Source organism: Danio rerio, chromosome 9 (assembly GCF_052040795.2).
Source record: "Danio rerio strain M-AB ecotype USA chromosome 9, GRCz13ab, whole genome shotgun sequence".
Taxonomy (NCBI): domain Eukaryota; kingdom Metazoa; phylum Chordata; class Actinopteri; order Cypriniformes; family Danionidae; genus Danio; species Danio rerio.
Genome location: NC_141029.1, coordinates 46303659 through 46370000, shown reverse-complemented (window position 1 = coordinate 46370000; position 66342 = coordinate 46303659). Strand labels below are relative to the sequence as shown.

Here is a 66342-nt window from a genome sequence, read left to right as displayed (position 1 = left end):
TTTTTGTAAATTATAATTATTATTTTTCTCTCTAGGCTGTGTCATTATTTATTAAAGAGCGCGCAGCTACACAGTTTGAGTATTTGATTCTGGATACGATCATGCTTACCAGCTTACTGCGGCACATTCACTCAGAATGACTGGAGGATTTGACTTCATTCTGGCATGATGTGTCTCTCTGGACTTATGAATGTTATTCCCTGAAATTTCCAGAACAATCCATAAAGAGCATTTTTTTTTCATCGTAGCATGACACGTATAGTATGTGCAGCTGTAAAGTTTTAGTAGAACATGGCGCCTATAAAATCATGAGGTGTTTTTAAAGCTAATGGTAGAGGTGCTTGTCCTCAAGAGGGCGATGTTTCAATTAAAAAAGCGGTTTTCAAAATCCCTTTAAATCCATGTGCTTAAATTGTACGTAGAAGTTTCTAAATAAATGTTACATACATTGGCTGTGTTTGGAGTGGGATACTAGCTTACAGTACGCTGAATCATGTGGAGTATGAAACAATAGTAGTGAAACAGAACGCTTTATGTAACAGCAAATTTTTAAGGAGTCTTATGCTTTTTGTACCTTCAGCGTAATGTTTTTAAAGCTATTCTCACAGCACATCATTAAGCACTGTTCGTGAAACGGCTCAATTGTAAACTGTTTTCCTTAGTTTAAAGGGTCACGAAACACCAAAACACATTTTTTGAGCTGTTGACAGTCGTATATGTGTCCCACACTGCTAAAAACACTACTAGGACACCTATATTTCACTAAAAAGTGTAAATTGGTTGTTTTTGCGTTATTTCAAGCAAATTCGTATTTCCGGTTTGAAACTAATTTTTGAAGCTGCGTCACGGTCATGACATAATAGCGTTGTATTCCAGCGTGCAGACTGGGCGTCTGTGCCAGAGTGGGCAATAACTTACGTGTCTAAGGAGGATTATTGTTTACCTGAGAGCTGTTCTTATCTGCAAATGCTGAGATCCGGATTCGCTTGTAGTCTCCTCTAAATAAAGACGCGGCTCTAGTTGCTGGTGATTGTCCTGTCTCTACAGATTTGGTAAGTGAGCGACCAGTGCTCTTTGTTTATTCAGTTTGTTCGTATCAAACTAAGTTAACTATTGCACCGAGTGTAAACATGTTAGCACCACAACCAAACTTTAACCTCGTGTAGGGTTTTTACCGCATTTTGTGACTGGAATAACACACGCGGCTTTCTGACGCTACCTGCCGTGTGCATCTAAGTTTCCTGGAAATGCGGAGGTTTTTTTCTCTCATTCGCCGTGCGGTATCAAACATTGCTTGAAAAAAACAGGCTTAGAGCAGTTCCTCGAATCAAATATCTCGTTTGTCGCGAGGGGCATGAATGAATTCCCTGAATCAAAGAGCCAAACTGCAGTTAAAGTCCAACATTTAATAATTTGGCAAATAATTCGACTACAGATGTCCATGTAGGTTAAACACCATCACTTTCTCCTGTGTGTGTACTTTGACTCTGAAACTCAGCGCGCCCAAATAGACACTCCCATACCATCCCACTTTAGTTCCTCCGACACTCCCCCCTAAACAGAGCTGGACACGCCCACTTTTCTGACTTTTTCCAAAGTAGAGGTGTGAAAACACCCTGCTGAAATGAGGGGGTTTCATGGCCCTTTAAATAATTCCCTGGCCGAGTTGTGTTTGCTGTGTGTTTCACAGATCCAATGTAGTGATACACATGCAATTGGTTTCATTAACATTTACAGGCATAACCACCATGCGAATGTGTGTGTGTGCATTTGAATTGTATGTACAGTATTTAAACACAACTGCTGTGAAGGAGAAATTAGTTTAATGCTCACATGGTACACCATTCGACAGTGTGTATATCCAATGCAATCTTACAGCAATTCGTAACTTTTTGATTTAGTGGCTAATTCGTATTAATTTGTACGATATAATTTGTACAATTTAGTTTGATTTGCTTTTCCCCCAATGATGGTTGGGTTAAGGGCTGGGGTTGGGTGCCACGCCTCCTTTTTAAAATCGTACATTTTCATATGAATGAACTCGTACAAATTCGAACGAATTAGCCACTAAACTGCAAAATGTAAAATACTAATGTTTTCTCATTAGATCTGGCTGGTATTATTATTTATAAATAGTTTTTATATATATATACGCACACAAAACTGACAAGTTATAAGTTTAAACTGACAAGGTTTTGAAACGTGCTAATGTTCTAATGTTTTGTTTGTTAGTACAAGAGTAACTGAGGCACAAGCTGTAAAGGCTCCGCCTTCCTCTGGAAAGGGGGCGGGGAGCTGCAGCTAATTTGCATTTAAAGAAACACACATAAAAGAGCATATTTTCAGCACGACTTTTACAGCATGGTACAATAAATAAATGATCTATAAGATATTTTGAAATAAAACTTGAAAACAGTGGTCCCAACATTAATATCACCATGGACTGCTCAATGGTTGATCATTTTACAGCAGTTCGAGTGAGAAAAAAAAAATCAAACACACTAACATTTGGTAGTCAAAAAGCACTAAACTTGCATCTTTATTCATGACACTAAAAAATAATGGTCAAATTAAGCACAATGCATGGATATATTTTGAATACTGCATATCTTGATACATAATTCGGGTTTTTCACAAATACTGTACTAGTGAAATAGTAATGATAGTATTCATCTCTGAACACAGCCATTGCATTACACTGTTCATCAAAACATTCATGAGGTACTACCAAATCACTGTATCATGTTTTATAAAGTTTATGTGAAAATACTGATACATTTTTTTTGCATTATATGTATGATATAAACGGCCAAAAACAATCATTTTTGTCATTTGTATCTTTGTATCACTTGAGGTCTGATGTAATGGTTGCTTTTTTCACCTTCATACACACGGACTGAAAGCACATTTGAGCTCAAACTGTATATATATATAAAATCAAGCACACAAATCTTCACTTTTTTTTGCATTGACAACGTTTATTACTCCATTATTGTAATATAACAAAATTCTCACCCTTTTAAATTGAGTGGGAAAAATACATTCTTAATATTTTTTTTATTTAAATTCCTTATAAATTCAGTACAACAAATATATCAATTGATTTATATTTCACACATTTATTACACAGTTTTATTATCATATTATTATTTTTGCATTAATGAGATTTGTAGAGTCAAAATAATCAGTGGCCTAATTATTACAATATTAAATGTTTAACATTTTGTGTGTAAAATATGCCTCTTTCTTGTAGTTTTTATGAGAATTGCTTATAATTATTTATTCATTAATACATTTTATTTTTGGCTTAGTCCCTTTATTAATCTGGGGTCGCCACAGCGGAATAAACCGCCAGCTTACCCAGCATATGTTTTACACAGCGGATGCCCTTCCAGCTGCAACCCATCTCTGGGCAACATTCATACATTCGCATTCACACTCATACACTACGAACAATTTAGCTTACCCAATTTCTACCGCATGTCTTTGGACTTGTGGGGGAAACCGGAGCACCTGGAGGAAACCAACGCGAACGCAGGGAGAACATGCAAACTCTACACAGAAACACCAACTGACCCAGCCGGGGCTCGAACCAGCGACCTTCTTGCTGTGAGACAACAGCACTACCTACTGCGCCACCTCTTTACCCCATACAATTATTTAAGCGTTATAAATGTAAAGATGCAATAGGTGATTGCGTTCAGAAACATTTTTTGTTGTCCAGGTTGAAAGTCTCTTCACATTCCAATAGTAATGATTAAAGTAAATGATCTAAATGTATTTGTATGTATTTTTATATTCTGCGTAAGGCATAAGATGTTTATCCAATTAAAAATTTTCAGGCCAATAAGTCCCATACCCAAATCCCATAACATTGTGTTAAGTAGCCCAAACTGTCAACAAATGTAGATTTGTACATCTGCACAGCGGTAAAAATTAACGCTGAATCAAAAATTGCTAAAATACTGAATCAATATTAAAAAAATGAAACAGACTGAGATGTTTTACATAAAATCATAGAGTATATTTGACGAAAATACTTGACAACAAATTACCTAAAGAAAAACAAAACAAAACATAGAGTCCTGTTAATCTTTTAAAGCTTATTTACAGTCCACAAACACACACAAATCATCTGATAATAAAAAAAAAAGCATATAAGACAGGGATGAATAAATCTGATGAATAATTCTATTTGTGTGTGTGAAATGTGCCCACCGTTCTTGTAGTTTTATGAGATTTGCATTTTACTATTTAAGCTTCATGAACTTAAGGAACGTGATATTAAAGTTTAAAAAAAGAGACAGACTGAGATGTTTTACATAAAATCATACAGTATATTTGTCTGAAATACTTAACAAATTAACTACAGATTTAAAAACAATCATATATAGCAGGGGTGTCAAACTCAATTCCTGGAGGGCCGAAGCCCTGCACAGTTTAGTTCAAACCCTGCTCCAACACACTTACCTGTAGGTTTCAAACAAGCCTGAAGGACTCAATTAGTTTGATCAGGTGTGTTTAATTATGGTTGGATCTAAACTGTGCAGAGCTGCAGCCCTTTTGGAACTGAGTTTGACACTTGTGATATATAGCATCCTGTTAAATTTTTAAAGCTCATTTACAGTTCACAGACACACACAAATCACATAATAATTTAAAAAAAGTATATAAGACAGCGATGAATAAATCTGATGAATAAATATTTGTGTGTGTGAAATGTGCCCGCCATTCTTGTGGTTTTATAAAATTTGCATATAATTATTTAAGCTTCCTAAACCTAATGAACGTGATAATAGAGTTTAAAAAATGAGACAAACTGAGATGTTTTACATAAAATCATACAGTATATTTGTCAGAAATACTTGCTTAACAAATTGAAAGAAATATCCATGTAGTCACTCTCCAAATATTCAGTTTTTGTAACTGTCTTATCTTAAGTTGTCCCTGTACTAGGCAGGCACCTTGACGTTGCGCCTTGACATTCTTGAGCACTGGATAAAATTGTTCTGCTTAACTGAGCTGAATATTTGCACGTATTCATAGCCCATGTACCCTTGAATATGATGTATAAAAGCTGGGAATACCCCAGACTTCTTTAGAAGAGAGCAATAAACTGTTGAATTCACATCTCAGTTGTTGTTGCCTTCCTGGAGCTCCAGCTTACTGAGGGAACACACAGACGATCTGCAATTTATCCCAACAACTTGGTGACCCCGACGTGATGAAGCTGATCAGGTAAGACATGAATTTGGCTTTGACTACCTGATTAGTTTCATCACTGAACTGAGTGTTCAGGAAGCTGGCAAGACATGAATTTGGTTTTGACTGCCTGATAAGCTTCATTACTAACTACAGGTTTAAAAACAATATAGCGTCCTGTTAATCTTTTAAAGCTCATTTACAGTACACAAACACACACAAATCACCTAATAATAATAAAAAACAAGACAAAAGTTTTTAAATCTTGTGGTTTTTATGAAATTTGTTTTTTTATTTAAGCTTCTCTCACCTCCTTTTCTCGTCGGCTTTGTCCCTTTATTAATCCGGGGTCGCCACAGCGGAATGAACCTCCAACTTATCCAGCACATTTTTTACGCAGCGGATGCCCTTCCAACCCATCTCTGGGAAACATCCACACACACACTCATACACTACGGACAATGTAGCCTACCCAATTCACCTGTACTGCATGTCTTTGGACTATGGGGGAAACCGGAGAACCCGGAGGAAACCCATGCGAATGCAGTGAGAACATGCAAACTCCACACAGAAACGCCAACTGAGCCGAGGATCGAACCAGCGACCCAGCGACCTTCTTGCTGTGAGGCGACAGCACTACCTACTGCGCCACTGCCTCGCCCTTATTTAAGCTTCATAAACTTAAAAATAAAAATGTGATATTAAAGTTTTAAAAAAAGAGACAGACTGAGATGTTTTACATAAATTCATACAGTATATTTGTCAGAAATACTTGCTCAACAAATTTACTAGAGATAACAAAAAACAGAGTCCTGTTAATCGTTTAAAGCTCATTTACAGTACACAAACAAACAAAAATCGCCTACTAATTAAAAAAATTACATAAGCGCTAATGAATAAATCTGAGAAAATTAGATATCATTATCATTTTTAAATGAGATTATTTCACGAGGAAAAATGGGTGTTGTTAAAAATGTAATGGCATGTCTGAAGCTTTAAGTCCATGTTTGATGCTCACATATGAGAGCAGGTGGGCTGCACAACAGCTGTGTGAGACTTCAGAGTCACGTCTGCATACAAAACAGCCACAAACCTACAAAAATATTACTTCTGTCTGAGAAAGTGTCATCTTAACCTCAAGCTCTTTCCATACGAGGCAGTCACAGAATATTGTAGTAACAATATTAATAATACTAGTAATAGTAATAATAATAATGTGGCAGGACGTGATAGGTTTCACAATCCCTCAATATATTAATAAATCCTAATCAATTTTTGTTTCAAATTACAACAAAATGAAATTAACATTAGGAAATAAAATAATACCAAAGAATGTGCAGTGGGGTCTAAAATAACTAGCAAAAATGCCTAGTAAACAATGTATATTTTATTATTCTTTTTTTGTTTAATATCTGTATTGTATAAAGTTCGTTTTGGACCCCACGGTGGAGTAAAAAAAAAAAAATTACATCTGTATTTATTTTGCACATACGTACATTTTTAATACTGAAAAACAAAGTTACTTAAAAAAAACAGAACAAAGTTAAACTACAAATCATGATTCTCTTGATATCAGTTGTGTTACTCTGTCTGGCTGTTTTTCAGTTCACCGCTGCTCTCCTCTTCCTCCTGGAGAAGTGACGAAGGGTCTGTCTGGTTTTTCAGCATCTTTACGCCTGTGGAAAGAAAAGATTTGACTGGTTGTGACTCTTATACCATCAATCGGGATGGCGATATTGCAATGGGAGTTTGACGTAAATATATTTTAAGTGCCATGAGGCAGATTAACAAACAGGCTAATGCACGGGGACCCACAAGACTGCTCACTGCTTTTTATTAATATTGTATAATTAATAATTTTTTTTATATAGTGCTTGTAATCAGTGTGAGAATTATGCAAGGATGATCAGGGGGAGTCAACATTGTTCATTTAGTTTGTGTAATACATGCTTCATTTGTTCAGTTCACGATGGAAAAAAAATTTATTTTCTTATCTAAGTTTGTCCTCTTACAGATCTTAAAACTAGACAAAATGCTTAAACTTATGAGGCTATGTTACGCTAATTTTGAATTTTGAATTTTGAAGTTTTTTTTACTCAGAAGGCTAAAAGTGCCTGTAGTTAAAGAATGGCCCTTATATACACACACAAATACAATATCTATTCTATCCAGACAACACCAACACACAACAAATCAGCATAATCTGCAAACCGATGTGAAGGATCACGTCATGTTTTCCTATGGCAGTGTTTTATTGTATGAACTCTTCCTACCGGGAATGAATGGTGGCTGGTGCAGGTACGGTGTGTCTTTGCGTCGAGGTGAAAGATCACCAGGTTCTTCTGACAGTGTGTCCAGGTGTTTCTGAGAGAGTCTAGTAGGTTGATGACTCTCTCTGTCCTCCTGTTGGCTGTCGCTGTAGTGCTCTTTACCTGCAGATGAACACACAGTGAGTCCCAGCATGCACAGCTCCCGGACTGACCCCACTTACCATTCAGATCCAGTCCAGTAAAGAAGAAAGTAGGACAGCAGAAAAAAGAACACAAATGGAGTCACAGAATATTGTATGAATAAAATTGAATAAGATGTTTAATTTGGACTGTCATTCATTCATTCATTCATTCATTCATTCATTCATTCATTCATTCATTTATTCATTCATTTTCCTTTGGCTTAGTCCCTTTATTCATCATGGGTCGCCACAGCGGAATGAACCGCCAACTTATCCACCATATGTACCCTGTACATGCTCTTCCAGTCGCAACCCAACACTGGGAAACACCCATACACTCTTGCATTCATTCACATAAACTACGGCCAATTTAGTCTATTCAATTCACCTATAGCGCATGTCTTTGGACATGGGGAAACCGAAGCACTCAGAGAAAACCCACACCAACATGGGGAGAACATGCAAGATCCACACAGAAATGGCAACTGACCCAGCCGGGGCTCAAACTAGCGACCTTCTTGCTGTGAGGCGATCGTGCTACCTATTGGGCCACCGCACCACCAGAATTTGGAATTTTAGATACAAATAAAATAGAATGTTGTGCTAAATTGTCAGCATCAAATCAAATAGTAATCTAAAGTATTGTCTGTAATGAATATTTAAAAGAGAGAGTTTAGACACAAAAACTGAATTTCAGTGCCATTTGAAATTTTCATTAAAAATTAGCATGAAATAACTGAACATAAACATAAGAGGCTGAAAAAAAGCTCATTGTAAAAGAATATCCTAGATGGCACTTGGAGGTTTTTGCATCTGAACCCTTCAAGTATTATTAGTAATGTACTGTGTGAATGAATAGTGAAGTTTGTGATCTAAAATGCTACAGTTTTATCTTTTGTAAAATAGCATCTTTACAAAAAACTGTCAAAATAAAAGTTTAGTTGACTTGAAGTAATTGTGACATAAATGTATTACTATTGTAGTAGAATGCAAATATAACAATAATAAATAAATAAATAAATAAATAAATAAATAAATAAATAAATAAATAAATAAATAAAAACAATAATGGCTAAAATAATAATAATGATGATGATGATGATAACAACAACAACAACAACAACAACAATAAAAGCAATAGCAATAATAATAATAATAATAATAATAATAATAATAACAATAATAATAATAATACTAACGATAATAACAATAATAACAACAGCAATAATAACAATAACAATAATAATAATAATAGCAGCAATAATAATGATGATAATAATATTAATAATAATAATAACAAAACAGCAATAATAATAATAATAATAATAATAATAATAATAAAAGCACTAATAATAATAATAATAATAATAATAATAATAATAATAATAATAATGATAATAATAATAAAGAATAGTAATAACATTAAAACAAGGAAATGTAATTTGTTTCTTTACCAAGAATTTTCTTTGTTTTACATTTTACCAGGAATAAAGCACAATTTAAGAACAAAATAAAATGTACTACTAATATTAAAATTGCAGCTGCATAAGCTGTACAAATAATGTGTAATTTTCGATTAATACAGTTAAATGTAACTATTGAAGTGGAGTCCAGAAAAAAAATAAAAATAATTGGACAAAAATTTGAAGCATAAAAACCTAATATTAAAATAAAACCAACACACAAATAAATTAAAAAAATAAAATAAAATTATATAAAAATAAATTCACGGGACCCTACTAAAGATCAAAGGTTGACAGGGTTGATAGCGACTTTACCAATGCTATATCTCATGGCAATTTGTGCATTTCTGATTTAGTGGCTAATTCATACAATCATACAATTTAGTATGATTTGCTCTTCACCATTAACGGTTGGGTTAGGGGTGGGATTTGGTGCCACGCCTCCTTTTAAAAATTGAACGTTTTCATACAACTGAACTTAAACAAATTAGACACTAAACTGATAAAATATAAAATAGTCACATTTCCTTGTGAGATCAGGCTAACATTACATGCACACACGCACACACACTCAGCTCGAAGATTATATAAGCTTGTTTCTTAAAGGTGAAATGTTGAGTTTTTGATAATACAAACAATAGGACAGGTATCATATTTAAAACATGCCTCTTCTAAAATCTTAATATCGGTGACATCTTTACCAAAAAGATTGATTTAAAACTAAATAATGTGATATTACTCAATAATTCCCCCCTTTTTTCAACATTGTTGATCACTAGTCAGCACATAAATAATGTGCTTCACCTTTGACTCTCATGATGCTACAATAAATCTTCATTTACACACCTGAATGTACAGTAGTGTTGGATAAAAAGCACTAATTCAAAAATATGTTCATCATTCCTGGTTTTGTTTTCTTTTTTTATTTCAAGCTCCAAAAATCATTTATTTTATTGTCTCTATCAGAAAAGAACCAACATATTTATAAATAATCTAACATCACAATTGATCTGAAAGAGCCCCAAAAATACGCCACCGCATTTCTGATCCCACAGATACCCATACTGTAAATATTTCAAATGCTGTTTTTATCAAATAGAAAAACCAACAGGGAAGATCAATTGAGTACAGATTTCAAAGTGAAGAACAGGCATTACATTTCACACAAATAAAACCCTCTAAAGGAAAGGTCATCATCACTGGAAATGAACTGAAAGAGGCCAGAAATGCAGAAGAATGCAGGAGTTTAGAGAAAGCGTGTCTTCATTATTCAGAGTCCAGAGAGTGAGGGAACAGTAAATGTTTGGGAAGGTTTACGGTGGGCACGATCATTATTACGGCTATCGAGAGACAGATGAAGGACTGCTCAAGTTTTTCTGCTCGCTTCCTGAGCTTTCTGCTGTGTTTCCTGTATATGAATGGATAATAATAATAATAATAATAATGAAAATAATAATGGAAATAAGGAATGACAATTTTAAAAGAAAGTGGAGGAGAGACAGAGACAAAAAAAGTCTTGTCAGTAAAAGGTCCAGCAGATCCTCTGTCCAAGCAATCAGCTTCAATACATTTCTTTATTGTACATGCTCGATGCTCGTGAATGAATGAACAACTATAATAAAATATAATATATACACAGTGCTCTGCGTAATAGAGTACATCTCATTTTGAAACATTTTATTTATTTCTCAGTGAATATAGAGAATGCATTTTGATGTATTTAAACAAAACAGATTTATTAAACAGATACATTTATTGAAATCATATTTCAGTTACCAAACATATTTAGAAACTGAAAGATAATACAATTAAATGCAAGCAAAATTATAACTTACAATGTATTTATTATTTTTCTATGACATAAATTTGGCTGTACTAGTTTTTGGACCGCTATCGTACGTTATTTTGTTAGATAAGCTCCAGATTTGGCTTCAACACTGACTAATCTAATGTATGTGCACAAATATAATATTGTATAGCTTCCTATTAAACATATGAATTTAAAAGAGAGATTTGTGAGGGGTGTATGCATATATGCTGAGCACTGTTTGTATGTATATATAGTTGAAGTCAGAATTATTACCCCCCCTTTTTATTCCCCCCCCCCCCAATCCCCCCCCCACCCACCCAATTTCTGTTTAATGGAGAGAAGATTTTCTCAGCACATTTCTAAACAAAATAGTTTTAATAACTCATCTGATTTATTACTGATTTACTGATTTATAACTGATTTATTTTATCTTTGCCATGATGACAGTATATAATATTTGACTAGATATTTTTTAAGACACTTCTATACAGCTTAAAGTGACATTTAAAGGCTTAACTAGGTCAATTAGGTTAACTAGACAGGTTAGGGTAATTAGGCAAGTTATTGGATAACAATGGTTTGTTCGGTAGATTATCGAAAAAATGAGCCTCAATGGGCTAATAATTTTGACCTTAAAATGGTTTAAAAAATAATAAAAATGCTTTTTGATTCTACCTGAAATAAAACAAATAAGACTTTCTCCAGAAGAAAGAATATAATCAGACATACTGTGAACATTTCTTTGCTCTGTTAAACATCATTTGGGAAATCTTTAAAAAAGAAAAATAAAAAAAATGGGGGGCTAAAATTCCTGACTTCAACTGTATATGTACAACCCCCACAGATCTCTTATTTAATTTAAAATCTCCTATAGGATGTTTTACAATATATTTGTGCATATACAGTAGTATAGTCAATACTGAAGCCAAATCTGGAGATAATCTAACAAAATAACCTACAATAATGCAACAAGAGAAACAAAAATATATTCAGTTTTGTTGAAATTTCATAGGTTGTAATTTTTGCAATGTTTTGGTTGAATTTATTTGTATTATAATTCCATTTTTAAAAATGTTCTGTAACAAAAAATATTATTTGAATAAATATATATGTTTGATAAATCTGTTTTTGATCAAATGCACCAATATACATTACCCATATTCACTGAGAAATGAATAAAAATATTAATTTCCAAAATGGGGTGTACTCAATTATGCTGAGCACTCACTGAAAAAAAAGATTCAAAGATGATTCCTCGGATTTACTAAATTTTTCAAGATAAGCGGTTGTAAATAATTTATAAAGGCTGAATTTAAACAAACAAATTAAGTTGAACATTACTAAATTTAACTTGTTTGTTTAAATTCAGCCCATATAAATTGTTCACAATGAGTAAATCCAACAAATATTCTTTATCAGCGTATAGAATGCTTTGTTCGGTCTTCTCACAGCTTTTTTTATAAATAGATTTCTTCCTAGTTGAAGCTGTTCGGCCGCAGTTTTAGTATTGAACTTACCCCCGGCCCCACTGCTGCCTGGCTGCCCCTCAGTACTGACATAAGACTGATTGCCATTGGGCTCTGAGCTGTTGTGATTGGCCCACTGAGCTTCGGTGGCAAAATGCTGTGTTGTGATTGGACTGGGCGTGTCAGGGCTGTCAGAAAGCCCCGTCTCCTGCTGCTCCTGCCTCTGAAAGTGCTGCTCCACCACCAGCTGCAGCTCTGCACTCAACACAGGACAAACAGCACAGCGCCACACAGTGGACACAGGCCATCAGCACAGGCGCACAGTGGGACACGTCAGAACCCCATTCAAATACATGACAGTGTACTCAACGATCGGGTGTGATATGGTGAATGAATGATTTATAGGATGCACATTACAGTATGCATGCTATGTGTGTTCTAACAAACAAACATATTTGAAGAAATCGACTAGAGGTAATGCATTGAAAGTGATTGTGTAAACTCTTTGAAATGTGTTCAGTAAGTTTTGTCAGAGCTGCTATGGAAGCTTGTTACAGCCATGGATAAATAAATAAATAAATAAATAAATAAATAAATACAGCCATGAAGAAAAAAATTAAATAAAAGTAACATTAAAAAAGTTATTAAACAATACAATAAATAAATAACAGCCATGAAAAATAAAAATAAAAAAGTAAATGAAATAAGTAAATAAAAATAATAATAATAATAATAATAATTTAAATAAATAAACAAATAAATAAATACATAAATAAATAAAAACAGCCATGAATAAAAATATAATTTTAAATTAAATTAAATAAAAAATAAATACATGAATAAACAATAAATAAATAAATAAATAAATAAAATCCATGAAAATAAATAAAATAAAATAAAATAAAATAAATAAGAAATAAACTTGGAATTTGAAAGAAATATGTCAGCATTGAAATATAGAATTAAGTAAAGAAAAGCTAGCTCAAGAGTTCCAAGAAAAAGAGATATGAAATGGGAATAACAAGAAATGAAAAGCATAAATTGACAGATATAAAGTCAGATTCTGATAAAAATGGTCAGAATTCGAAGATAAAACCTGAAATAAGACCATTTAGAATTGAGACTTAGAATTGTAAGAGATAAAAGTCAGAACTGTGGAGCAAATTCAGAACTGTGAGGGAAAATGTTTTAATTCCAGGATATATCAATGCAAAATTTCAAGAAAAAAAAAACTGAATTGAGACAAACTTGGTATTGTGAAAAAATCTTAGAACTGTGGAATATAAACTTAAACTAATAAACTAATAATAATAATAAAAAATATTAGGCTAAAAAGTTCCTTTCAAAAGTCATTTCTGGGCAGCATTTACACATAATATTTACTTTGTTTTAAGTTTGAATAAATTATTAACTGAACTAATTAAACAGAATTGTTTTGTGCATACTGAGTAGCCACAAAAATGGACAACTGTGCAAAATAAATTGATGTCTTACTGTTGCTTCAATTTGCCAGCAAAAAATAATGCAAATATAAAACAAATATATAATCCATACATTTCAATGCATCACCCAGCCCTTGCTGTTTTTCATCTGCAGCACCATATTTCATCATGACGTGTCAGAATATAGAGAGCTAATGTACTGTAAGCTGATATCTCTCTTTTGAAGCAGGTCTGAGAACATCTTAAGAGCTTTTAAAAGGCTTCATCTGCAGACTTACAGAAGTCTGATGATGATGAAAATGATAATGATGATGGTGATGATGATGGCTCACACTTATAGTAGTCATTTACACAACATACTCATTTAGAAGAACATAATGACTTAATTACCATTGTGTAAAAATGGGTTTAGTTTCTATATTAACAAAACAATGTACCCTAATCAAAAATGTTAAATAATAATACAAAAATAAATAAAAGGATAATAAATGAAGCAACAAAACATTCAACATTAGAGAGCAGAAGTCATGTTACAGAAGTAAAACAATTATTTTCACCTTATACTTTTTATTAAAAACAAAAATATACTGTAAGTTGGCAAGAACCATTAGCTTTGTTGTTCATTAATTATTATGAGTTTGTAGAAAACAAAAATCTGTATGATTATTTTTTTTAAATTGTTTACTATTAATAATAAAACTACTATTAATTTAATTTAATTTATTTAATTTTATTTAATTTTATTTAATTTTATTTAATTTTATTTAATTTTATTAATTAATTTTTTTTATTTTATTTTGGTGTGAGTCCTAATGCCCCAGTATAGTGAAGGGTACACCATACTGTAAGTGAGCGTTGTCTTTCAGATGAGACTTTAAACCAAAGTTCTGACTCTCTGTGGTCATCATAAATCTCATGGCACTTCTTGTAAAGAGTAGGGGTGTAAACCCGGTGTCCTGGCCAAATTCCATCCATCATCCCTGTCTACCGAACTGGCTCTATCACTGTCTCTCCACCTATAGCTGGTGTGTGGTAAATGCACTGGCATCATTGGCCTGTGGCTGCCTTCGCATCATCCAAGTGGATGGTACGAACTGGTGATGCTGTGGAGACCCCCCCCCCCCAATAAACACATTTTATTTTATTTTATAAACAACTATTTTTAACCTTATGCATTTTTAAATGCATGCATTACTCTGATTCAAAGCTGGATTTCCAGCATCATTATGCAACTTGTGCGTGTATATGACCCTTCATAAATCATACTAATTTGTGGATTTGCAGCTCCTTAATAATCAGTTAACACTGGTGCTAAATTATTGTTTTTAATAGTACTTTAGAACAGTAATATTACGCAGTTTCCACAAAATATATATATTTGGTAAAACTTTTTTTTGATGGTCCATTTGAGTATTAGTAGACTGTCTGCTTAATATCTGTTGATACTGCATTTAACTGACTATAAGAAACTTTGCAAGTACATGTCAACTTACATTAACCCAAACCCCAACCTAACAGTCTACTTATAATCTAATGAGAATTAGTTGGCATGTAGATGCAATGTAACTTAAATTCAACAAACGGACCATCAAAATAAAGTGTGACCATATATTATGCAGCACTTTTTATCTCCCACAGTGAAGTGTGCAAAAGCTATCCAAAAATGTTTGCTTTCAATGTATAAATTCGCAATTGTGAAAGAAAAAAAAACTGAATTGAAAGATATTAACTGAAAAAAGTCAAAATTGCAAGTTATACATTTGGAATAGAAAAAATATATAAAAATAGAAAAACTTGGTATGGTGAAGGAAAAAAAGTCAGAATTGTGAGATGTAAACTTAAAAAAAAATTAACAATATGTCAGCAAGGCATAAACTATGTCAGAAATGAGCGATATAAATGCAGAATTATAAGAAAAACAGATATAAGACAGATATAAATTTGGAATAGCAAGAAATCTGAATTGACAGATATAAACTCAAAATTCCAATGAAAAGACATAAAACCAACAATGAGTTTTGCTGTTTGTTCAAACTACTTATTTAAATTGAGCAGAGTTTTTTTTTTTTTTGTGACAACTGAATCATTTTAGTTATGTAAACACAATAAAGTTAAACATATGTAAACACAATATAGTTAAGCACATGTAAACACAATAAAGTTAAACATATATGAACACAATAAAGTTAAATCGATTTGTGTTGGGACAACATGAAGGAATGTGTGGAACCCTCTATTTTATTTTAGAGTGGAGCACTGTTAAAAAATGCTGAGTGCCACACAATCGAGTTCTGTTTTGACAACATGAAGGAATTAGGTTAATTTGTTAGTTTAAGCAAATTTAAGTTTATCGAACATGAAACAATTAAGCCATGCCCAAAAAGCTCATAAATAAGCAGTTTGAACTAACAACAAATGTCACATTTTAGAGTGAGCACAACTGCTTTAAAATAGCTAAAAAATCCCTTTCTTTTCCACTTTTCCACTGTGAAGTCTGCTAAAAGGCGAGCACTCACTGAAACGTAACACACTCAGCACTTTTACTCTGAAAGGAGTTTGGCTCACCACTTTAATGAAGTTCGCTGCTATTAGAAGCAGTCTTTTCTAAACGTCCCACAACCCCTGGCTACGGGACAGGCAGAAGACCTCTACTTACACAAATGAGCTTCTGACACCGCTGAACCTGGACTCCAGCCCGCACCAGCAGTTAGATTGGCATCCCTGCAAATCAGATTGCTTTGGCTGTTTCTGCCCTGCACCGAGGAAAAGGATGCTGAGTGTTCGTTCAAAACTGCTCTGCCAGGCTGTCCATTTGAGGCCATCTCTCTAGAATGATGTATCTCTCTCTCTCTCCTCCCCCACTTCAATCAATAGCTCAAGCTAATGTGAATTTAGCACGTCTATGCCAGGAAATGGCCTGGTCCATGAGTCAGCGAGGCAAACTCATCCACTCTCTATCCCATCTCATTGTTTTAAAACCTCCACGGTGTCGCAGACGTGACCTGAGAGCAGCTCACATGCTTCGTGTTGGACGGTGACACTTGTGTGAGTTTGTTTGAATTCGGCTTGGATCATTTCCAGCTCCCTATTGTCCAATTGGGCCTTTTTACAATTGGTCACTTTAGGCAATTTTTCTTACACTTGACCACATACATAAAGTCATGAAGTCAAAATTATTAGTTCTTCTGTTATTTTTTAAAGTAATTTTTCCACAGTATTTGCTATAATTTTTTTTATTTTGGAGAAAGTCTAGATTAAACGGCTAAATTAAAATCATTCCCTAATTTTTTAAAAACCATTTTAAGCTCAACATTATTAGCCACCTAATAGGCAATATTTTTTTCCGACTGTCTACAGAACAGACCATCACATACAATGACTTGCCTAACTACCCTAACTTGCATAATTAATCTAGTTAAACCTTTAAATTGCACTTTAAGCTGAATACTAGTGTCTTGAAAAATATCTAGTAAAATATTATTTACTATCATCATGGCAGAGATAAAATAAATCAGTTATGAGAAATTAGTTATTAACACTATGATGTTTATAAATGTGTTGAAATAATCTTCTTTGCGTAAACAGAAACTGGGGAAAAATATACAGGAGGGCTAACGTGGCCACGGCCACCCCTCAGTAAACTCTGGCCACCCCTGTGGCCACCCCTTTGGCCACCCCAATATAATTTTGCTGTTGACATTATTGATTTAAATGAACTTATAAATTCTCAATATTTAAATAAAAAATAAATAAAATGCAGTCACTAAATTATTGTTGGTGTTACTGACGTAGCTCTCCCCCTCTGGTTCAATGCTGGTGAAAGCAAACTGACGCATTTGCGCAGAAAACCATTCCCGCGCGCCTCACGCACTCCTGTGTGAATCCCGGTTGGTTGTTTGCATGCACGCCGACAAAATAGGCACCGCTCTTGCGCCGTGAAACCGGAGTAACAGCCTTTTGTGCAGAGGTGTCGGCACGCAGCGAGTTTTGAAAGTCGACTAAAGTTTATAAAATATGATGATGACGATGATGATGATACTTTCACTAAGCATGCCTTTAAAGCAGAAAGGAGGGATAATGAGTCAGGGAGGTAAGACTTCATAACATGATTTCTCAGCCATGATCTGGTCTAAGACCACAGATAATTCTATAATACATTTTTTGTATTCTTTAGAATTGTCATAATTAATTTTTATGCAAAAGGTTTCTTAAGTGATCTTGGCATATCACTCCAGTTGTTGTTTTCCAGTAATATTTCGGACTGATTTCTGTTATTTATTTAGAATAATAATTGTATATTAATATTAATTAGGCTATATTAATTTAGAATAAATATAAATAAATTGTTATATTTATTGAATAACAAATCTAACAATTCAAGAGAGGTTAGGGGTGTATAGGGTGGTTCGCCCAGGGTGTCATTTAAACTAGAACCACCACTACCCTCCCCGATCGTCGTTGACAGCACGCACACACCTTCAATAGACAGCAATGGCAATTTAATATTTACCTTAAGCTACAGTATATCAATAGAAGAAGCTGCATTAAATGGCTCAAAAAGCAATATGAATAAATAATATTAGTAGGTATAGTGAGTGTGTATATAGTAATGCCTTTTGTTCAGTTTGTTCATTTGTTTGGGTAATTAATAAACTCATTATTCTTTCATTCATTTTCTTTTCAGCTTAGTCCCTTTATTAATCCAGGGTCGCCACAGCGGAATGAACCGCCAACTTCTCCAGCACATTTTTACACAGCGGACGCCCTTCCAGGCACAATCCATCACTAGGAATAATAAACTCATTAATCTTGATTAATTTTAGACATGGCATATACCGTATGACGTACAATAAAGGCACGTAAAAAATAAGTTATTTTTACAGTATATGAAAAGTGTTTTTAAACTAAACACAGATTTTTATTTGGTTTGCACATGTACTTGCTGAATTATTTCAAGGAATAAATTACAATATTTCAAGAAGAATTAATTAAATGAATAAAAACTACATTATTTCATTTACCAGAAACAAAAATATAACACTAAATTCATTATGTTTTTTGTGTGCCACCCCAAGATGTGGTGTGGTCTCTTCTGGCCACCGCTAAGAAAATTTTCTGGGAGCGCCACAGGGGCTAATAATTCTGACTTGAACTGTATCTGTGTTTAACGTGTACTGATTGTCGTTCAGTCTGACATTATGACAAGTGAGATCTTGCAGTGTGAAATAGGCATCATATTTGTGCAGTCTGACAGGCTACAATTTATTACCTTAGAATTATAAGGTTCTGTCTGACATTTTTGTCAAAATTGAGTTAATCACATTTTCTTTTTAAATGACAACCTATTTACATCATGTGATGTTTTTTTTTTTTTAAGTTGTTTACATTTTAAAACTTTTTATTTAAAAACCAAAAACAGTTTATTTACAAAGTTGAACTCCAGCTTGACTCTATAAGGTTCGTTCTGTGCATGAGCCAATCAGCATTTTTAATGCACGCACAGGGATCAATCGGGATCAGTTTTCTTTGTCATTTCGCCGGACTGCTCCAATGACAGCGGGAAACACCAGAAAGACAAAATCACACAAAATCAGAGTCGGCTAAATAATTCTGCACCACACAAAATTAAGATGTGTGTAAATGTGATAGTTTAGAAGTATTCAAGACATTAAGATGAACTGTTTAATATTACATTGTTGAAAAAGAAACGAATATTAAAAAGTTCTATATTAAATGTATTTAATATTTTTTTTATTTATTTTTATCTGTGTATATATAGTCAATGAAACATGTTTTAGTCATTTGCTCATTGTCTGTTTTCTTTTAAAGTCTTTAAATGTGATATTAAGCATTGAAGGGCAAATAATTAATTTTATTCATGGGGCATATAATTCAATAATTATAATTCAATAATTTATATAAACCATAAAATTTAATATATATGACCATAATATTTAAATAAAATGAACATATGCACTGGACAAAATATCTAGCACAGTCTTGCATGTTTAATATGAACAAGAAAAAATATTCATCCAAAAACATTAAATAAATGATATAGAAAGCAAAAATTTTACTTTCTCAAGCCTCAACAAATTGTTGCAACACCACAATAAATATATTTTGATTGCATTTCTTCAAAAATATTGCTTCAATTAATGATCTGCCAGATAGAATGAGAAGGCTATATCTGTATTTACCCTGTTTTTTTACTCCAATTTGCAAATGTAATTGAACTTTGATCATTTACATTTAGAGTACATTTAGGGACGCTGTCATGTTAATGTATTAACGAGAACTGTTACACACACATTGTTTGTTATATGGAATGCAAAAACTTTGAAGCTTAATGTCTTATAGAACAGATAGAACCTTAGAATTCCAAGGTAACAAATTGTTTAGGATTATTAAGAGAGTTGGGTGTGACGTGCTACTGTAATCTAATTACATTTTTTGGGGAACGCAGTAATGTAACAGTTTACATTTTAAATTTGTGTCATTTGATTACAGTTACTAAAGTCAGTGTACAGTAACTGCGTTACTTATTTTACAAATATGGTTTTTAAAAGAAAAAAATGCTTCTTTTAAATCACATGTTCTGCTGCAAACTCAGTTAATAAGCATGCACTTTTAAATTGCTGGAAAATGCGAGCTGAAATGGTTGTTGTCAAGAGTGACTGCTTCTTCACTAGAAATACAGACAATACTTTTATTTCATTGAGCGTAAAAACAAAAACATTGCTGTGAAATGCAGTGTATGTCCAGTATAAAGAAATTTCGACTGCTTTTAACTCGACTAGCATCTTGTTCAAGCCTTTCTTTGACAATACTCGTCACCAAGAAGGACACCAGCGCCCAAAAACATGGCGGCCCAACTTAGCCTAAACAGGCTAAATTAATTTTTTGTGCAGGATTAGGAGTGAAGGTCTCTCCTGAATGGGAAAAGAAGCGTAGCTGCTTATGGGGCCGATATGGGGCCCAATACTGTATGTGCTATATAATAAATAATATATGCTATATACAAAGAAGCACTGATCTAAGAAAATTACTAATTACTGCTTACAATCGACAGATATTTCATATATATATATATATATATATATATATAACAAAGGACAAGAAACTACATGGACAGACACAGTGAATTATATGATGTATGGATCAAAGTCTGAGACCACTTAGTGGTAATATTTTAAACCTGCATTGCAAAAAATGCTGATAAATAGCAGTGTGTTCTGTGATTCATATATAGTTTTTTCACCATTTATTTAAGCTTTTGAATTGCATTTTGGAACATTTAAAATTAGTTAGCGATCAATTATTAGTTTTAATAGTTCTTCTGAATGGTAATATAATGCAGTTTCCACAAAAAAAAAAAATATATATAAATAAATAAAAATCTGCCAAAGAGAAACTTTTCAACAGTAAAGTCTGTTAAAAAGCTATCCGGAAAACATATTTTTTCTATGTATAAACTTACAATTCTGAAAAATAAAAACATGGAACTGTAAGATATAAACTTGAAGTGGAGGAAAAGGTTAAAACTGCAAGATAGAAATGATATAGGATTTGGAATAGAAAAAACTTGAAATTATTAAGGGGGAAAAAGTGAATTATAAAATGTAAACCTGATATTATAAGAAATATGTCAGAATTGTATGACATAAACACTGAATTTTGGGTAAAATGTTAGAAATGAGCGATATAAACGCAGAATTCCAAGAAAAACAGATATAAGGCAGATATAAACTTGTTAGCAAGTAATAAAAGGTCTAAATTGAGAGACTCAGAATTCCAATCAAAAGATATAAAAACCTAAAATGATTTTCGCTGCTTGTTCAAACTACTTTTTTTTTTTTTTTTTTTTTTTTATCAAATGACCTGAATCAACTAATTTCTTGATTTTTTTGGGGGGGGTTTGATTTCTATTGGGACAGAATAAAGGAATTGTGTGGAACCCAGCATTTTAACAGTGTATAAATAACAACAACAAAAATGTTTGACCTTGATCTTTCTATAACCTTGAAAAGGTAATTTAAATAATTTAAAGTGATATATTGTCTGGGTTCATTTTGTACATTACGCAACAAAAATTTTGTAATAAACTGCCGTCACATTTTCTGTTATTTTAGACTTATTTGCCTACATATTATTTCTTATACATTATTTCCCACTACCAGAATAACAATAAAAGTCACTTTGCTAAACTGTAAAATTGAATTTTCAACATCAAAATTCAACAGAGCAGAGATCAACTTCCTATAATGCAATTCACACCTGTAAATAAATGGAAAACACTTGTGAATCAAAATACACAGCATATTATATTTATAGTGTGAATATAAACAAATGTTTTGTCATTCTAAACCTTTGGAACAAAAACATTTTTTAGATATGAAATATAAAAAGATCTGCACTATTTTAGGCTATTTCTTAGATGTTCTTGTTTCCACTGAAGCTCAAGATGCCATTTGCATCATTCTCAAATCACAATGGTATAAAATAGAGCTGAAAACAAACACATACAGTATTCACTAGCGGCCTGAGACTTTGGACCTCGCTGTATATGGATATGAGTGGAGGAGTGTGTTAATATTAGCAGCTGATCCATAAGCACACACACACACACACACTGTGAGTAGTCTGTTGAGTGGGCTGCATGTGTGGGTCACTGTGTGCAAATCACCGCCTCCATCACTCGGTATGTGTAGTGTGAATGTTAATGCAGGTGCACTGTGGATCAGATGGCATAAACACATCATTCCTACTATACAGTATATTTCCACTGCCTTAATATATGACTTTTTATTAAAGCATTGAAATAATTATGTTAATCACCATTAAGTGAAAACAGGACTGTAGCTTAATTCATTTCAATACAAATGTAGAGATTTTTTTTTTAATTAACCAATATAAAAATGTTACAGTTTTTCTCAGTGACATTGGTGCATTTCTCACAACACTATTTACATTTGCACAACAGGTAATGCATTTCTCAAAACAATTAGTCATTTGTGCACATCATAGTAGCAGTTTCTCATTCCTTCCAACAAATCGCAAATGCTTTTGGACATGCATCACTTGCTTTCATACAACTCTCTGCTGTTTATAACATTATCTTTTGCTTATGTCATGTCAGTCAAAATGAACTAAACTCGTGAATGCTGAATAGTCATTCCATATAAAACAATAGTCCTCATTTCATTACTTGAGTCATTACATACAAAATGTTGAACCAGTTTTTTAAAATCTGTCAAGCTAATTTTATACAAAATAAAAAAAAAAATCCTGAAAATGTCTTCTAAACTGATCAATTTCATAAATGATTTACAGACCTGTGTATGTTGTAGGTTCAGTTCTAATACGTACTGCAATATTAGCCTCTTTCACACAGTGATACCAGTTAATATATGTAAAATTTCCGGAAATACTTTACTGGTAAATTCAAAAAAGTGCTGTTCACACAGGCGAGAATGTTATGGAATTTTTCAGGAAAAGGGCATTCACACATCCGTTCCAAAATACAGATAAATTCTGACATCATTAACCAGAAATGAGCTCTTAACCGCTGGGCTTGTATTAGTAAACATTTGACTACATCACAAACTCTGTGGATGGATCAGTATTGTGAACAACTTTGACGAAAACATATAGAGAAACACTTTCGCATGTTGAGATGTACATGATACGGGTATGTGCTGGCGCTCACGTGCTGTTTCACGGGCACACGCAAAGCTTGAAGGTAAACAAACAACGGCTTGTCATAAGCATGTTATCGATAATTGTTTACACGGCTGGCATTAAGATGAACATATAAACGTTATCTGACTAATTTCTAGCAGCTAAATGAGTCTGGGAAAATATTCAAAGGCTTTTATTCTCACAAACCGTGCGGACTTGAATGCGTCTGACTGTTCTGATTGGCTAAAGCAGACGTCTCACGTCAGCACGTTCTGGATGTGCACTCGCTCTTTCCGGCAATCTTCCAGCTGCGTTCACACATCGCAGCATTCCGGCAAATTACCGGTAATGTTACAACTTCTCTTATCGGAAAATAGCCAGAACGAATTTACAGTTTTTTTCAAAAAGGGCCTGTTCACACATACACACCTTTCTGGAAAAATTGCCGGTAATTTTCCGGAAAGTCTGAATGTGTGAAAGGGGCTATTGTTTACAGTTGTGCACAGCTATACCCAAAGGGAGTTTATGTTTGTTGTAAATAAGGGTGTATTTGTTCTTTTGCACAATGCTGTGAATACATTGTGAATGCTGTGACAAAGAGAAAATGCAGTGAAAATGTAAAACATACATATTCAGTGTCTTGTACTCAGACAAGACTTTTTTGCATTGGAAAACACAGAGTAAACTGTCATATTGAAAACACAACAAAGCCATTTGACTATCTTGCTCATAAACAATGGTGTCAGGACTTTTCATCTTGATGACACTGACACTTTCATTGACATGAATACTTGCTTTCGAGGATCGAGCTATCTGATTCGAGCAAGTGACGCGCTTTTGCAGGTTATCAACTAAGTTTTGCAGTTTGTAAAAATTGTTTTGAGAAATGCATTAACTTTTGTGCAAATGTAAATAGTGTTGTAAAAAATGCACCAAAGCCACTGAGAAAAACTGTAGACACAACACTAAATTACTAAAACTAAAATAAAGGGAATATAGAAAACATAAAACAACACAAGAAAAATCTAACATAATGTAAAACATTAAAAAAAACTTTAAATAGAAAAATCAAAAACATTTTTAAGGTAAATCGTAAAATGATAAAATATACTGTAATATAAAAACTGCTAAACAAAAACACTGTTAATAATCCAAAATGATAGAAAATTAAAAGTAATATCTAAAACCAGAAACCGTATGTAAAGATGTGCATAAAGTACACATTTTATTAATATAATAATATTTTATAAATATATCAATATATTTATTTATGCATAATACAAATACATATATTAAAAACATTAATATATTAATTGATAATATATGTAGATGAATACTAAATAATTATATACTATCTATCTATACTGTAATACATCACAAACGTTACAATAAAAGCACTGCTATGAACACTCACCGGCCACTTTATTAGGTACACCTGTCTAACTGCTCGTTAACAGTAAATTTCTAATTAGCCAATCACATGGCAGCAACTCAATGCATTTAGGCATGTAGACATGGTCAAGACGATCTGCTGCAGTTCAAAAAGAGCATCAGAATGAGAAAGAAAGGTGCAAATGCTTTGTTGATGCCAGAGGTCAGAGGAGAATGGCCAGACTGGTTCAAGCTGATAGAAAGGCAACAGTGACTCAAATAACCACTTGTTACAACCGAGGTATGCAGAAGAGCATCTCTGAACACACAACGCATCAAACCTTAAGGCAGATGGGCTACAGCAGCAGGAGACCACACCGGGTGTCACTCATGTCAGCTAAGAACAAGAAACTGAGGCTACAATTCGCACAGGCTCACCAAAATTGGACAATAGAAGATTCTGATGAGGCTCGATTTCTGCTGTGACATTTGGATGGTAGGGTCAGAATTTGACATCAACAACATGAAAGCATGAATCCATCCTGCCTCGAATCAACAATTCAGGCTGGTGGTGGTGGCGGTGTGATGGTATGAGGGTTATTTAAAGCCTCTTCTTCTTGATGGCCCTCGTAATGTAAAGATCTAATGTATTCATAACTGTTTTTACACATACGTTTCACATTTGGTAATCATGACTAGTATCTATATTTCAAACATCTAAACTGGACTCATCTCTCCCATACAGTATGGGTCTTTTCAAACATACATGACAGATTCAACATATGTTGTATACATTTCATGCTTTTCTGACAGATGGTTCTCATTGTATCCTCAAGTCCTCTCTCGTGCTCTTTTATGCCTTAACCTGTCACCTGTTTTCAAAGACATATAATGGCGGATTCATAGGGTCCTCCACTCACCCAATTAAATGTGTCTTCATATAGGTTTAGTAAATAAAAATCTTCATCACGGACCACCGTGTCAATGCCACAGCCTACCTGAGTATTGTTGCTGACCATGTCCATCCCTTTATGATCACAGTGTCATTAAGCTCGAATCATCTCAGACTGGTTTCTTGAACATGACACTGAGTTCACTGTACTCAAATGGCCTCCACAGTCACCAGATCTCAACCCAATAGAGCACCTTTGGGATGTGGTGGAACTGGAAATTTGCATCAAGGATGTGCAGCCGACAAATCTGCAGCATCTCTGTGATGCTTTCATGTTAATATGGACCAAAATCTCTGAGGAATATTTACAGTACCTTGTTGAATCTGTGCCACAAACGATTAAGGCAGTTCTGAAGGCAAAAGCGGGTCCTACCCTTTACTAGTAAGGTATACCTAATAAAGTGGCCAGTGAGTTGTACAGTATTTGCAGTTAAAGTAAAAATGATAAGCCTTCTTGTAATATATATATATATATATATATATATATATATATATATATATATATATATATATATATATATATATATATATATATATATATATTTTTTTTTTTTTTTATTTTATTTTATTTTTTTTTTTTAAGTGATGCTTGATGGAGTAAACATTTTAAACATAGCAGTTTTAAATATTTAACTTCTGTAACTATTTTCTTTTGTCTTTGCCATGATGACTGTAAATAATATTTTACTAGTTATTTTGTAAGATACTAGTATTCAGCATTCATATACTGTATATATGAAGATATGTTATCTCCACAGCCTTTTCTCTTGATACATCCATTTATAGAAATACTACTGTAAATGACGACACAAGCACATTCATTTTTAATGGCAGCCAGCTCATGAAGTACTGCATAAGAGGAGTGAGTCAGATGCTCTGGTTACGCAAGAGTCAGAAACGTCACATCAGTGCAGATGCTGGATCTTTACCTCTCATGGTGGGCGGTGTGTAGACGCTCTGTTTCCTCTGGGCTGGAGAAAGCTGCGCGTTCTGGGCCTGGAGAGTGGACAGTGGAAAAGCACAGCGTGAGAGACGGGATCTGATTTCACTAAGACTCTATTTCAGGAGCTTGGAAATCAATGACAACTGCATCAGAGCTCCATCCATCTTCAGCAGCGTCTCAACACAGAGAGACGAGCAGGAGACAGCAGTCTAACACTCATGTAAAGTGCTGGGGTTAAACTTTTGCATTTGTACAGGACTCACCTCTGTTTGATGGCCTGTAGACTGCTTGTCATCTCCTGAAGAGGGAAAACAATGGAGGGATTTAGTTTTAATGCATGTTTGAACATGGAAAATATAAGAAAAAAGCAACCAAAAATAAAAACACTTTATTGTAAAAAAATTATATGACAAACAATCAAGTCAACAGTTGATTTGAGGTTACTTTAACTCATTCACTCATTCATTGATTTCCTTCAGCTTAGTCATTTTTTCCAGGGTGGCCACAGCGTAATAAACCACCAACTTTTCCAGCATATGTTTTATGCAGCGGATGACCAAGCCACAACCCAGTACTGAGAAAAACCCATACATTTACACATTCACACACACTCCTACACTACGGCCAATTTAGTTTATTCAATTTATTTGGACTGTGGGGGAAACCACAGCACCCAGAGGAAACCCACACAAGTTACTTTAACTCATTTTAGAAAGTTATTCAAGTTTCAACAATTTATAAAAGCTTTAATTTCATATTTTTTAGTCAGTTTGATTGGTGACGGGGAAAGTCCATCTGATTCAATTAAGCATTTTAAGGCAGGAATATTTTTTAAAGTGCACAAAATGAAGAGAGCTTAGATTAAATACATTACAATAATCAAAAGAGACTGTAAATACATTTCAATATTTACATTGATAAAAATAATTTTATCCTAAATGTTATCCTAAACCTTTTTTAATTTTATTATATAGAAATTATTTCTATTTATTTGACAGACAGACAGACAGACAGACAGCCAGCCAGCCAGACAGACAGACAGACAGACAGACAGACAGACAGACAGACAGACAGACAGACAGAACAGCTGAAGCTCATTATGGACTAATTACTGTAGGACTATAAAGACACCTCATTCACACATACACTCTTTTCTGAGTCTTGTAAACTGTAAGTGAGCATCACAAAGTGTTTTCCTTATCTTGCCTTGTCATGTTTTGACCTTTGCTTTGTTTTATTGTTTATGTTGTTTTGGCACATGTCCTGACCATTCGTCTGTATTCGGACCATGCTTTTGGATTATCTACATGTTCCTGTCTGTCTCTGTTTTGAGCTTTTGCCTGCCTGACGACTTCTCAACTCTGTTGTACCCAGACTCATTACAATATCATTATTAATAATTATAACTATAACACATTTGTTTTCATCTTAATGTGTTATAATACCATACTAATTTAGTTATAACACATTAGATAAAAAAAATAATTATATATATATATATATATATATATATATATATATATATATATATATATATATATATATATATATATATATATATATATATATATATATATACATTTCAACCTACTATTAATAACTAATACTATAATTTACTGATATAATAGCTGAAAACCACTATTATATTAATATTGTGCACTAAATCAGCATTATATATAAATGTTATCGGTTTACAAAATGATCTGCTCTCAAAATGTTCCCAAAACATTAGCACACAAACATTTATACATCCTTCATTGAATCTTATAATCTATGTAAAAATAATGATTTACAGTTTAAAATGTTGCTACGTGTTTCAGAATGTTCAGAGAACATTAAACAGTAAAATTCCTGAAACAATATCAAAAATGTAAAACAGAACTAACTAAAACTGGACATCTTGAATGTTTAGAGAGCATATTGCTTCATAACTCAATGAGAAGTCAAAAAAAAAGTTCCTAGAACAAAAGCAAATTGGCTGTTTGTACCAGACAACACCACAGAAATGTGAATACAGCCATTCAGAAGCACAGAATATGTATATTAATACATATTAAACCTCTTTAACTTTATTAAATTTACATGCTGAATCACTGATGTGTGCTGGCTTGTCACAGTTCTAAAGTTCAATTTCAAATGGTTTATTTTAGTTTTAAGATCTGAGGTAAACTATTTGCCGCTGCTTAGTATCAGTAGTATGACAATAAATGTTAGGTAAACTGGCATCCAAACTCACATTGTTAGCATTTAACACTGAATAAAACACATGAGGTGTACCTGAGGTAAACACTGTCAGTTTATCCTGTTGTTTAGCTGAAAGAAATAGAAGCTAGTGATGTGCGGATCGATACTAAAATATTGATATCTCCGATACTAGCTTTGTATGTTTTAGAATCGATTATCTTATCAAAATATCAATATTTTAGTTATTTGAAGCAAATATATAGTTTATTGGAAATAACCACAATTACCCTAGTTTTTCTGAATAATACAAACTTAGTCTGAACTACTTGTTCTTCCGCCTGCCTAGTCATGTGCGTAACATGGCACTGTACAAATGCAGAGCAGGCAAGCTAGCCACTCAGTCCGCTAGCATGGCACATGTTGTTCAGTCACGCTGTCATTGGATGTGGGTGACCGCAAACGAAGTATGTATGGAGCTACTTCACTTCCATAAACTCAAATGATGTTGTTTGTGACACGTGTAACAAAACAGTGAGGTACTGTTGTAATACCACAAACCTAATCAAACATCTGCATAGAAATCACAAGACTGACAACGTCATGACTAGGCGGTCAGAGGAAGAGGAAATGAGAGGCACAGGTGCTGCTAGGGCGAAACAGACATCGCTTGCAGAGTCCTTAAGTGGAGCAGGCAGGCACTATCTACTAAAATGGTCGTGCCGAACTGAGTCTGGTTCTCTCAAGGTTTTTTTTCTTCACTCCCATCAGGTGAAGTTTTTTTTCCCTCTCCGCTGTCGCCACTGGCTCGCATGGTTCAGGATTGGTAGAGCTATACATCGATGAATTTGCTCTTCAGTGTTTGAACTCTCAGTAATGATTAAATCACACCGAACTGAGCTAAACTGAACTAAACTGAACTTAAACACTAAAAACTGAACTACACTGTTCCAGTTACTATGACCATTTATGTGAAGCTGCTTTGACACAATCTACATTGTAAAAGCGCTATACAAATAAAGCTGAATTGAATTGAATTGAATCTAGGTACAAAGAAAATGTGGCAATGTGGCTGTATTTTTGGGGGCATGGGTTTTTAAGACAATTGATAAAGCAATCGGATCAGATAGGAAACCAGTAGTATCGCATATCACTAATAGAAGCTGTATCTAAAATATAAATTTCAGGTGTTGGTCAGGACAAAAACTATATGGAGAATATTACATCTATCACGTGTCATTGCTTTTATTTAGACTCTGTTACCTTAAATTAGCTTTTAGGCTCGATAGTTAGGAACACTTTTGTTGATGTCGTCAATCTGGCAACCTGCGCTTGCGTTTGTTTTGAACCAGGCATGCAATACCTAGTTCAACTTAGTAAACTTACAGACACCTTTAACTTTCTTTTTTTTTTTCTCAAGGCAACAACAAATGTTTACAGCACTTTTGAGTCCCACTTAACTGATGTACAGGATTGGATCATGTGATCACTGTAAATTATGTTAAAGCACACTAAAAGCAAAGCTAAATTTAAACCAATTGTACCTTGTTTGATCCAGGAATGGAATGTGTGTGATGAGCACAATTTGATTTGAGCCCCCGCTCCCAGCGCTTTCATAATGCAAAACTGCTTTTAGGAGAGCGGCCCATTTCTTTCCCCAACTGCATTAAGAGGGGCTTATACATTATTTCAGATGTTATAAAATCAAGGTCTAATTGTTCATCTGAGATCCCAAAAGACCAGATTCATCTTCCAGGGTTTTCATGATTCTTTTAGGCCGGCTTAGAGTTTCATCATGCTTGCTCTCACTGCTTTTGGAGAGCCTTGAAGAATCCGACTAACTATGCAAATGCTTTGTAAAATCTTCAATATGAAACCCATCAGTCCTACTGCACCAAACACGGTCTGAGCTGAGATCGAACCGGTGATTCTTAGCATGGGAGTCTTTTCTTCTAACAAGGAGGCTAAAGACCATGATCCTAGCATCTGTCACTCGAGTACCCTTCGAGGTCAAAAGAGTGAGGTTTACCTGCATAGCACTTTGCTAGCTGGCGTCCGTTACACTCACCCCCCTAAAGCTCACTTGCATCCCGGACGAGCCCCCACCTGTCTTACTGCACCCAACCCAGTCGGAGCTGGGATCGAACTGGCAATTCTTTGCATGGGGGTCGGTTGCTCTAACAAAGAGGCTGAAAACCATGGCCTCTAGTGTCTGTCGCTAGAGCACCTTTAGAGGTCAGAAGAATGAGGTTAACCTGCATAGCACTTTGCTAGCTGGCCTCTGTTACCAGGCACGTGCACACATAGGGCTCAACCTGTGCAGTGCACATGCCCTTTTTAGTCTTGGATAGAAAGTGCCCTTCCAAAATTATCAAAAGTGCCCTCGCGAACGTGACACACCCTTTGTCCCGCCCTTGAGTAGGCGCGTGACAACACCGCTCTTGAGTACACGCGCTCAACCCCCCCTCCCCCGCTTTACAGTACGCGCGCGACAACACAGCTGATCAGAATGGTTGTTCAAAATTCGCAATAAATTTACATTTTTCAGTACCAACATATTTCAGTTTATCCACTGCTTAAAACATATACTGGATAAGTTGGTGGTTCATTCCACTGAGGCGACCCCAGATTAATAAAGGGACTAAGCCTTCTGTAAAATTAATATTCTGTTGTTCAGAATATTAAAGTGAATGTTTCATATTAAAATTAGAGAATGTTACATACTAAAATTAAAGTTCCTCAGTTAATAAAACAACAAAAATATTTTTCTTAATAAATACATTTTGGTTTGACATCTAAAATGAATGACCGCCTTATATTTTGGAAGCCAATGCATTTATTTAAAGGTATAGTTCCCCCAAAAATGAAAAATTACCCACAATTAACTCACCCTCATGTGGTTACAAACCTTGAATTTCTCTTCCCTGTTGAACACTAGGTGCGCCATGGTGGCGCAGTGGGTAGCACGATAGCCACACAGCAAGAATGTCACTGGTTCGAGCCTCGGTTGGGCCAGTTGGCATTTCTGTGTGGAGTTTGCATATTCTGCAAGTGTTAACGTGGGTTTTCTCTGGGTGCTCCGGTTTCCCCCACAAGTCCAGTCATGCGCTAGAGGGAAATTAGGTAAGCTAAATTGTCCGTAGAGTATATGTGTGAATGAGTGTGTATGGATGTTTTCCAGTGATGGGTTGCAGCTGAAAGGGCATCAGCTGCATAAAAAAATGTGCTGGATAAGATGGCTGTTCATTCCACTATGGCAACCCCAAATTAATAAAGGGACTATGCAGAAAAGAAAATGAATGAATGAATGAATGATGAGGAACACTAAAGAAGTTACTTAGAAAAAAAAAACTGTAACAACGGACATCCATAGTAGGGAAAACATATACTAAATAACAAATATCCACAAATATAAATAACATATTTTGTGTTCAACAGAAGAAAGAAACTCAAATGGGTTTGTGACAAGTGAAGAGTTAGTAAATGATCACAGTATAATCGTTTTTGGGTGAACTACCCCTTGAACATTCATTAATTTAATTAATTTTCCTTCAGCTTAGTCTCTGTTTCAGAGGTTGCCACAGCAGAATGAACTGCCAACTATTCCGGCATATATTTTACGGAGCGGATGCCCTTCCAGCTGCAACACAACACTGGGAAACACCCATACACACTAATTCACACACACACACCAATTTATAGTCAATTTAGTTAATTCAATTAATGCATGTTTTTTGAGTGTGGTGGAAACACGCAAACCAGTGACCTTCTTGCTGTGAGGCGACCACTATGCTACCGTGCCACCCATCCCAACATGTACTGCATAATTTTGAATGTCATCCGTTTTGTATTGTGAAAAGCCTTTGGACCACTAACTTGACTGACGCTACAGTTGCTTAAAGGGGAAAGACAAATTTAAAAGCCCCTGATTTCTCTTAAAGCCTCTGAGCATCTTTATTCCCTCATCTAATAGCCACTTAAGCCTTTAAATGAAGTCTGAGGAAATGCTGGATTACCACTTGAGACCTGGTGCTCCAAGTAAAACCAGAGGAACTCAGAGAACCACAGTTGCCACAAAAGCCTTCTCTTTTATAAGCCCTCTGGCTCCACACAAGAGGATGGTATTATAAAGATGTAGCGCACAAAATGTCCCTGCCAAAGCCACAGGTTTTGCTCCATGAACACTGCACCAAATTACCACTCTAACCACAAAGAAACACTCCACTTTTTTTTTTCTGGAAATCAGTCACTGGAAAACACACATACACACTCATTCACATACATACTCTATGGACATTTTATTCACTTATACCGCATGTTGTTGGACTTGTGGGGGAAACCTGAGCACCTGGAGGAAACCCATGCAAACATGGGGAGAACATCTAAACTCCACACAGAACTGCCAACTGACCCAGCCGAAGCTCGAACCAGCGACCTTCTTGCTGTGAAGCGACATCACTACCTACTGCGCCACCTCGTGGCCCCCAGAGTTAAATTGTTTTCACCAATTTTTAGTATAACCAGCCGATCTCCGGGTCTGGCAGAAGCACTTGTAGCTTAGCTTAGCATAAATCATTGAATTGGATTAGACCATTTAAGGCTGATTTATACTTCTGCGTCAAGCGCACGCATATGCTATGGCACAGCCTAAGTGTGGACACATAGCCCATCGTCGTGGCCATCGGTGATGTTGACGCGGACCTCTCAAAAAATGGAACGTGTACGTGTAGCGCAAGCTCTGTGATTTTTCGGCTTGGTATCGCTGACGAGTGCAAGCCTGATCCAGCGAGTATTTACAAGTGTGGAGTCACGTGAAGGAGCTCCGGATGTAGACTGCTGTGTTGTGTTTACCTTATGATTAAAGTTGTTGCACGTCCGCCAGTTCCTGCCTCAAAATGAGCGAATTTGAGTCACTTGTACATTAAGGAAGCATTCAGAAAAAACAAAATACCTGCGTAGAGACTCAACACAGAAAAACATAAACACCTACTGCCAGCTAGCATTTTGGAAGTATATTGCAGAGCAACAGAAACAGAGTGCAGTAATATAAATGCACAGCTACGCGCAAGGCTTGCACGCCGATCACTTGACGCAGAAGTATAAACCAGGCTTAGCGTCTTGCTCAAAAATGACCAAGGAGTTTAGATAATTTTCCTATTTAACACCAGTACTACCAAGGCGGTCACTTTGAACATTTAGAATTTTTGCAATTTAATTGTTTTGATGGTCACCTCACAGCAAGAAGGTCGCTGGTTTGAGCCTCGGCTGGGTCAGTTAGCATTTCTGTGTGGAGTTTGCATGTTCTCCCTGTGTTCCCGTGGGTTTCCTCCGGGTGCTCCGGTCTCCTCACAGTGCAAAGACACGCGCTGTAAGGGAACTTTGTGAGCTAAATTGTCTGTAGTGTATGTCCTGGTCCTCCAGGTTGGGGGTTGAGGGCTAACAATCCACCTCATAAAAACTAGATGTTATGAAACACCAATATGGTGCAGCTAAATATCAACTTATATTATAAACGGCCCTTTAACGTAGTTAAAATAAAACACATATCTATAACTCCCTGACTTTTACGATGTGTATATTTTCTTTTAGCATTGTTTCCAAAAACATAACTTTATTTGCTGAAAATATTCCCAAGAACCAGGCCACACACTTGCACTATCAGTTAGAATCGGTGTAAAATCATTGCGCCAACTGGAGCTATTTTACAGGAAACAAATTTCTTGATTATTATGCCAGAAATAGAGTATAGTTCCTCACCGTATGTATCAGCTTGAATGGACATTATCAGCTAATATGGGCTTTTTGCACCTACTGGTAGGCTCAGAAGGCTGTTATCATCCATTCACATTGTTAATCAGCTATACTAACAGAGAAGACTCCAGATCCTGATCTGTTTTTACATTACTTTGTCTGTTACGACTAAAGTTTATTTATTAATCATTATTATTATTATTATTTATTTATTTATTTTTGCGCATTGCATGTGTCTTTTTCTTTGTCCCACCTTTTTTTCTTGCTTTCTGTTATTCCATAGGCTCCCTTCCCAACATGATCCATGCTCTGATTGGCTGCTGATCATAAAAGCCTACAAAAACGAACTTCCGGCAGGGTTCAGAGAGCTCATTTGTGGTGCAAAAACTATATAATTACTCTCAACTGAGTGTCCAAGTTTAGTTGTCAACCGAAGGAGATCTTTTGCATTAGGTTTTTGTTTTCTTTGGGAAATCCACCACCCGCAACATTTGTTTTTGTTTATGATGACCATGTTGTTTACCCCTAGACTTGGGGCGCAATAGTGATAGTTGGGTTTAGGGTAGGGTGGTAGACATTAATAAACTCAATTAATGGGAAATTCAATAAATAATATAAATAATTTTAGTCGACTTACGGCCACAGCCATATGTAATCTATTGCTGATTAACCATGTAGATGGATGAGAATAGCCTTTTGAGCCTACCAGTAGGTGCAGAAGGTCCCTACTGGCCCATATCTATCAGCTGATAACCACTGACAACACCAATTCATTCGAGTGATAACATTCGAATCGGCGGCCATATCAACCTAAATAATAGGCTATTTTCTTTTTACCTTGGTTCGTAGTACACAATGTAATTACAGAAGTGTCAAGCTCTAAATAGGTTAATAATTAAATTAATAAGCAATCATTATTATTCTTTATTTGAGGGCTATGCGAATGCTGATCCGATTCAATGATTTATGCTAAGCTAAGCTAAAAGTGCTCCTGAAAAAAATCAATTGTTAACTCCAGGGGAGTTAACAAAATGAGCTTATTTACCAAAAAAGAGTTCCTTTAAGAAGCCAAACCGCTCTTCAGCTTCATTTGCAGCGAACAGTTACACCATGCCCAGTTTATGACAAGTGACGCAAGTTCATAAAGCTTCACAAACTTTCTTTATAAGAGACCGATTCCAAGTGTTTTGGATCAGAGGAAGAAATGCCAGCCAAACAAAGAGGAGCCTGTTTTGTGAATGCAGCTCTGTGTGTCCCACCTCCTCAACACGCCCCTGCCATCTACATCCAAAATCAGCAGGGAGAAATAATCAGCCGGGTACAACCACAACTCCAAAACAACCACACACCAAACGCTCGGCATCAATCAGGAAAAACAAACAGCATTTCCCAGTCATTTGTCAGGTTTGAATGGCTTTGCTGGAGAGCATGTCATCTGTGTTGAGTAAGACCTGGCAGAAGTAACCGCTCTTAGCGGAGGGAAGCTCGTGAGCTCATAACAAGGCCCTCTTCTCAAGCAGAACTGGCAGATGGCGATGCTGGCTTCTGAGAGGGGCTTTGGTAAAGCTTTATCATTAAAAAAAATGGTAATCTCTGCCAAGTAAAACGCAAGAGTGTGCGCACATATGATCTCGCCGAGTTTCCAGCCAAGACTAGACCTGAACACTCAGATGAGGAGGATCATCGCTATGTTTATCCACTGATATTCAAAACATTCTGATACTAGATGTTTGGATTATACAGTTGAAGTCAGAAATATTCAGATATTAGCCTCTCTGTATAGTTGACAATAACAGCTTTAGCCCAAGATGCTAATTGCAAACCAAATAGCACGTCGTGTCTAAAACTGAATTTCATGTATTTTCATTGTATTATTCTTTCTAAAAAGTGACCAAGAAATATCATGATAACAGAGTTGACAAATAATTAATTTAGTCTTCATGTATCCTAAAGATTTTGGTACTAATTAATGAGACTGCCAAAAGAAGTGACTTGGAAATCATTTAGATCACATGCTTTTTAAATCAGTGTTTTATGAGCTAAAATATGTTGTCCATGAGGCCACTAAGCCCTAGGAGGTTAAAGCTCATCAAGTATTTTTTTAACCATTCATTCATTTTATTGTCGGCTTAGTCCCTTTATTAATCTGGGGTCGCCACATTGACCAGTGACAGACACAAAACTAAAATGACAAGTAACACTGAAAATAAATGATTAAGCGATTAATAAACATAATCTATTTCTTCTTTGTAATAACTTAAAAGTCATTCATTTATTCATTTTCTTTTCTGCTTAGTCCCTTTATTAATCTGGGGTTGCCACAGAGAAATGACTCACCGACTAATTCAGCATATGTTTTACGCAGCGGATGTCCTTCCAGCTGCAACCCATCTCTGGGAAACACCCATACATACTTATTCACACTCATACACTACGGACAATTAAGCCTACCCAATTCACCTGTACCGCATGTCTTTAGACTTGTGGGGTGAACCGGAGCACCCGGAGGAAACCCACGCAAACACGGGGAGAACATGCAAACTCTACACAGAAACACCAACTGACCCAGCCGAGGCTCGAATCAGTGACCTTCTTGCTGTGAGGTGACAGCACTACCTACTGCGCCACCGCGTTGCCCAATAACTTCAATTAATAAAAAATATAAAATTTCATTATAACTGCAGAGTTATATTTGATATTAAGACAAATGTTCCTGGGTACACATGAAAACATTATTTTTATAGAAATAACGATATAATATGCGTTTATTATTTAAAACTATTTCATTCAGTTTTTTATAAACAATTAAAGGTTTATCGATTCTAGAATTACCCATGTACAGAAATGCACTGATTCTTGACACAAAATGTTTCAGGAAATTTTACCTCCATTCTGTTTTGCAAATAGCAACATTTATCTAAAATAGCCCCCAAAACAGCAATAAATAATTAAAAGGTATTTTTATTGCTTAAAATAAAATAATTTCAGACATATTGGGTGTTTTTTATTCTCACCAGTGTTCTTAAGTACAGTATTTAACTTTAATGTTATCAGACCTTAATAAAAACAACAAATAACAGTTGAAATCCGATTTATTAAACCCCCTTTGCATTTTTTTTTTCCCTTTTTAAATATTTCCAGAAAGATGTTTAACAGCTCTATAGCTCTATAAAAATATCTAGTCAAATATTATTTACTCTTATCATGGCAAAGATAAAATAAATCAGTTATTAGAAATAAGTTATTAAAATGTTTAGAAATGTAATGAGAAAATCTTATCTTCTTTAAACAGAAATTAGGGCAAAAAATAAACAGCAGGGCTAATAACTCAGGGGGTTTATTAATTCTGAGGTCGACGGTCGACTAAAGAAATTGATTAATGTTATATAGATGTGCTCGTTTTGTTTGTACGTTTTAAACACAGAACACAGGCAGATGTTTAATTATTAAGTAATTATTTAATAATTAAGTCCAAAATCAATTATTTCAATACAAATATAATATGATTTTTTCTCAGAGGTGATAGTATAATAGATTAATTTGAAACCAATTTGCCAAATCCTGCCATCTGAGTTCATTAACTCGTCTCCCAATTAACAAAACACTTTTGCCAGGACTTTTTTAAAGCAGAAACAGATTTTATATTACTATATTAAATACAGAATTATTCTATAAACATGTTTTGTCCCATTTTTAAACAACCACCTAAAGTATTTAGCACATTTAGACTGTCACAACATGAAAACGTCACATCATAAAGCTGCTCTGCCAAGTGCTACTTGGAAAATGCAGCGTACAAGCCTGAAAGTCATAATTACGGTGTGATGGGTTATAGATTTTTTATTTATTTTTTGGTCTGAATAAACTAGAAGCATAGAGCAATTTCAAATTCCTCTGTTTTCACTTTACAAACACAGGAAGCTTTTAATGCAAAATTGACGATCAAAGGATGCTTTATCTCTTTATTTTATCATTTTCAATCAGCCACAGGGAATTATTCAGGAGAGGCTTGGACGTCAAAGAATTTTTAAAAACTAAATAAGAAGAAGACTGAGGCAATTGTCTTTGGACTATTACACGGCTCTGCCAAGCTGAATCAAATGCTGGACAATCTACCTGATTACATTAAACCATCTGTAAGAAATCTAGGTTTCACCCTTGATTCCGCCCATCTATTTGACAAACAGGTAAATGCAGTAGTTAAATCTTGTTTTTTCCAGTTGAGATTATACGCTAAAGTGAAAGGCTTTTTAACTTGTGCACCCTCCAAATTTAGTCGGTTAATTCCGCTGTGGTGACCCCAGATTAATAAAAGTACTAAGCCGAAAAGAAAATGAATGAAATTAATGAATATGTACACTGTTAAAAATTGTCCCGTTAAAAAACAGCAAGTTACTGGCAGCACAGTTGCCAGCAAGTTACTGTTAAATTAACAGCATCTAGCTGTAGTTGAAATTTACAGGTTGTTACTGTTTTTAAAAAATACAGCATAAAGCTGTTATTTTCTACATTAACAGTAATTTACTGTCAAAAGTAACGGTTAATTAATGTTTATTTGAATTTTTAACTGTAAACTACAAATATGTTATCCTGAGAAATGAACTGCTAAGAAAACAGGTATATATACATTTTTTATTTGTTATAAAAACAGTTTAATACAATGCACACATATAGCCTTATTGGAAACAATGCTAAAACTAAAAAATGCAGTTTTTATTACATCGTATTACACTTATATATTTTAAAATTACTGGCAATGGAAAACCAAGTGGAATTACTACAACAATTACTACTCTGAAAACTTCTGAGTGAATTACAGAATTAGTAAGAAATAAAAAAGAATGCAATGAACAGTTTAGGTATTCAAGATCAAACATCTGAAAAAAGTATGCGACTAACACAATAAAATGAGTGCCATTAGTGAAGAGGATGTGTAAGGTGTGTGTGTGTGTGTGTGTGTGTGTGTGTGTGTGTGTGTGTGTGTGTGTGTGTGTGTGTGTGTGTGTGGTGTCACTTATATGACATCCCACTCAAAGTCCATTAGCTTCTTTAAGTAAACTGGCAACCTTAGTGTTGACAATTCTTTTTGTGGGTGACCTTTCCCATTCCCTTCGATAGGATGTGTCCACTCTTGGAGCCCCTTTTCAGGGTTTACCCATGAAGCTTCTGAAAAAATGCATACATTCAGAATTAGTGTGGGTTAAAGTTTATATGATAATAATGTGAAGAGAAATAAATATATGAATCTAAGCGTCTAACCTCTGAATTAATTCCAATGTCCATGCAGCCTCCGCTTGGTTCTCCACATTGAAAATGTCGTAAGTTAAAAACACAGCAGCTTTACCAGACAGAAAACTTGGCTGGATGCTCTCACAGATTATTTGCCCCTCAAAACTGATCATCCATTTATGAATGTAGCTTCCTGGTTTTTCTCCTAAAACATTTAAAAGAAAAAAACAATGTCAGCAGTCACATGAAATTATATTTTCTAGTTGAAAATATATGTGAGGGAAGCTGACGTAATTTTACTTAGTCCCAAAGCCCTGTTCTTGTAACACAATACATGTATTTGAAAATGTTGATTGTGGACTCGCCTGGACAGCCACTGAAATCAACATGTACAGTATATACTGTGTATTGTGAAATTGTCACTGCAATGTTTGTGATTTATTTAACTTAATATTTATGATCAACATAGCGTGTTAAACAACTAAGTGTTAAACAACTAAAATGGAGTAATTTAGTAAATTGAGTAAAATGTTTTCCAAAGGTGAGTGAAAGCTTGGGTAAAATATGGCAGAACATATAATTTATGTATTTGTGTATTTTGTTTTGTTCAAAAGAATTTACCATGTTTGCTAAAATACAGAGAAAACACCCTTAGTTGCTAAAGTAATAAAATACAGTTCTAAACATACCAAAAAGTATCAGTCAAGGAATTGCAGGTAGTTCAAGGGTCTTTTCTACATCAGGTACAGTAGAAGATGCCTAAGACAAGAATTACAATGATGAGGAAAGATACAAAATTAACAAGCATAATGTATGCGTAACATTTTTTAATTGTATTTTCAGTTATTAGGACAATAATACCACATAGCAAATAATAATAACTTTACCATGTTATCATGTTTCATTAAACTCACCTTGTAATCAGTAATCAATATCTGTATCAGAAATCCAGCTCCACTCTATGATGCAGTTAGCATGTTCACAGGTTCAGCACTGAAATGGACATATAAAACAGTTTATGGTGGTGATTAGCCAATTGTACTCGACGAAGTAGCATTACAATACAAACCAACTACAGTAAAAATTTTACAGTAAATGTTTTATCAAAGCCTACATTGAAGCCATATTAGGTAGCTATTGAAAGCTAAAGCTAAAATTAGCAATGAGATGACAATCTTTTCATCATGCTACATAAATCAATACTACTTTGTTGCTACATATGTTTAAAAACTGACTTTGTAGATAAGCTTATAACCTATATCCTTTTTAATTATCATATTCTGACTTACCGTGTAATCAGGAAATATCTGTGTCAGATTCCCAGTTACACTAAATGCAGATGCAGTTTGCACATTGACAGATTTAGCACTAAAATAGATGTAAAAAAGTTACAATATCAGCATCCAGTTAGCCTATGTGCAATCACAAATGTGTATTTTGTGTAAATTGAGCAAAATAAAGGTGCACTCACCGAGTAAGTCACAGTAAAAAAAAGGATGAAAATCCACGTGATGGCTGACGTCTTCTGTTCAAAAAATACTGTTGATTGCTGTTTTTTTACATTAGTGTGATAAAAACAGTAAAAAAATGTTAAATTTGTCTAAGTCATTTCAAAAACTGTAAGAAAACAGCAACATACTGCTTTTGACAATAACAGGATTATACTGTTAAAATTTTGCCGTAAATTAACAGCAATTTTTAACAGTGTACCCTTGAGGCATTAATATGGACCCTTTATGTACAAATGTGTAGCTTTTGAAAAGGTACCACCCCAGTGACAGCTGTCTTACCTTTATTTCTAAGAGTGTGTAGAATTCAAGAGATTAATTCATGCATTTATATCATCACACTTGGACTATTATAACTCAATTCATATAGTTATTGGCCAATCCTATATAAATCACCTAAACTGTAAAACCCAAAAACTTAAGGTACTGTAACATAAACCATTTGAGGAAATCGATTGCAACAAAGCATTTGAGTTCAAAAACTAATACTGAGTACTGTAAACTTATTCTATTTAAGTAAATGAAGCAATCTGAGCACAGTAAAACCCAACAAATGAAGAGAACTCAAACCAACTGAGTACTGCAAAACCCCAATAAGTTAAGGCAACTTAAACCGTTTGAGGAAACCGATTGCTACAAACCAATTGAGTTAAACTAATCTATACTGTGAACTTACTCCGTTTAAGTTGAAGTAATGAGGTATTTAATTAACTCCTTACTGTCAACACTAAGTTCAAAACTCTTTTCAAATGAGTAGAACTAACTTTCAGTAAAAAAAAAAAAAAAGTTTTTGAGTTAACTTCATTTTATTTGATTAAGTTGACTGTTAGGTTCTAAATGCAGCCGCTAGGCTTCTTACTAGCAGCCATAAATTTGAACACATTGTCCCCATCCTGTGTTCCCTAAACTGGTCGTGATATGTTTAAGAATAGGGCGAAGCAGTGGTGCAGTAGTGCTGTCGCCTCACAGCAAGAAGGTCGCAGGGTCGCTGGTTCGAGCCTCGGCTCAGTTAGCGTTTCTGTGTGGAGTTTGCATGTTCTCTCTGCGTTCCTCCGGGTGCTCTGGTTTCCCCCACAGTCCAAAGACATGTGGTACAGGTGAATTGGGTGAGCTAAATTGTCCGTAGTGTATGAGTGTGTGTGTGAATGTGTGTGTGGATGTTTCCCAGGGATGGGTTGCGGCTGGAAGGGCATCCGCTGCGTAAAAACTTGCTGGATAAGTTGGCGGTTCATTCCTCTGTGGCGACCCCGAATTAATAAAGGGCCTAAGACGACATAAAAATGAATGAATGTTTAAGAATAGAGTTTAAAATTTTACTTTATGTTTTTAAGGTATGAAATGGTCAGGCACCACCTTATCTTTCTAATCTTATTACTGTTAACAAATCTGGCATACAGTAGTCGAACCAGAAAATATCTCCAGATCCAAACTAAATAAAAATGGAGACCAGGGTTTTTCTGTAGTAGGTCCTAAAATGTGGCATGGGCTAGCTGCTAGAGTTCTTTCTAGAACAAAGAAATATGATCATATTACTCCAGTTCTTTCATCATTGCATTGGCTCCCTATTAAATATCGTAAAAAATTCCAAAAATGTTTTGACTACTCACAAAGCCCTAGCTCCCCAGTATTTGAGGAAGCTCTTGGTGTATTATAGCCCCTCACGTCCACTACGCTCAATTAATTTTGGACAATTGATTATTCCCAGAATATCAAAATCAACAGTAGGTGGCAGATCTTTCTTATATCTGACACCTAAACTCTGGAACAGCCTTCCTAGCACAGTTCGGGAAGTAGACACACTCTGTCAGTTTAAAAATAGATAATAGACACATCTCTTTGCGTTAGCATATATATAAAACACAAATGCTTTTGAAATCCAAATCCAAATCCTCTAAAGGATTGTAACCAGAGGGTAACCAGAGCCGGGAACATTTCCCAAAAGACATTGTAATTTGAATGGCATCTGCACTTATGTTAGTTTTTTTTAATTATTCCCGAGGTTTTTTTAAATCCTGGACCAGGCTGTATCCTGAGCAGCTGCTGTGGTGGTCATGGAGGAGTAGAGAGCATGAGCCTGATCCTTGTATGATCCCAGTGACAGATGAGTCCTCTCTTTGATCCTAAAGGGCCAGCCATTGACCTCTCCCACCTGCAGCTTCTCAACGATGGACGTCCAGCGTTCTCCAGCCTCCGGCGCCTAGACTGCATCTCTGAACAAGAAGTTTGGCCTGAGGAGAAATAGTCATGCCCAACTAAGCCTGGTTTCTCTCAATGTTTTTTCCTTAACTTTCGCCAATTGGTTAAGTTTGTTCCTCGCTGCTATCGCCACTGGCTTGCATGATTCGGGACTTGTGGAGCTGTGCATAGATGGATTTACTCTTCAGTGTTTGTACTCTCAGCAGTGAAAATTAAACCACACTGAACTGAACTGAACTTTAACACTAAAAACTGAACTGACACTGTTTCAATTTACTATAATCTTCTATGTTAAACGGCTTTGACAATCTACAGTGTAAAAGCGCTATAGCAGGGGTCACCAATCCTGGTCCTGGAGGGCCGGTGCCCCAGCAGGGTTTAGCTCCATCTTGCCTCAACACACCTGCTTGGATGTTTCAAGTATACCTAGTAAGAACGTGATTAGCTTGTTCAGGTGTGTTTGATTAGGGTTAGAGCTAAAATCTGCAGGCCACCGGCCCTCCAGGAACAAGTTTGGTGACCACTGCGCTATAGAAATAAAGATGAATTGAATTGAATACGTCTACTAGAACAATCTCTAATGAATCCTTGTTCAAAGGGAAACTGAAACTACAGATCTTAGAAAAAGCTTTCAAATTGGGAGGAAATTAATTTTATTGTGCCCGTCTTTGTTTCTGCAGCATGCATTCGATGTTTTTGTAATATTTTGGATTTGTTGTTGCCTATTTTTGATCATTTATAACCCAAGGTGTGTATAGCACAATGGTCAATAACTGTTGTTTTATTGCACTTTATAAATAAAGTAAAGAAAGAAGAAAGAAAATGATGGGAAGTTTTGTCCTACAATACTGGAACCTCATAAATGTGGATAAATTAGCAGTGTTCCTGGCAAGCCTTACTTCCATTCTTCATCAAAATGTAAACTAACAAACTCATTTCAGGTCAATAATTCACTTCCACCATCCATTGGTTGTTTTCTAAATGAAACACTGTGGCTGCATTCATGTGTGCTCACGAACATGATTATTCTGAAATGACTTGAAGGCAGCATTTGTTTAGACTCTGGAAGGATTTCTCTACATTTTCAGTGCCAGAAAGCAGCTTCGAGTGTGGGCTGTTGAGTGGGATTAGGGTTGAGGTTACCGTGTTTACTGATGACGCTAATGTGTTGGCATGTAGCTCAAGTGGAAAACTTTATTGATACTGCTAGCATGTGGGAAAACATGAGAACTTGCTCAGCATAATGGAGGTTTGATGGAGAAGTCTTCAGGTAATACATGATATTGTAAATTATTACACAGGGCTCTGAAATAGAGGTCTGTACGGGACTAACTTTTTAGTTCTGCTCCCGCAAAGGTTTTATTCTGCACCCAACCGTTCCTGCTGTATATTCAGTTTTTTGTTTATCTGCTGCCCAACCCGACCATTCCCGCAAAATTTAGATCTGGTTTCCAAAATCTAACGTTAATATTGGGTACTACCAAAAGAGAGAGATAACCGATAAAACCATAGGTTGTGCAAAGATTGTAACCTAAATGTCAGTGTGCCCCTGTGTGATGAGACATGAGTCCAAAGCAGAGGTTCTAGTTTTGTGACTGCTAAAGGGTAAAACTTTAAGGTATTATCCAACCCAGGCTCATTGTGGAAACGTAGCCCCGCGGACGTTTCTGCGGACTGCGATTTACGTCCCGGGAGGTACTTATTCGAGAGGCCGCTGTGCTCGCTTTTTCGCGTCTCGGGCGCCTCTCGGGAGCGCGCGGCGTTCGCGCCCGCGCCGTTCTCGCGCGAAAAGCCGCCGGATCGAGAAAAAAAAAAAAGCAAAAGCCCTCGTCTTCGATTTCGACCGTGTTTTCGGATCCCGCCGCGTTCTCGCCCTTATTTTCAGATTCCGTTTTTCGTTTTACCTGATTTCCGGAACCTGCTGTTCCCCGGACTCGATCCCGGTCGTCGTCCACCGCAGCCGACTCCCGCTCCTCCTCCGGGGCCTCCGCTCCGCCGACGCAACGCTGTGAGCTAAGCGGACAAACTGATTGCATCGGGAAAGCCCTCCACTCGGAGGCGAGCCGTCGGCCGGCGATCGCGAAGAGGAGGGGCGGAGCGGCGCCACACCGCCCTGCAGCGTTCGCTCGAAAAAAACCAAACGCTGCCTTTACGTACCTCCGGCCACGTAAATCGCGGTCTCCAGAAACGTCCGCAGGGCTACGTTTCCAGAATGAGCTTGGGTTGGTATTATCACATCACGCAAAGAGTATTTTTTTCATCTGTGTCTATGTCGCATGAAAAAGACATACATCAGACTTGCCTTATGTGGGTTTCTCGACAGTTAACTGACTGTTGAAGGACAGCGCATCTTGACTTTGATGTCCCATGTTGGTAAAGCCCGCTCTGAGGGCCGTTATGCAGATGGTGCATGCACAGACTGAGCAATAAAAAAAAAAAAGCATGTGCAGAAAGCACTGGTCATGCGTCCATCAAGTGTAACAGTCATGAGAACTGGCTGTACAGGTGCTCAAAAAAAAATTGGAAATCACAGATATGCTGTTCTAAATTAACATTGGGAGCATGAGCGCTATATTGTTAGACCGACCGCTCCTGTTCAAATTACACCAGAGTTACCGACCGCTACTGTGTTTTATTCGAAAACTTATTGCAGACATCTACTCTGGAATACTTGATTCTGATTGGTCAGTCACAAAATTCCAAGGTATGTTATTCTCAGATAACAACAGATGAAACTAATAATACTGTGTCTCAATTACACGCAATGTGGCATGTAAAAAAGTTTTAAAACACGTTTTTGCTTTAACCATCTGTCAAAATTATATACAAATAACATTATACGTGACATTTCTTGCCATACTACTGAAAGCAGCAGTAAATAGTTCACCTCAGATTCTGAAAATAAAATAGCATATAGAAAAACGGACTCAGTGCAAACCACATCAGTCATCAACCTATGTACTTTTAATAATTTTAAAGAGGTTTAACATGTATTAATTAGAACATAACTACTGTTTCAATGGGAGTGCAGTAGATGATATTTTAATAAGTGGCTGGTATTTGAATGTTCCTGTTGTCGTATCGCATTTGCTGCAGATAACTAAATTGGTTGCCACTGGAATCTTGTCACGTCAAGAATAGTTTGGACACAGTGTAACAGGCTCATCTGGGTACTTTAATTCATGCTGACAATCAGTGAATATTTTAACATCCAAAATTACAGTATATGCTTGTCTGAGTATTGTGAGATATTTATATACAAATTGTTAGATGGATTTAAAGTTATATTGTGAGCCATAAAGTCCAAACTAGTTAATTTTAAGTCGCATTGTTAGAAAAAAAAATCATATTTTGAAATTAAAAACATCACGCTAGTAAGTCACATAAAAAAATAGTAAAAATCTGACATTTAGGATCATATTATGCTATTGTAACCCCCACCGGTACTACACCACTCAACCCGCTCAGGCTCTGATCGAACCAACGTCTCTCTGCATGGTATTTGGTTGCTATAAAAAGAAGGTCAAAGGCCATGGCCTCTAGGGTCTGTCACCAGAGCACCTTTTCGGATTCAGAGGAGTATGGTTTTACCTGCGCAGCACTTTACAAGCTTGCCTCTGTTACACTCACCCCCCTAAACCTCACTCCTATCCGGGTCATGGCACCAAAGTAAACCCTGCCGGTCCTACACCACCCACACCACTTCAGGCTGAGATCGAACCGGCGTCTCTCAGCATGGGAGTCAGTTGAACTGTAAATGTGTTCCTATCAGATTAAAAAGTGTATTCCACTTAGTTGTGTACATTTGCTTCTTGGCACATTTTCAAAATGTATGCGCGTAGCTTTTGTGTTTCTCATTTTTAAGAGATTTTCAAAAATATAGAGATATAGTCACATTAGGAGACATTAAAGGGGACCTACAGTATTATAAACCTTTTAGAAGATGTAAAAGAAGTCGTTAATGTCCCTAGAATGTGTAGGCGATGTTTCAACTAAAAATAAAACACAAATAATGTTTTATAAATAAAATTGTGCCGTTTTGGTGACTGTCACTTTAAATTCAAATAAGATTGTGCTCTTTTCAAAAGAGGGTGGAGCTACTAATATCTGTGCATCACCATAGCTGCAAATTCAAAAGCAAAACTAAAGTCCTATGATAATGTGTGAGAGATCGTCACTTATGGGTGGGGCTTTCCCCAGGGCTTGGGTGGGGCTTTCCCCAGGAGAATGTCAGTCAAAGTGTTTCTGCAAACTGTTTTTTTATTAAGTGTGATTATGAAAAAAAAATATTTAAAACATTTTTACCATTAGAAGTTGGTGATTTTCACAGACTATATTAAGTGTTGCCACACATCTGTGTTTAAACACCTTATTAATGTGTTTTTTGCATAAAAGTCCCCCTTTAAGGCATGTTTTATAGTTATATTTGTGAAATTCAAATTCACACTTAAACGTTCATCATCAAATTTAAAGATATAAAATAATATAAAGTCTCAACTGTAAAGATATAGTCACGCTGAGACATTTATAATCATATTTGGTTATCCAAAACTCTATTGTGAGACAAAGTCATGTAGCCATATAGTTAGATATAAAGTCACACGGAGAGCAATAAAGTCCCACTGTGAGATGTAAAGTCCCAATTTCCTTTTTATCGACTCCTGAGGTGAGAAGGGCCTTCTATAAAAGGTTATTTGCCGAAGCACATATACAAGTGTAGGTATAATTGAATCTCAGCTAAATGCATTCCATCCATTTCCTTAATAGCCCCGGATTTCATCATAAATATAAGTCCTATCTGTCTAAACTGAGGTTAAACTGATAGACCACTCTAGAAAATAGGACTGCGCTATACAACGAAAAGTATCATTATCGTGATAATAGTATAGGCAATATCCATACCACAGAGAGAAGTGCAATAAATGAAATTAATTTTATGTGCCAATATGCATAGGTTTGTAAACATGCATAGGTTGTTTATCTAAATCTGACCAATCAGAGAAGGCCTTTACTATTTCCACCCCCACTTCTCCAGTAGGTGCTGTTAGGTGAACCTAAAGCTAAAAATAAAAACTAACACTGTGAGACGAGAGAGGAAAAAATTACAACAGCCAATAAAAATAAAAATATCAAGGTTTTTAGTCATTTGTTTTAAAGTACAAAGTTTGCACCTTACAGTATCGTGTAGGCCTACTTAAAAAAATGACATGAGCTATGGTGGCCGATCACATATGCTGACGCCATAGGTGGGTTGTTTGTGCTGATAGCAGCCTGTTGACCATTGACACGTTCACAGCATGTTGTGCTGTTCTGAAACCAAGGCTAGATTACAGGCGCTTCAATGACCTCGACAGACCTATCAAGTTGTCCTCTAAACCAGAAGAGCATATTTCCTCCCGCAATATCATATAATGATTGTACATGAGAATTGGAGAGGGCCTATTTCCATAACAATACAGAAACCCACGGCATTATGTAAACAATAGCATAAATTCAAATAGAATACTCAACGGATGATCACTTACAGCTGCTAAACCTTGAAAAACACCATAAAATGAAGCTCAGATAGACCAGCTGCTTTAAAAAAGAGCAGCTAGTACACAGTAACACACTACACTCGCAGAAATAAAGGTACGCAAACTGTCACTGGGCTTTTACCTTTTCAAAAAGGTACACATTTGTACTTGAAGGGTCTATTGGTACCTCAAAAGTATATGTAAGTTCCTAAAAAATTTAAGAGGAACACTTTTGTACTTTAGGTGGTAATATGTACCCTTGAGGAACTAATATGGACCTTTTAAGTACAAATTTGTACCATTTTACCTCAGTGACAGCTAGCATACCTTTATTTCTGAGAGTGTACAATGAGGTTTCATTAGTTAATGTATTTACAACAACCTCAAATAAGAAAAAAGTTGGGACAGTAGGGAAAATGCAGATAAAAAAAGAAGTGATTTCTAAAATTAATTTGATTTGTATTTCATTGCGAACAATAAAACCACACATTGTTTAATGTGTTCCTCATGATTTGGATTGTTGTTGTTGTTGTTGTTTTCCCCCAAAAAAACACGTGTTCCAATTCGGTTCTTACAACACATTTCAAAAAAAGTTGGAACAGCAAATAGTTTACCACCTTGTAATGCTGCCATTCCTTTTCACAACACTTAAAAAGATGTTAAGGGATTGAAGACACCAAGAGATAAACTGTTTCAGGTGTAATTTTGTCCCATTCATTCTAAAAACAAGTCTTAAGGTGAGCAACAGCAATGCATTAATGATGCAAATTACAGAAGTGCAGGTAACCTTTGCTAAGGCCACTGACACAACCCCATACCATGACAGATCCTGGCTTTTGGACTTGTTGCTAGTGAAAATCTAGATGATCATTTCTTCTTTGGTCAAAAGCACACAGTGTCCATTTCTGCCAAAATATATACCTAAAATACTGATCCATCTGACCACAGTTCACATTTCCACTGTGTGATGGTCCATCTGAGATGCCTCTGAGCCCAGAGAAGTCGAGGGCGCTTCTGGACACTGTTAACATAGGGATTCCAATCGGCACAGTACAGTTTTAACTGGCATTTGTGGATGTAACTGTATTGTGGTACTTGACAAAGGTTTGCCAAAGTAGTCCTTAGCCCATGTGGTGATTTCACTTATAGATGAATGACAATTCTTGATGCAGTGCTGCCTGAGGGACCGGAAATCCCTGTAGCTCTACTTAGGCTTGTCCCCTTGTCCTACAAACACTGAAATTCCTCCAGATTCCATGAATCTTTTAATGATGTTATGCACTGTTGAAGGTGAAATATCCAAATGTCCTCCTATGTTTTTTTGAGGAGCATTGTTTTTAAACATTTCAATCATTTTCTCTGTCACCGACTCGGTCCCAGTCATTCCCCTCGCTGGCCAGCAGAGGCCGCCATCCCCGGACTTCTAGCATTACATCATCCCTTTACACTGATCGTGCACACCTGAACTGAATCTTGTTAATGACCCACGCTTTCTATATAAGCCACACTCAAACTCGAACTCACTGCGAAGTCTTGTTTAGCCCCGGCCAGCATTACTGAGCGTTCTTTCCTCCTTGATCTCCTGTGTATTACCCTGGACTGTTTCTGATTCTGAGTTGTCTTCTGCCTGCCCACGACCCTTGATTTATACACAGACTCTGAACCACGCTGCCTGCCCTCGACCCAAGCCTGTCTAACGGATTCTGATCCACGCCGCCTGCCACTGACCCATGCCTGATAAATCACTCTGTGTCTGTCAGCCGCCAGCCCCAAGACCATTATTGATACTGTTGATGTATGTTCGCACCTTTGTGCGTATTGAATGTTTGTGTGTGACTGTGACTAATAAAACTGCATAATGGATCCCTCCATGTCAGCCTCCTCGTTACATTCTCACATATTTGTTGGCAAACTGGCGAAAACCTCAGCCCATCTTTGCTCCTAAAGGACTAGACCTTTCTTGGATGCTTCTTTTGTATCAAATCATAATTAAAATCTCCTGTTGACATCACCTGTTTCCAATCACATCATTATTTAACCAATTTACCTGATTACTAGCCTAAATTGCTCCTGTCCCAACTTTTTTTGCAATGTGCTTCAGGTCTGAATGACATGCAAGGATGTATAGCTACAAATTAAATGGAGTTAACCAGACTTGGTGTTCATATTGTCTGCAATGAAATAAAAGTCAAGTAAATTGGTTTTGTTGTTCACTGTTAAAGTTACGATTAAAGTTGTTCAACTGTTGAACTATGATTCATATAAGCTGTACAAGTATTGTTCATTATTTGTTCATATTAGTACACACATTAACTAATGAAACCCTAATGTAAAGTGTTACCAAGTATACTAATGCCTTAAAGATTGTTGATGTCATTTAAGTGAAGCAAACATAGAAAAACACCATAAAATGCTTATTGCTAACATGAAAAAACAATGAACAATACACACATTACAGTATTTATTCATTTTTGTTAATGTTAGTTAATGAAAATAAAGCTATATTACATTTACTAACTGTTCAACTGTGATAAATATAGGCTGTATGAGGACTGGTCATCATTAGTTTATGTAAGTAAGTACATTAACCAACATTAACTAATGAAACCTTATTGTAAAGTGTGACCACGCATACTAATAATGCATTAAAGATTGTTGATGCCAGTTAAGTGAAGCAAACAGAGTCAGATATACTGGAAACTTTCCCCTAAAGGTGCCGTTTAATGAGAGACAGGTCATTCACGGTTGATTCTGATCTTAAATTAGATGCATTTATGTTGCACAGAAAGAGCCGCAATTCAATAGAGCCTTGTTTGCTTATACCCAACAGTCCATATACTGTATGTTGAACAAGCCCTTTCAGGTTCTTCAAACAAGCACACAACTTGTTAAATAGTTTAAGGCTCTTACCTGAGGCACTGGGCTCATTGTAAATGACCAGTGTGGCTGGAGTAGGTCTGCGCTTGCGAATCTAAAGGGAAAAAGAAAGACATTTTGTAATAATGCTGCCATTTAGAGTACCGGGAAGGTGCTATGAATGAGGGTTTTCTTAAGCTGGAAGTGGAACAGAAGATCTAAAACACACTTAACTGTGCGCAAATCCCTGAATGACTTATTGGCTTACATTGCAAAACATATCTGTTAGTTTTATGTGATTGAGTTTTTAGTTTATTTATGGTTATGAATTGCATTATGTGAACTTGATCTCTGCTCTGTCAAATTTTGATGAGGAAATTCCAACTCTGCAGTTTGAAAAAGTGACTTTTTCAGTACTTAAAACAATATAATATATATACTATTATATTAATATATATTATTATTCATTAATTCTGTCATTCGTTCATTTTCTTTTTGGTTTAGTCCCTGTAATAATGTGGGGTCGCCAGAGTGGACTGAACCGCCAGTTCATCTGGCATATTTTTTACACAGCGGAAGCCCTTCCAGCTGCAACCCAATACTGGGAAAAACCCATACACACTCAAGCACATACATAAACTATGGTCGATTTAGCTTACCCAATTCACCTATAGTGCACGTCTTTGGACTTGTGGGGGAAACCAGAGCACCCGGAGGAAACCCACGCCAACACGGGGAGAACATGCAAACTCCACATTGAAATGCCAACTGACCCAGCCGAGGCTCGGACCAGCGACCTTCTTGTATTATTATATTATTATTGTAATATATTATATAAGCCTGTAAAGTAACTGAAAAGTATATCAGCTTATTTCCAGCTTTTTGCACTGTAATTTACAGCACCAGTCCAGGCAATAAATCTCTTTAAACTATTAAAAATATCAATGCAAGTCACCTTTTCAAATTTAAAAAAATCAAAAGTTGTTGAAGAATAGCTAGTGGCCCCGTAATGCAATTCAAAAGCACAAAACACGAATCACAAAATATGGAAAACTGCTTATTTATGGTTATCTCTCACAGTGTCCTGCTGGGTTAACCATAAGCTGTTTTACAGCTATTAACAGGTTTAGCTCGTCCTCATGCCTGACCAGCTGAAAAAAGCACCAAACCAGTTTAAAAGACCAGCAGACAAACTCAAGTTAGTAAGGCAGCAATAGTAATAATTTGATAAGGGCGAAGCAGTGGCGCAGGAGGTAGTGCTGTCGCCTCACAGTAAGAAGGTCGCTTGTTCAAACCTCGGCTCAGTTGGCATTTCTGTGAGGAGTTTGCATGTTCTCCCTGCGTTCGCATGGGTTTCCTCCGGGTGCTCCAGTTTCCCCCACAGTCCAAAGACATGCTGCAGGTAAACTGGGAAGGCTAAATTGTCCATAGTGTATGAGGGTGAAGGGCCCAGATGACAGGCCGGTCGGAATGTGTTGAAAATGTGTTATCATGTGGACAAGTCTAAAATGGATTGCTCCTAAGAGCTGACCTCGCAACCATATGGGACTAAGGCCGAAGAAGAAGAAGAGTAATAATTTGATAAACATGACTATTGTTAGTATAGAAATAATAGTAGTCAACCAAATTATGTTTAATGGTCTTAGTCTGAAACAATATATTGCATAAAAATAATGTATATAAATAAACATAAACTTCTCACCTAACTTTAATTCACATTACCAACCTCAGACTGTTGAAGTGAAAATTAAATAAATTTTGTTTACCATTTCAAATACTTGCCAAATGACGTTTAATAATGCAAGGAAATTTTTACAGTATGTCTGATAATATTTTTTCTCCTTATTTGTTTTAATTTGACTAGAATAAAAGCTGTTTTTAATTATTCTAAAACCATTTTAAGGTCAATATTAATAGTCACCTTATCCAGTATTTGTTTTTGATTGTCCACAGAACAAACCACTGTTATACACTGATTTGTATAATTACCCTAATTGTCTAATTAACCTAGTTAAGCCTTTAAACATCACTTTAAGCTGAATACTAGTGTCTTGAAAAATATCTAGTCAAATATTATTTACTGTCATCATGGCAAAGATAAAATAAATCAGTTATTAGAAATGAATTATTAAAACTATAAAGTTATTCAAACTTATGCTTAGAAATGTGTTGAAAAAAATCGTATTTCTGTTAACCCTTTAACAGGCATCGCAACCACCTGGTCGACCTTTTATGCATAAGCTATTATTATTCGAATTGCTTATTACTTTAATCAGTGTTGTGTCAGTATATTATCCAAAATAATTTTCAAGCAGTGCATCTTAAAGGGTTAAACATAAATTAGGAAATAATTTACAGGAGGGCTACTAATTCTAACTTCAACTGGTTACTTATATTCAAACTACTATTATTTTCAATGTCACTTTTTTCAACCAAAACTTCTATTGACAAATGATGAAAACATGTTCGATTCTAAAGATTCAAAACGAATGATTTCTCTGAAGCTGTCACAGCACCCTCTCAAAGTGCCACAGATCAAAACAACATTATTAGTAGCACCGTGGTACTTTTTGGTACTTCTGTAAGCATTTACTGACAGTGACAGATTGAACATAGGCGTATAATGTTCATGCTGACTGATTTACCCCACGTGTCTGGACACCAGCATTTGTTGGGTGATTCACTGGGATCAATACAATCAATTCCCTGAAGAAGGCTGCTGGGTTTACATCACTTTTAGCCTCACAACATGCGGAGTCCACACATGAGCTGAGCAACTTCATTCAAATACATCAATGAGTGTAGTTAATATGAGATTAGAGATCCTGTTAGAGAAATACATATAAGAATTGCAGAGAGACTACTGCTATTTGCTACTTGAACTATCAGGCCAGTACTGTGTTTTCACAACATCTGTTGAACATCTACATCTGTTCTCAAGCCCCAGCCAACTGTAGCACAAACAGATGTTTCTCATGGAGCTGCTGGATGTTGCAGAAGTCTTTTTCCTTATTATATAGTGCTTTACAAAGTCAAAATCATTTGAAAAAATAAAATAAAATAAAATAATAATAAACCTTGTTTTTCCTATTTAGAGCTTTTGTCTTGTTTCTGGTCCAAAAATCTAAAATCTCTTAAAGCAAGAAGCATTTTCTAGAGATGCAAAATATTGTGTTCTTTTCTAGAATAAGTTATTTTTTTCCTCAAAACAAGCAAAATTGAAAGTGTTCTTAAAACTAGCAAAATAATCCGCCCACGGGATGAGCAAAATAATTTAGTTTTTGCCTTAAAATATTATATTTTAAATATTTGGATTAGAGACAAGACAAAACTCTCTGAGTAAGAAAAACTGGTAACACTTTATAATAACTACAAACTATGAATAATTTATTAAGCATGAGCATATAGTTATTTCATTGTTTGTGAAGCATTAACTCTACAATAATAAACGTTAGTAAGCAGTTTATAATTGCAGTTACAAATGCTCTATTGTTGACTTAGAAGCACATGAATAATGTGCCTAATAAATGTGTTTTTATAATTTATTTATCATGAATAAATTAAGTATTACATTATTTACAAACCAATTGTATTTAACCTCTTAAGGCCCAAGCTGTTTTTTATCCGCATTTTTTATTTCTCTTTGCTATTTTTTTGATAAGTGGAACCTAATTAGAATAAAACCTAAGTATCATCTTTTGATAGGATGTACTTTTAGAGAAAATTGGTGTCCATATATGTGGACTTGAGGTCCGAATTTCCATAAAACACATTAAAGTCACCTTTGTGTTTCGACTATCAGTAAAAACAACATTTTGTGCTCATTTTGGACTGTTTAAATAGTGTTTGGGACATTTCATATGCTGCAAAACAGTTGCAGGATGACAGTTTATGTCTGTAACAAAATATTAAGCATAAGATATAAGAGCTGAAATGTGCATGTATGTGGCCACTAAGCCCTAGGAGGTTAAGAGTAGTCAAATTTTTTATTTTTTTTAATCAATCAGAATGAGTTCGTAAATGATTAATAAACCAATGATAAATCAATGAATAAATCAATGTTTATACTGTATCTCTTATTATTCAGACATATAGTAATGGTTACTATGTATGTTAATAAATGCTTTATTACCTCAACTACATGCAGTTTGAGTTAAGTTATTAGTTTTTACAAATTTAGGTGGATTGAACTTACAACAATTAAGTTGTCCCCCCCAAAAAAACTCAAGAATTGTGTTGTTTCAGTTCATTTTAAATAAGTAGTTTGAACAAGCAGCAATCGTCATTTCTTTGAGGGTATATGAACAGCCCCATTAACCACACTACACATCAAACTTGAACTAAACTCGTGCTATACCATTTTGCTGCCTGCATGCATGTTGAATTGACAAAGCTTGTAAGAACATTTTGTTTGTAATGCAGTTTCACATTATCATTGTTGCTTTATGAGATGAAACCCAATAATTGTTGTGCATAAAACCACCATCACTTTCCCAAGCAGTGGGACAGGCATCTTCAAATTAAATTGAAGGACTACAAAGAGCAAAACCTAGCTGATAACTGTGTTTTCTACATATATGAATAAACCATTAATTAGCACACTCATTTCCACAGAATACTTGTACTAAATTTGATGACTTATCTTTATAATGTGAATGCTGATGGCTTTAACAAAGAAATGTTATCTATAAGGCAACAAGCATTTGTTAAAATGCAAATGTTTATTGGAAAAAGTCTAAGATTCAGTTAGCTTGTTGGTTGATTATTTCTTATTGGTTGATTATAAAAAATTTTTTATAAGTTGATTGTTTTGCATTCACTGCTTCCCCCACACAGGTCAACCACTTGAAAATGCCCAAACCCCCTCTAAAATCAGTTAATCAGTAATACTGGCACCATCAAATCAGCTAGTAGATTCAGCTAGATAACATCTAACCATTTGCTAAAATAGCACAAATTGGAACTTTCCATTGGGCTAAAAACACTACGCCGCCTTACAAAAGCAAAGTGCAGAGACTACACATTTGGTCGAAATTGAGTTAATGCCTAAAATAGGATTTGTGACATCTGTTCTGTCTTGTGACAAAGTCTCCTGCTTCCATTTTCTACAACACAGGCTCATTGGAAAGGCATGCTTCAACCTACATTGTTGTGAAATTGCAAAATTGTATTTTAACTTATGTTTGACTGCGGTTTCGAGGTATAATCACTAGATATGTTTCCATTCAAAAATAAGAATTAACTTTATGCGCAAAACTGGATTATCGCATAAAAGATGTGCGAATAAAGCAGTTCTGTAATAAATTTGGTTCTGTAAAAAGGTTTTCCTCATAGTTCATTTCTTATAGAATAAAAAGTTTATCCTACTCAGTTATGCGTTACTCAGTTATCACTCAGTTATGGTTTTTTATGTGCATTTTCAAAATTTATGCTCATTTTATGGAAACATAGCTACTGTTAGACATTGTTGCGGTAACTTACTGGCAGCAAGTTACCGCAACTACCCCATTACAGTAACTTACCGCTATATGTGTTTTACAGTAGCACGGCCCTACAGCAATTTCATACATTCATTCATTTTCTTTTCGGCTTAGTCCCTTTATTAATCTGGGGTCGCCACGAAATGAACCGCCAACTTACGAGGTACACGTTTTTTACGCAGCAGATGCCCTTCCAGCTGCAACCCATCTTTGGAAAACATCTATACACACTCATTCACACTTATACACTACGGACAAGAGCGCCCGGAAGAAACCCATGTGAACGCGGGGAGAACATGCAAACTCCACACAGAAACGCCAACTGACTCAGCTGAGGCTCGAACCAGTGACCTTCTTGCTGTGAGGCGACAGCATTACCTACTGCGCCACTGTGTTGCCACAGCAATTTCATTTTACAGTAAAATAGCTTAACAGCAACTTCTCATTATGGTAAAATGTCGTTTACTACATTTTAATTTTACAGTATGACAATTTTTACAGCACATTTACTCGAATTTATTTACATTTTATACTAGCAGTTCAAAACTTGTATTTTTATTATCTATTAATGAATTGAATAAATTCAAAATAATTGACAAATTTTCTCTTCAACTACAGTAGCAATACTTGATTACTTTGATAAGTAGAATCAGTAGAATACTGCAAACTCCTATTATGCAGTAAGTTACTGTAAAAGTTTTAAAAGAACCCACAATGCAGTGCATTTTACAGTACTGAACTGTAAAGAATGTATGTGGCATTTTACTGGATGTTTTTGCAGTAAGTAACTGTAAAATTGCAGTAAGTAACTGTAAAATGACTGGTGCACTTCTGCCCTGCTGCTGTTTGGTGTGGGTGTGTCCATACATTTGACGTACTGCACATAGACGTTATAATAGAAAGCTTGACGCCTCGGGGTCCACTTTCAGTTCGTTGCTTCAACACGTAAACGCGGCCGCCATCTATTGTACTGGCTATTGTCTCTGTTAAGGATTAGTTTACTAACGTGAACGTGTGAAGTATCACAAGCATTGTATTAAAATTCCACTGATATTCTGAAATAAACATTGAATTTGGCGATAATCCAGCGCAGCTCTTTGATAGAGAGCTGAAATCCCTTTCTCTCTATGCAGTATTGGATGAACACAATATGTAGCGTATTCCTCTTTCTACTTCAGAGAAGAGAGGAGAGCAAAGTATCACTGATTAAACTGACTCCGAAATGTTTCGTGTTTTTTCATAACGATTTAATTAATACGTATCGGACTCAGTGTGCAAGGTTTGTTTACGGGACAAATGTTTCCACATACGAAACTTTCGGACTTCATTGTGCAAAGACCTTAACAGTGATGAACACCACGGGGCAGTATGATACCAACAACCTTTGTTCCTATTCACACTAATGATATTTAACGGCACAAATTATTGACGAATAAGGATAATTAACACAAATAAATACCACAAACTATCTAACAGTGTCCTAACATTTGTTATGATTAATACGTTCACCTTAGCTCTCTATCTCCATACGGACAACTTCTCTGTCAGTTTGCTCAGTAGCTTTAGTACTGACTAATCTAATGTATTCATTCATTCATTCATTCCTTTTCTTGTCGGCTTAGTCCCTTTATTAATCCGGGGTTGCCACAGCGGAATGAACCGCCAACTTATCCAGCAAGTTTTTATACAGCGGATGCCCTTCCAGCCGCAACCCATCTCTGGGAAACATCCACACACACATTCACATACACACTCATACACTACGGACAATTTAGTCTACCCAATTCACCTGTGCCGCATGTCTTTGGACTGTGGGGAAAACCGGAGCACCCGGAGGAAACCCATGCGAAGGCAGGGAGAACATGCAAACTCCTCACAGAAACACCAACTGAGCTGAGGTTCGAACCAGCGATCCAGCGACCTTCTTGCTGTGAGGCGACAGCACTACCAACTGCGCCACTGCCTCGCCAAATCTAATGTATACGCACAAATACATTATTGTAAAGCATCCTATAGAAAATATGAATTTTCTCTTTTGTCATTTATGCTGAGCACTGTATATTAAATTGACAACAAAAAATTCTGATCCTGATCCTGCTCATGCCAGAAGATAAAATCACACAGTCTTAAACCCAAACTGCTTTAGGATCCTTTTCACACAAAAACAAAGGAAAGAAAAAGCTAAAGCCAACACTGATGGAAAACTTACTCAGCACAAGGGAGCCTGAAACTGATTGGACAAGCCGGCATCCTCATAAAATCAAGCCAGCACTTTCCTGTTATGACACTGTCAGCAATAGCACCAACATCAAACACTTTTACTGCTGGGCATGCAGCCGCAACGCTGGATCCCGCTCATCAATGAACAGCTCCACTATAGCTGGAACACAGTAAAAATGCATTCTGCTGCTCGCAATGCAGGATTATAGCTTACTTATGATGCGCTTTCATCCTTTGCCACCAATTTGGCACTCATTACACTGCAGTTCTGTGCGATAACAACTTTATTTTGGTTGGTAATGCTGTATCTTCAAAGAAAACAACAAATGTTAAATAGGCTAATGTGCATGCAAAACATTATTTGCTCAACCCATCATTACGATGTGCATAAAAAATTACAGTTATGTCTTGCTCCAAGTGTCTGTGAGTGGTATATGGATTTCTTTTAGGGATGCACAATATATAGGCGGCCATGTCATTATCATTATCTTTCCGATATCAAAATTAGACCGATATCTTTAAGCCTTTAGATTATGTCATTGTACTGAATAGCCTGTCTCTCATTTTTTTATTTAGTAAAGTTTAATTAATAAACTAATTTGCAGAGGATCACATGCTCATGATTTCTTGCAGCCGGCCCCGCATTCTTCAATTTAGGATTCACCAATCAGACGATTCCTAAGCCACTATAAATACCAAGTTCCACATAACAGCCATCTTCATTTTGAAGAATCCCCCCTTCCACCTCTACTCCTCCTTTCCTAGATGGGTCGCATGGTGGCTAAGTGGTTAGCACTGTTGCCTCAAAGTAAGAACGTCACTGTTTCTAGTCCTTACCAAGCCAGCTGACGTTTCTGTGCGGAGTTTACACGTTCTCCCTGTGCTCACATGAGTTTCCCCCGGGATCCCCGGTTTCCTCCCACCATATAAAAACATGCATTTAAGGTAATTGACTAATCCAAATCAGCACCATAGACATGCTCCTAGTAAGTAGTCATCTCTTAAGAGCAATCACTATCTGTTCATAAGCTACTACAGCAGGGGAGTTCTCGAGATCTACCTGAGCTCAAACTCCCCTCTTGCCTTGCAAACAGGAGGGAGCCCCGGGCTCTAGAATCTTATGAGCTCAGGGCTCTCTCCTGGGACAGCATGCCAAATAAGCTTTATAATCAATCATCCGCTAAGTGTGAACTCTTGAAACCTATTATGTTAATTTGCTAAGCAAAGAAAAGAAATAATCTATTTTTGGCATGCTGAATTATGTGAAATTGATATAGGTCTGCCATCTCCAGGTTGGAGGAAAGTCCTTACCCTAGGTGGAGGAGTTTAAGTATCTTGGGGTTTTGTTCACGAGTGAGAGAAGGATGGAATGTGAGATTGACAGGCGGATCGGTGCATCTGCAGCAGTAATGCGGTCAATTTACCGGTCCGTTGTGGTGAAGAAGGAGCTGAGTTGAAAGGCAAAGCTCTCGATTTACCGGTCAATCTACATTCCTACTCTCACCTATGGTCATGAGCTTTGGGTCATGACCGAAAGGACAAGATCTCGGATACAAGCGGCCGAAATGAGTTTCCTTCGAAGGGTGGCAGGGAGCACTCTTATGGATAGGGTAAGGAGCTCTAACACCCTGGAGGAGCTCGGAGTAGAGCCGCTGCTCCTCCACATCGAGAGAAGTCAGCTAAGGTGGCTCGGGCATCTGTTTTGGATGCCTTATGGACGCCTACGTAGGGAGGTGTTCCAGGCATGTACCACCGGGAGGAGGCCTCGGGGAAGACCCAGGACACGCTGGAGGGACTATTTCTCTCGGCTGACCTGAGAGCGCCTTGAGATCCTCCTGGAGGAGCTGGAGGAAGTGTCTGGGGAGAGGGAAGTCTGGGGTTTTCTCATAAGACTGCAGCCCCCGCGACCCGGCCCCGAAAAAGTGGCAGAAAATAAATGAATGAATGAATGATATAGGTCTATATAATCACTTTGCAGTTTTGAAATTATTGCTCTTTTTCATGAAGTTTTAAAAATAAAATCAGTTGTTAACTTCATAAAAATATAATATTCTGAAATTTTTATATTTATCTGCTAATATATTGGTTATCGGTCTCCAAATCTAAAAAAGTTATCTGTTATCAATATCGTCTCAAAAATCAATATCGGTGCCTCCCTAATTTAATTTATTATTATTTTTATGATTGAACTCACAAAGAGCAATTTCTACCTGATATTGTTTTATATTTAGCTAAAGCAAGCATCTGTATGTAGGATTACGTGTATGAACAACCCCCTAACTACACACACATTAAACTTGAGCTTAACTTGTGCTATACCATTCTGCTGCATGAATGGCAAGTTCTCAAAGTTTGCAAGAACATTTTGTTTGTAATGCAGTTTCACATTAGCATTGTTGTTTTATGTTATGAAAATCAATGATTGCGCTGCATAAAACCACCACCACTTTCCCCAACAGTGGTACAGGCATTTTACATTAAATTAAAAGACTAAGGGCAAAATCTAGCTGACAACCATGTTTTCTACATATAAATAAACCACAAACAATACATACACTTCTGTGCGCAACGTTCCATAGGATGCATTGCAATATTACAAAGAACGATGGATTTTTTGTGATGCTTTTTGCATGCTCACCCTATCATAAACTGAATCTCATTGCATTATCATAGTCATTTTTTTATTGAACAAACTTACTGTAAATGACATAATAGAGTACACTTTTAAAGGAAAACAATAATTGCTTAATATCCTCCTTGCAAGTACATACACCTCTTTCAATTATTTATTGAGGTGTGCATTAAAAAAATCCATTTTTACTAAGTGCTAAAATCTCCATCATGACTTTTTCAACCCTTTATGAAGGTTTAGAGATTTTCAAAATATCTATTAAACACCAAAATTCCAAAAATCGATTAAATTATACTATATTATACTACGTATAAGTTTTGAAACACAAAAGAAGATATTTTGAAGAAAGCTGAAAACTTGTAACCACTGACTTTCATAGTAGGAAAACAAATGAAAGTTTTAAATGAAAGTTAATGGTTGCTGGTTTCCAGCATTTTTAAAAATGTTCTTATTTTGTGTTTAACAGAGCAAAGAAACTCATAATGCTTTGAAACACGTAAAAGGTGAGCAAATGATGACATAATTTCATATATTTTGGCCTATAATTTCAAATACTAAAGTGGACTAGGCTTTTTTCTTTTCAAAATAAATTATCTTAACCCAATTTATTGTCTATTGATTGCTATAAGTATGCCATTTGTGGGTTTATCTTGCCTAAAGGGTAAACACTAAACCTTCTAAGCACCATCAAAACTAAATAAAGCCTAAAGCTAGATAATGTCATGTTGTAATTAAGATTTTAATAAAGAAATACACACACACACACACACACACACACACACACACACACACGCGCACACGCACACACACGCACGCACACACACACACACATATATATACATATATATATATATATATATATATATATATATATATATAATTACACAAAAAGCAATGTGTGTATGTGCATGTGTAATTCATCCAAAAAATACATATTCTGTCATCATTTAATCATCCTTAACTTGTTCCAAACCTGTTTGACTATCTTTTTTCAGTTGAACACAAAAGAAGATATTTTGAAAAAATGTTGGAAACAGGTAAACATTTAGTTATTTCTCAGTTTAAAGCAAAAGAAGATATTTAGAAAAATGTTGGAAACGGTAAACCATTTCCTTCTTTCTTCAGTTGAACACAAAAGAATATATTTAGAAACATGTTGGAAACAGGTAACTATTCACTTCTTTCTTCAGTTGAACACAAAAGAAGATATTTAGAAAAATGTTGGAAACGGGTAACCATTTCCTTCTTCAGTTTAACACAAAAGAAGATATTTAGAAATATGTTGGAAACGGTTAACCATTTCCTTCTTTCTTCAGTTGAACACAAAAGAATATATTTAGAAACATGTTGGAAACAGGTAACTATCCACTTCTTTCTTCAGTTGAACGCAAAAGAAGATATTTAGAAAAATGTTGGAAACGGGTAACCATTTCCTTCTTCAGTTGAACACAAAAGAAGATATTTAGAAAAATGTTGAAAACACATAACCATTCACTTTTTCTTCAGTTGAAAACAAAAGAAGATATTTAGAAAAATGTTGGAAACAGGTAATCATTCACTCCCTTCTTCAGTTAAACACAAAAGAAGATATTTAGAAAAATGTTAGAAACAAACAACCACTGACTTCTATAGTATTTGTTTTTCCTACAGTGGATGTCAATGGTTACCGTTTTTCAACATTCTGCGACATATCTTCCTTTGTTTTCAACAGATAAAAGAGACCCATAAAGATCTGTAACCAATTGAGAGTAGCATTTTTCCACTATTCCTTTAATTGCACAACTTGTTTTATAGCATGCATCCTTTTACAAAGCCCAATAACATAATATCTATATGCTTTTGTGATCCACTCACACCCTTAACCACAAAAACTTTCCATTCGATGCATGACAGTTGTTTTTAGTCACGATATGAAGAGTTCAGATGCAAAAACCTCTAAGTGCCGTCTGAATTTTTGTTCTAGGGTGAGCATTTTTCTCAGGATCCTATGTTTGTGTTCAACTATTTCACTTTGAAGGCAATGCAAAGAACAGATTATTTGCCTTAAAGGGGGATATAATGAACTCAAACACAGGAGCTAGAGAGAAATGTCCACTTTAGGAGAAAATTTCAGACGGCATTGAGAGGTTTTTGCATCTGAACTCTTCATATATTGACATTTCAAAAGCAAATCTGAAATGTTTAGTATCTTCATCGGTCTAAAGTGCATGCAACCCTCATCCTTCACCCCCATTACAGTGGTGTGAATTAAGAAATTACATGTTTACTAAGCACTGCGATCCCACTGTGCATGACATCATATCATAAAACTGATTTTGGCATCAGATCTGATGCTTCAAGACAATCTCAAGAGACCCAAAGAGCAACGCAGGCCAGTCTCCATTAGGCACAATGCAATAAAAGATCCTCTATCTACTTACATGCTCGGCCGCCTGGGGATCCAACTGGCTCTGGAAAAGTGGAACGGCAAACTGAATCTTCTTGGGGCTGTTGGGCTCCATGCTGAACGAGAGAACTGTCGGAGAGAGATGGAGACTAACTGGACCCTATTTATCAGTGATTTCCTCTCCCTCCTGTATATCCCGCCTTCCTTTACTCCACACACAGAGAGAGAGAGAGAAAGAGAGAGAGAGAGATGAAAAAAATCAGCCACAGAGACAAACAGCAGAACAAACAACCAGTCTGTCCTTCCCACATCCATCCATGCTGTCCCACTCACTTCGCAGTGTCCCATAAACGTCCCAGCGGCAGAGATGACTGCAGGTTTTTCTCAGTGTGAGTTCTCCGACTGCTCCGGGACCTGCTCAGATCCCTCCCTCTCTCTTTTTCTCTCTCACTATCATTAGCGAGACTCAGAGCAATGCAATATAAGCCCCCACCGGGACCTGCTGATGCTCCTCCATTATTTATGATCCTGATTCAGGATGCTGTCGGCAGTTTTCTGCATCACATGGCCGGATTTTTCTGTCCGCAGACACGGGTAAACTGCGAGACAAGAGAATGTTCTTTATAATGTATAACACGCTCGATCACGCTGGCACTTCATTTATGGATTTTTAATTATTCAGGGATTCTTGAGAGGCGGGAATGAATCACTGTCCTGCTAAAACAGTCGTTTTATTTTTAGACCGAGAGGACTGTGAAACCACGGATAAGTGAAGGATGCTTTTGTGTAACAGTCTCATTTAAAAAGTGTGAAGTAATAAAATGAAGAGTCCTATACCTTCTATGTCCTGTCCTTATAGGAGTGTAGAGGTTTTAAAATCTAATCTAGGTTTTTCATCTAATAAAGACTGCAATCGCGAGTAGAGTTTCTAGTTATGGTGGATAGAGAAAGCCTACATACTGTTACATAAACTTCTTCTCCTTAGACAATTTTAAGAATGCATCTCCTCATAGATCATACTACACAAACTAACTCCAAACTATACTGAATTAAAGTTGCTATATCTTTTTCCAACTGACAGAACTCACGGTTTTCCGAAAAACTGACTTGGAAAATTCAGAATTCAGAAAGATTGGAGCAAACTTTGTGCCCTCACAACTTTGCACCAGACTGTCATTCAGACTTAAGGTTGAGCTCATTTAACTCTAAATTACCAATCTGCTAATAACTGAAGACCTTTCAACTTACTAGCCACACCCTAGCAACCACCTACGGCACCCTAGCCACTATCCCAAAGACTTCCATTATACAAAACGGCCATTGACTTTACATTAGACATATAACAACAACTTACCAATCATACTAGCAACATACTAATTCATACTAAATTCATGCTAGCAAAATGTTAACTTATACTAGAAACATGCTAGTAACATATACTAACATGCTAATATCATGCTATTTTATGCTAGAAACATGCTAGCAACATGCTAATTCACACTAGAACCATGCTAATTCATGTTAGCAACTCCCTAGCAACTATTTAGAACACCTTTGCAACCACCTAGCAACACCTTAGCAACTGCCTAGCAACCAGTCAGAACA

The 66342-nt window shown here is 35.9% G+C and overlaps 1 protein-coding gene and 1 long non-coding RNA gene across 8 annotated transcripts; both read right to left on the bottom strand.

Annotated features, from left to right (window-relative positions):
- Positions 1-5936: 5936 nt before the first annotated feature.
- Positions 5937-65141, bottom strand: ppp1r1c (protein phosphatase 1, regulatory (inhibitor) subunit 1C). Of its 7 annotated transcripts, XM_087266303.1 has the most exons (8): positions 65071-65110; positions 64772-64941; positions 52074-52134; positions 27046-27080; positions 26769-26835; positions 12445-12648; positions 7476-7634; positions 5937-6878 (listed from the first exon to the last, which is right to left on the bottom strand). In XM_087266303.1, exons 2-8 carry the CDS (start codon positions 64850-64852, stop codon positions 6784-6786), a joined length of 702 nt encoding a protein of 233 aa, XP_087122429.1. In that variant the 5' UTR covers positions 64853-64941; positions 65071-65110; the 3' UTR covers positions 5937-6783.
- On the bottom strand, positions 37844-43679 carry LOC101882689 (uncharacterized). Its single transcript, XR_015499852.1, has 5 exons — positions 41233-43679; positions 40858-40936; positions 40633-40702; positions 39974-40148; positions 37844-39880 (listed from the first exon to the last, which is right to left on the bottom strand). It is a non-coding gene; the product is annotated as an uncharacterized LOC101882689 (long non-coding RNA).
- Positions 65142-66342: the final 1201 nt, after the last annotated feature.

Bases quoted from the DNA above. Each gene is read 5' to 3' on its own strand.
- ppp1r1c (XM_087266303.1), bottom strand. From the start codon at position 64,852: ATGGAGCCCAACAGCCCCAAGAAGATTCAGTTTGCCGTTCCACTTTTC. The intron at 52,135-64,771 runs GTAAGTAGATAG...TTTTCCCTTTAG, and splicing joins ATCCCCAGGCGGCCGAGCAT to ATTCGCAAGCGCAGACCTAC. The intron at 26,836-27,045 runs GTGAGTCCTGTA...TCCACTCTCCAG, and splicing joins CTACAGGCCATCAAACAGAG to GCCCAGAACGCGCAGCTTTC.